The sequence below is a fragment of the Fringilla coelebs genome (genome assembly GCF_963513975.1).
Source record: "Fringilla coelebs genome assembly, chromosome: 19".
Taxonomy (NCBI): domain Eukaryota; kingdom Metazoa; phylum Chordata; class Aves; order Passeriformes; family Fringillidae; genus Fringilla; species Fringilla coelebs.
This window is the reverse complement of record NC_140045.1, coordinates 4,837,620-4,897,953: the sequence shown is the minus strand read 5'-3', so window position 1 is coordinate 4,897,953 and position 60,334 is coordinate 4,837,620. Positions and strand designations below refer to the sequence as shown.

At 45.2% G+C, this 60,334-nt stretch overlaps 1 protein-coding gene across 1 annotated transcript; it reads left to right on the top strand.

The window, feature by feature from the left end:
- Window positions 1–15,150: 15,150 nt before the first annotated feature.
- HLF (HLF transcription factor, PAR bZIP family member) lies at window positions 15,151–50,200 on the top strand. The gene is made up of 4 exons (XM_084218615.1): window positions 15,151–15,472; window positions 16,682–17,017; window positions 43,910–44,130; window positions 46,998–50,200. The coding sequence occupies exons 1-4, from the start codon at window positions 15,367–15,369 to the stop codon at window positions 47,211–47,213; spliced, it is 879 nt and encodes a 292-aa protein (XP_084074741.1). The 5' UTR covers window positions 15,151–15,366; the 3' UTR covers window positions 47,214–50,200.
- Window positions 50,201–60,334: the final 10,134 nt, after the last annotated feature.

Here is a 60,334-nt window from a genome sequence, read left to right as displayed (position 1 = left end):
ATTGGATTTCACAAATGTGACTTCTGTGCCTCTTGATCACAAAACCAAATTAAACCTCATGAAGTTCTGAATAAATCCATACCTGAAATTTTGCCTCAAAAAAAAAAAATTTAAAAAAAAAAAGTCTCATTCCAGCTCTTCCTCTGTCTCAGCAGGGGAACAAAATGAAAACTTCAGAACGATTGCTTAAAAATAAATAAGAGAAGCAAAGCACAGCCAGCAGATCTGAATTCCTGGGTGCACTGGATAAAATCAGTCATGTGATAATGATGGGATTTTCTGGAACACCTTTTGGGCATGCAGTTTCTGCATTAAATCTATTCAGATGTCCCTAGAACATCTGCTTCTTCTGTAAAATGGGAGTAACTGCCACTTTTTACAGTGCACTGACAGCTACAGATAAAAGCCTGGTAATTGCTAGCAGGAACTACTGCCTAACCAGAGATTTTCCCCAAAGTTAACTTGTCAAGATTTTTAAGACTATTGCACACGATAGCCCTTTGTCGGTTCACACAACTCTGGGAGGTGGAGTACGCGTTAAAATTGAAGGTAACAGTGGGATTCAGAGAGATTCCAGCCTCCCTTGAAGGCAGATCAGACGCGGCTGATGCTTGGAGCCGCGGCAGCAGAGGGAGCAGAGCAAATCCCCAGATTTGCTGTTAATGTGACCTAAAATCAGAGGGAGCTGCTTTTAGCACGTGGTGCCATGGGCTGCTCTGCTTCCCTTCAGGGAGACACCGGCACACCTGCTGAAACCCTGGGCAGCCCCGAGGGAGAGGAGCCATTTATAGGCACTGCCCGGGAAGAGCCACAGCTCTGCACAACGCGGTCCTGGCTGCTTTTCATCTCCTCCCTCTCTGCCTATGTTTATTCATGAGTCAGGGTGCAGGGAAGATGAAAAGGCTGCTGGCAGACTTCTCCCCGGAGTCTCCACTTGGAATGGTACCACATTTCCAGGGAAGCCTCACTTGTGCTCCCAGCAAGGTTGATCCTCGTGGGAACGCCGTCGTTCCTCTGCAGCTCTCAAGGCAGGCGAACATTATCATCCATGCACTGAGGCACAGAAAGTCACTAAGCCTCATCTGGTGAGATCCAGAGCTGGAGTGAGATTTTACTGCTCTGGAAAAACCCAATATTTTGATGCATTAGGCCAGTGCCAGGCTGTCCCTCTGGTCTTTACAGCAGCCACTTGAACAGCTGTAAAACAGCTCCTAAAAACCAGGGGGCTGCTGGCACACAGGGCTCGAGCCTACAGAAAACCCAGCTGACATCCTTCTTTGTGAAAGGGAATAGCAGCTAGTGGAACAGAAAAGAGAAATCCATGCCTAAATGAAAGTGGCACTAGGGAGGACTTCTGAGCTCAGAATAGCTCCTGCCATCCTCTGTCACAGCCTCACTCCGTGAGCCAGGGAGAGGCTGCCAGGGTTCTCAATTCCTGTAGACAAAGTCCTCTGCCTGGAGAACCTGCAAGCTGGAATAAAAATCAGTCTGATTTTTGTAATTTTGAGGGGAAGTGTTAAAAATATTAAAAAGAAATCGTATCTCCTGTTAACTAATATAAAACTGAAAAGCCTAATAGGTTTTTCAGTTGATTTCAAACTCCCATCAGCACTGTCAGTGCTGCTGTTGTATCACAAAGGGGTCTCTGCTGACAAGTTTGTTCTTTAAACAAAGCAAAACCACAGCATTTTATGTCTGCAACCACAGTGTGTGTTAGTTACAGGGTCCTCTCCCATGAACTTGTGCATGTTTCACTTTTTATTCAAATTTACAAGCACACTCAGACGACAGCAAATTCTATGTTTATTATAAAGCCAGTGTTCCCTTTTCAGAAAAGCCAGTGGTGTGGACCACCATAGACCCTTTTCTGACCCATATGCCAGAAATAAGACATCTCCACAGATTTCTTTGAATTTCAAACCCAGTCGCTGTGGCAGGGAGCTGTAGCAGCCGCGTTTCAACAGGGAGAGTGAATTGTTGTAGTAGAAATTACTCAAGAGCAACTAATCTTAGCATAACAAAGCCTTTGAGGTCCAAAGGTCCAAAGGACCTCAGCGCAACTTTAAGTAAATCAGTCCCACCTACTCACAACCCAGACCAATCAAGGTGTTTTCCTGCAGGACGGCATCTCACAGTGTCCCTGTCCCAGGCTGGACCCCCACCAGCCACGTCCATCACCTGCTCCGAGGGGCTGAGGGTGGCTCAGCTCTCAACAACCCCCAGCACCCGTCAGGATCAAAACCCCCAAATCCAACTGGGGTCTCAGCAGTTCAGTTTTCCCATGAGAAGCATTGTAAGAAGGTTTGTGCAGAAATCTGCAGTGACTGAGGTTGACACTGACGCTGTTACCGAGCAGACACTGCCGAGCAGCCTCTGAGCAGCTCCGTGAAGGGGCTTGAGAGATGGAGGATCTTCATCCAAAAAGGATGTTACTGTGAGGGCAGAGAAATTTAATGTACTGCTGTAAGACTTCCTACTAAAAACAAGTACTTGGCTGCTGTGTACAAGAGGTTTGCAATCTGTCAGTGTCATAACAGACCTTGTTACTTTATATATCTAAGAAATCCCACCGTTAACTCTGGCGATCGCCCTACCTGATCCTACACAAAACAGGAACAAAGAGAGAGAGACAACACTGATGAGAACTCAGTGACTTTCCCAAGGTCATGCAGCAAGTGATGGCAGGGGTTGGAGAGCCAAGGTCACCAGCCTGGTGCTTCCACCCCTGTACTGAACTGTCTCAATAAGTGAAGGCTCGGATCAAGTGTAAAGGTTTAAATTACAAAAAAAAAAAAAAATTCTTCAGAAACAGTAGTGAAAAAAAGGTTTTTAACTTTTTTACCTCCTGCTCAAGAAAATAAAAATAGTTAGACAATATGAGCTTCTTGCAGAAAGGTTTTCCAGGAAAGAATTTACCCAACAGAATAGTTGACAAGTCAGTTAGATAATGATCAAGATAAAATAATGATGCTGGATATCTGAGCAAAGCATTGCAGAAACGCTCCCAAAATCTTGTCTAAAAGTCTGCAACAGCTGACATTTTGTTTCTGTTGCATGGAAGCTTCTTGGCCATGGAGGCATTGCCCTGCCTGATGGCTCCAGGACAAAGAGGAAGGAGTTCCCCAAGGAGAAAAACAATCCCCGAGTTGTACAAGCACAAATGCAGAGTATTGTGAGGGGCTGACTGTGCTGAATGGAGCCAGCGGATGGGACTCTGTATCCATGGCAGCTGAGGAGGTGACTCATGGTACAACTATAAATACAAACTTGCCCGCAAAGAACACACGAGTAAAATCTGCATTTGTACCGTGTTTGCACAACAAGCTTTGATGGACCACTTCTCCCGGCATTCCACTGCATCCCTCAGGATGAGACGCTGGTGCGAACAGGAGAGACCCCACAGTGTCCCTGCTCTGCCTGCCCTTGTCCCAGCTGGGAGCACTCAGGGACATCGCACATCCCGGGCTGAGGGAGGGATCGTGCCATGCCACGCCAGGAGGGCACCAAAGCAGGGACAGAACAGGATGAGCACAACTGAGAGCGTACAAGAGCTCAGCTTACAGTGATTCAAAATGCTTGCTTCACTCAGGAGCGAGCCCCCGGCAAGGGCAGTGCCATCGGTCACTAAGAACAGAGCGATGGCACAGGAGGAAGAGGTGGCTGCAAATGGAATAGCCCTTAAACACCTGCACACCACCTCACCTGGATCTCTCCTGGGAAGGAAGAACACAGCACTGGAATATCTGAAAGTTCCTAGAAGGAATCGCAGCCCTCGTAAAGACACCAGGCAGAGCTCTGCTGGCAGCCTGGAATTCGCATCAGCAAATAGTCCGGGATGTTTGCGCTTGCAGAGAAGACTGCAACTTGCCTGCCTAGGAATAAAGGGGCAGAGGCCAAAAGGCCGTCTCTCCAAAGTGAGAGAAGCGCTCCTTGCCTCGGAGCTGGGGAGCTCAGCGGCCCCGGGGCGGATGCAAAGCCGCCCGTGGGTTTCAGAGCTCGCCGCTCCCCCGGCCGAGGCAGCGAGGGTGGGGACGCCTCCCTCTGCTCCTCCGGCTGAGCGGCGATGGGTGTGAGCTGATCAGCGGGGAAAGAGAGCTGCTCACGGCTACTCCGCAGTCAGAGGTCTTTAAGAGATAGAAATAGGACTTTTAAAAAATGTTGTACCGAATTCTTAGTGATTTGTAGGAGGCACAAATAACGCTCTCATTACAAGAACCTTCTTCTCTCCTCATTGTTTAAATATCCCCTGGCTCGGCGAAGGTGGGAAAAAAGTCAGAAAGCTGGTTTGGTTCAACACTTTGAAAAACGCTTTGAAAGAAATAGTGATAGACAAACACTTCCTCTCCATTCAGGGTCACAAACCAGATGAAATCTCACTGCTCTAGTAATTTTTCGCAAGTGTTATTGTATGGCTTGAGATTCCAATAAAATGGAAAGATAATCAAATTGGAATCCTATGAGTATGTACCTTTTGTAACATTAGCAATTTCACAGTATATTATTTTTTTCCTAGATTATTTTAAATGTGTAACAGCACTTGATTTAACAGAGCTGCATGGGCAGACAGTATTTCAACACTGAACATCTGTTCCGAGTTACCAAAATTCCAACTCAAAACCAAATATTTCCCCCATAAATCAACCCAAACATTATTCTGAGTGTTGTAACAGATGCAAAATGATTCTGGCTCCCTCTGCCCTGTGGTTTGGCTCTTTTCTTAAACTTGATGTGAATATATTTATTTAAACACTTCAAGAAATACACATCTGAAATGGCTATTTAAGCTTCCTTGGAGTGTGTCTGATGTCGGTTCAACGTTTATGGTCAGTTGACAGACTGCCTCATTAACGACAGATTCTATTAATTAGTGTAAGCTCTGGTTACAACTTTGCAGATAAACCTGTTCTGGAGCAGCACTTAAAGCGCCACTAAAGGGTTCTGAACACTTCAGCCCAATAGCACAGCACTGATGAGCCTGTGTTTGTGAGAGGGGCAGAGTTTATTTTGGGGTTTATATTCATTCTGTTCTGGCCTGTTTCAGTGGGCTCTTTGCCCCCATTGTTACTGCTGCTGGTCATCTGTCATGAGCTAAATGAATCAGAAGAGGTATTGATTTTTCTGGCATAAAGAAATGAGATTTGTTTATTAAACATGAAATTTGGAAACAGGTTTTATAAGAGGGTTCCCAGTTAATGGTCTGAGTATGTGAAGTAAAATGTTTACTTAGGCAGAAGCAGCAATTCCATACTTTGAGGTGTTTAATTGCATTAAGCTTCATATGAGCAACTGGGATACAAGATTTTTTTTTTTTTTTTAATAGTTTATATGTAACAGCTCAGCCAGACAAAGAGAAAACTGTGTTGTGGTACCATAAATAACTACAAACTCCTGTATAGAGAAAAATCCTTTTAGTTCATCCCTCCTTGCACAAAATACCCTTTGGGGGCAGAAACAAGGCCATGCTTTGAGGATGACGTTTTGGAGTTGTTAATCATTTTCTGTCTTAAATGCTTGGAGAAAAACAGTGTGTGTGGACTAAATATAACCTTCCTTTAGTGCTGGTTGGGAAATGGGAGTCCCAGGCCAGTTCTCTCCCACAAACAATGGGAACACTGGGCCACAGGGAGACAGGAGGATGGTGAAGGGAGCACTGCAGGACCCAGGAGTCTGTGTCAGTCAGTGGGAACCACACAGGGAGTTCAGCCATAGGAACCTGCATTTTTCTCTTGAAGGGATGCCAAAGTTGTTATGAAGTTGAGGGCCACATTTTCCAAAGACAATTTGTTGATAAGGCACAGCAGTAGAAATCCTAGGGAGCTGCAACATTTCTATTTGTAAAGAGATCGGAACCCATTCTATATGCAGTAGGCTACATCCTTCTATCGCATTATACATTAGCTTTATACATTGTTAATTAGACCTAATTTAGGCCTCAAAAAATCTCATTAAAATTCTGATTAGTGCTGTTGGCAAGCAGCCATCTAAAAAGCCTCTATTTCTTTCTTTGATAAGTTTGAAGCCGCTATAACAAACAGTAAAAATAAGATCACAGCCTTCTTTCTCATGCCAATCAACATAATGTATTCTCCAGGTCAAAGTCATTTAAGGGAAAATACAGGAGGAGGACATCTTTATCTGCCTGCATGAATGCTGTCAGGTGGCTATAGAAAATTATACGTTTATGGCCTTTGGCAGTTAAAAAACCAACCAAACAAAAAAACCCCAACCTAGGAAACTTGTTATAAAAAAGCCAGTTTTACGCCCTCAAAACTAACTCTGCAAGCCAATTAAGTAAAGGGTTTTTTTAAAGGCTTTAAAAATTAATGGGAATAAAAATATTACAAAGCTGGTTTAATATTAAAACCTTTCTGTCTGATGTTTTCTGCATAACTTACTGCCTGATGCTTTCCATACAGCTTGTAGTCTAAATGCCTGGCCAAGAAAACATACAGGCAAGAATATCTTTAGTCCAAATACAGTCAATTATGCACCCACATTGCTGCAGATCAGAGCAGATAACTTTAAAAGAAATCATGGCACAAAAAAAAAAAGTCAAAGGCAAAACAAAGCAACAAACAACAGCAGGGCTGCTCTGCTTCCTTGTGCCTGTGTATGTTGAGGGGTTGTTAAGATACAGCTGCCAGCTATCATTGTATTAATCTCAATTAACTCAAACATTTCACTTTAATGCAGAAAAACTTTACAGAGCTGAGTGCTGCTTGAAATGGCAAACACGAGGTGTCTCTTTCAGTGTGCATTGTCTCTGTGCACGTCTGTCCTCGCAAGAGACCCAAGCAATGAGCCTGGGCTTGCAGAGGAGCCAGCAGGACTCTGCAGAGCTGCTTACTCCAGCAGAGGAGAGGCAGGAGGGCTCTGATCTGTCCCTGTCCCTCAGAGCACAGTCTGCAGTGTGCTGCTGCTCCATCCTGCGTGGCCCTGGACGCTGGTAGGACAAAGCCAACGTATGATTATGGGAAAAATCCCACCTTTTCCTTCTGATAAACACCCAGCCATGGCACTGAAATCCAGCCTTGGGATGCTCTCTATCAGTAAAGCTGCTTCTGGGCTGGAATATACATTTTTTTAAAAGTCCAACTTACTCTATTTTTCCAAGCCTTTTTAAACTGTAATCTTTAGAGGTCTAATCAGACTTTCTATGTCAAATAAAGTAGGGAGATAAACACACACAGAATTCAGGGTGCATTTGCCTCCTAAGAAAGTGTTCAGTCTCTGTGTTGCATTGATATTTGCATAAGCAGGTTTTCAAAAACCTGGGAAGCCTGGTAGGCTGATATTTAACATATTCTGATATGATATGGCAACCAGTTACCAGCTGAAATTCCTGATGAGAGATTTAAATAGAACAAAATGGGCCATAAGAGAGGTGGTAATTTAGCAGAATGCCCTGGCTGGGTGTACCTCGGGTACCCAGGAAGGGCACGGTGGGCTGGCAGCAGTGTCAGGAATCTGGTCAGGTACTGCATGGAACTGAGAGGAGGAGTGCATTAAAAAAGAGGGGGAAAAGAACACCCCCAGTTTCAGAAACAACATTTAATTAATCTAAACCTGCAGGACAAACTGCATACAGTTAATAATGTGCATTTCTGCACTACTTGCTGCTGTTACAGTAATTCTTTCATTAAAAGATATAGCATGACTTTAATGTCTTTATATTTAGAAGCCTGATTTTTGTCTGTAGGAATTTTCCCAGTCTTCCACAGAAGGTCAGGCTTTTCTGCCAAAGATAAGAAAGGTTTATCACATTTCTGGATTCTTAATAATTTAAGCCCATACGATTAAGAACTGCTCTGTGCTTTCTGCATTTTGTTTTTTCGAGAGGGAAACCTGGGAGCAAGGTGGATGTCACAGAATTAATCACAGAAAGAAATCCTAAGCTTAGGGCAGCCTAGCAAGGCTGAAGCCCAGGGCAGCAATCACTTCAGTGACTTTGAGACAGCTCCTTGGAGAGCAAGGGTTTGCAGTATCAAGCTGTACAGATCCCGAGCTGATAAGCCTATGCATGTGGAATTCTTCAGGCGAAATTCTGCCTGACCTTCCCCAGCACCATGCCTCCGGCAAGCTCTCTGAAAGCAGCCATTTGAAGTCAGAGAAATCTGGGTCATTGACTTCAATAGAAACTCTGATTAAGGAGGGGATGATGCTCAGCTCCTGTACCTTTCACTCCTCCCTTCTGCTGCAGCTCTGCCTGGGGATGGGCTGTTTTATTCTGTGTTCGTGGGTGCTCTTCTGTCTCCAGTAAAACCAATGCCAAATTCCAAAATCAAACAGCCTGAGCATGTAAGAACAGCTATTTCTAAACTGTCTTTTTGCAGACGCAAGCCAAGAGTGAAAAAGGAAGAGGAATGGAGTGCAGAGGAATAAACGGAAGGATCAAGTTGTTTTTCCCATTGGCACCAGCTGGGAGTTGTCCTTATTGAGGGAATGTCCGACTGAAAAACGGGCCAGCTACTCCCTTATCTGTTGTCTCAATCCAGTTCTGTCATCTTGCTGCTTACACCTACTGGGTCTGAATAATTTGCCAAGGCACCAAAGGCACGAGGTGCCTGGAATGGCCTTGAGAGTCTGGTTAATGCTTTACAGGGGGAAGGTTGCTTTAAAAAGCAGAGCAGAGTATTTGTTCCAAAACTGTAGTCATCACTGAGAGCCACACTTACTGAGTTCAAACCAGGTCAGCTGCCCAGGCAAGAACATGTATTTGATCTACCCTGTCATGGTAAAGGCTGCCTGTAAACTTTGGCAGAGAAAATTATTAATCTTTCAACTCACAGCACATAAGCAATGACTAGTAATACCTATTTTTCTGAGAACTGGAATGCCTTTTGGAACCACCCCAGATTACTTAAGAGAAGTTCCTCTGCCATCACCCAAAAACGGTTCCAAACCTGTCTCTCCCACATTCAATTAAAATAAAAAAAAAAAAAAAAGAAATTCAAAAATATTTTTTAAAAAGCCAGAAGCATGGTTCATTCAACAGGCATTTTTCGTCTTGTGAGGAGCCCCAGCAGCTCGCTCAGCTGCACCCCACGGGGACAATAAATATCCATTTTTCAGTAATCCAGTGCTGTGGGTAGCGACTTTCACTTGGAAAGCCAAGTGAGGGCTCTGGCCAGAACCTCTGTGGAGGGGAGGGAGGTGGGGGGCAGGCATTGCTCCTCGGTGTCTCTCGACCTCCTCTTCAAAAGCTGCTGCTTTCCAGCTCAGTTGGGTGTGGATATCTGAGCGTTCTCATGTGGCTTTTCAGGGCCCTCCACGTTCTGCGTCACATAGCTGGAAATGCGCTGCCCTGAGAGGCCAGCCTGGGAACTTGCACTGCTTTGGGACAAATCAGAACTAAAACAAAGGCTGAATCATGAGCCTTTGCCAATTCTCTCCTGGTTAGTTTTTTGGGAGGGTTGTTTTTGGGGGTGTCTTTGGTTTTATTTTTGTTTTGTTTTGGGGTTTTTTGGTTTTGGGGTTTTTATAATTTTTGTTTTGTAGGTTTTTTGTTTGGTTTTTTTTTTTTTTTTTTTGGTTGGTTGGTTGGTTTTCTGTTGGTCTTGGGGGTTTTTTTTAACATCTCACTGAGTCCTTTCATCCATTATTATGGCTCCCAAAGGGCTGAAGTGAAGATTCACTCACTCAGTGGATGAACCACTGGGTATTGAAGGTACTGTAAAGCATTTGCTTTTTCATTCTGTTCTGTGCCTTGACCCGAACACTTGTTCTGCATTATTTATCCTCTCCATCTTGCAGCTTGTTCTATGCCCTCCTACTTTTGCAACTCTTTCCTCCAGACAGAACATATTTAACAGAGGAATGAAGTGACAGTAGCAGTTCAGCTGTGACCATACAGCTGATACCTGATTAGAAGCTTTGATCTCTCAGGTTTGAGATCTCTCACTGCACATACAGTACTGGCTCCCATTTAACCCTGAGACAGAAAGAGAAAAGTCTGAACTTTTCAGACCAGTTTATATTTAAATACACACAAAGTTCTAGATCACAAGCTTGACTGTACAACACCCTCTCCCAGCATGGGAGCGGGTATCTCTCCATCTACCAGTGACCATAATTCTGCTGAGCCATGATTACTGCATCGTCTTCCTACCCCACCTTTATCCATGTTTTTGGAGAAAATACAGGTAGGTGCCTTGGAACATACTGGTCAGCTGGATCCCTAAAAAGCCCACTTTCACTCCAGCTTTCTCTATGCAGAAAAAAACTCTGCAGTCATGTTTCCAGGAGATATTTCGGAACAGAATTCCCAATTTCCATTACAGGGTATGCCAAGGCAATGTATAAGAGAATGGGAACTGCTGCAAAACAGTGGAGAAAATGAATTTCATAACTGCGCTGGAGATTTTTACCTAAAATCTGCAGTCCCTCCTTTGTAAAATAAGTTTAAAATAACTTGGGGCGGGGGTGGTTATTGAGCCTTCAGCAAAGGGGCACAAACAGATTCAGACCTAAGGGCAGGCCCGAGTGCAGGCCCGGCCAAGGGTTACCCAAACGCGACATCCGCGCTCCCTGCTGTCCCCGCGGTCACGACCCGAGCCAGGTCTGACCCGCAGCGCTCCGTGCGCGGCTCCGAGCGGCAGCGGCCGCCGGAGCTACCGGGGGCCCGGGGCAGCTTCTGCCCTAGCGAGGGCTCATCCCGCACGGTGCCCGGGGCCGGACACCGGGACACGGGACAAGGCGGCGGGCGGAAGGTGGGGGGACACCGGGGCGATGACGGGATCTCGGCGGCAGGAACACACGGCACGGCACGGCAACAGCCCCCGGCAGGGCAACCTCCCAGCCGTGTCACTCCCTTCCTCCTGCAGGACACCGCTCACACCCCCTCCCCGGCCGGATCCCCATCCCTCGGCAGGACAGCATCCCTCAGCAGGACCCGTGCCACCGGGACCCCCCTTTTCCCACAGAGACACCCCTTTTCCCACAGGGACCCCCCTTTTCCTATCGGGACACCCCTTTTCCCACAGAGACACTCCTTTTCCCACCGGGAAACCCCTTTTCCCACACGGACACTCCTTTTCCCACCGGAACCCCCCTTTTCCCACACGGACACCCCTTTTCCCAGAGACACTCCTTTTCCCAGCGGGACCCCCCTTTTCCCACACGGACACCCCTTTTCCCACACGGACACCCCTTTTCCCATAGAGACACTCCTTTTCCCAGCGGGACCCCCCTTTTCCCACCGGAACCCCCCTTTTCTCACACGGACCCCCCTTTTCCCCACCGGGACGCCCCTTTTCCCACACGGACACTCCTTTTCCCACCGGAGCCCCCCTTTTCCCACACGGACGCCCCTGCTTGGCCGTGGCGGGGGCGTCGCGGGGGACGCTGAGGGGGCTGTGCGCGCGCCCGCCCGCTGCCCCGCCATTAGCCCAAAGTAGGTCACGGCCCGCGCGCGCGCGCTCACGTGACGGCCCCGCGCGCGCTGCCCCCCGCGCCGCGTGACCGGCGGGCGGGGCCGGGGGCGCCGTGAGGGGAGCGGGGTCGTGTCCTTGTCCCCGTCGCTGTCCCTCTCCCTGTCCTTCCCTCACGGACCCAGCGGTGCCTCCCCCGCCCAGCCTCCGGCACCGCGGCCAGCGCTCTGCAGGTGTCGGGGAGCCCGGGGCCTCCCGGTGGCCGCCCCGCGGTGTTCGGGACGCGGTCCAAACCGGCCTCTGCCCGTGGGGCTCCGGTTGAGCAACCCCCGACCCAGCGGTGTCCGTGGGTGCTCGGGGACCCCGGGTGGGATGGTCCAGGGCGGTGATCACCATGTGCACCTTGGTAGAAGGACCCTCGAAAAGTATAAAGATTTTTCGACTTTAAAATGTCTTTGCTAAAGAAAATAATCACACACACAAATGAATAAATCTTACAGTACATTAACCACTGGGTACTTGGTTTGAAAAGAATCAGATTTTTCATGTAACTGATCCCAGTGATGGAAACAACCATGAGAAATATAAATATTGATTGAGATAATTTTTTTTAATAGGGCACCCATCAAGATATTTTCAATACAAAAACTAAGCAGCTGCATAGTCTTTCATAAGCTATAAAATAGACATTTTATGGATGAATGCTAAGCTAAGAACGCATGCCAGAAATTGTATTGCAATTGGAAAATGGAGAAATTCAGGTAGTGTATCATTAGCTCTGTTAGGTCTTGGTTGGCTTTACCTAGTGTGCACCATGTGGGGTCAGCCAGTGGTCAAAACAGCACAAAGGAATTAGGGGCCACCTTTGGAAAAGTGAAGCAAGTAAAAATCAGTAATTTGTATGTACAGACAACAACATGGTGCCTGACAGCCTGGAATTTAGGTTAATTGGGATGAAATCTGCCTGTGTAGCATGGCTGGAGTTAAATTACCATTCCTGTTGTGTGAGACCGAAAATAACAGCTGCAGTACCCTGCTCAGGTACTCTGCTCAGCTTTGCTGGCTGGTCTATATATCAGGAAGAGTTATTTTGGCTTTCACATCCAGGAAATTCCCAGCTCCTGTGTGTTGGGAATGCAAGGTCTGTAACTGCACACAGTGCTGAGAGAGCCTTCCTTTTGTTCCCCACTTGCACTGACCTACCTATAATTTACCCCATTCAGTGTCCAGCAGTGAAGCAGTGGAGGTTTCCTGTCCTTCTGTGGTGTTGAAAATTCTATTTCTTTCTGTTGAGTTGGGTCAATAATCATAAAAACACAAGTAGTTGTGCTCTAGTTGAGCTTCCACTGGAAACTAATCTTGTTACTGGTGTTTCCCAGTAGCCCCATTACTTTTACATCTTCTGTTCTATTTACTCTTCTTTGCTGCTTATCGTATCTCCTAAATGTAAATCATATCTCTATTTTTCTTTAGACAGCATAGAAGAAACATTCTGTACCACATCTGCATATGGATTGGCAATCACCCTAATCTTTGTGTCACTCATCTGTACCTCTGTAATTAAAGGTTTCCACTAACCAGCAATTTGGCCGTCTGAGGCAACGTTGGTACGTGTACAGTCATTTAATAATGCACGGCTTTTTTCCTTGCTTAGGTGACACTTAAAAACGCCTGTGCTGCTGCTATCACACCCCTGCTCCAGTTGTGAACCATGTGGCATCTGTGGCATCCCAAGGTTCTCCCAAGCCCTGCTCAGCCATGCCTGAGTCTGTTCCTGTCACTTGCCTCAGGTTCTGCGGGGCCTGATGGTCACAATCCCCAGTCTTCATGTTTCTGGTTGTGCCAGCGCAGTTTTATTGATTTGAGTGTACTTTGTACTTTCATCAGTTGCTTGTTTTAGGCAGTTCATTTAACAAGACACCTCATAATAGATGATAGAATATACTGACTTGGAAGGGACTGACAAGGATCATTGAGTCCAACCCCTGGCTCTGCACAGACACCCCAACAATCCCACCCTGTGCATCCCTGAGAGAATTGTCCAAAGGCTCCTGGAGCTCTGGCAGCCTTGGGGCTGTGCCAGTTCCCTGCGGAGCCTGGGCAGTGCCCAGCACTCTCTGGGGGAAGAGCCTTTTCCTGATATACAGCCCAACCCTCCCTGACACAGCTCCAGCTGTTCCTGAGTCCTGTTCTGGTCACACATGTAATAGATACAGTAGATACACAAGGGAAGAACATAGCTGTTCCTCAGGCGGCTTATATTTCTAAATACTGGGCAGTTTATGCACATAACTTATTTGCTTCTAGAGAATATTTATTATTATTTATATTTGTTGATGGTTAAAAGCTGACTTTTGAAGAAAGAATCACAAATAAACACAGATGGTAAAACTTTGCAAAACGCGATCCAAAAGAAAACCCAAATGAGAATAAGGGAGGCACAGTCACCTGAAGGGTAAAGTTACTCTGGGACTAATGCAGTTCTTGCACAGTCTGCATGGGCTGAAGGCCAGAGCAGATGGAAAGTCAACTGTGCTTGAATGAGGATCATGGTGAGTAGGGAGGAAAGGCCCATTTGAGCAAAAACAGGGCCTGGGAGTTTTAGTGGATGACAAGTTGACCATGAGCTGGCAATGTGCCCTGGGGGACAGGAGGGCAGTGGGATCTTGGGGTGCATTAGGAAGAGTGTGGCCTCTCCCTCTGCTCAACCCTGATGAGGCACATCTGCAGTGTTGTGTCTCATCCTGGCTTGCTCAGGACAAGAGAGACAAGGAGCTGCTGGAGGGGGTCCAGCAGAGGCCCAAAAATGGTTTGGGGTCTGGAGCGTCTCTTACAAGAGTCTGAAGGGAGCTGGGCCTCTTTGGTCTGGAGAAGAGAAGACTGAGAGGGGATCTCCTCAATGCATGTAAGTATCTCCAAGGCAGGTGCCAGGAGGATGGGTCCAGACTCTTCTTGGTGGTGCCCAGTGACAGGATGATGAAAAATGGCCATAAACTAAAAAATGGCCATAAACTAAAACACAAAATGTTCCACCTCAATGTGAGGAAAAGCTTCTTTCCATGGAGGGTGGCAGAGCCCTGGAACAGCTGCTCAGGGAGGCTGCGGAGTCTCCTTCTCTGGAGATGTTCCAAACCCACCTGCATACGTTCCTGTGCCACCTGCCCCGGTGACCCTGCCTGGGCAGGGGAATAGGACTGGGTGATCTCCCGAGGTCCCTTCCAGCGCGAAGGATTCTGTGAGGTGGTGGGAGCCCTGCTTGTGCTGGTGACAGCGCTCTCACCCCAGGGTGACACCTGCCAGAGAGGCAGGGGGAGCTCCGTGGGAAACGCTCGCAGAGCCCACGGCCGATTCCCTTAAACACGGCTGGGACCCCCCGCCCGCCGTGCCCCGCAGCCCGGACCCCTGACACCGCGGCAGCACCGGGTCCCGCTGCCCCGGGGGAGCCGCCACGCTCGAATGCCCCAAGCGGGGTCAAACGTTCAGGCTCATTACCATCTCATTAACACATTCCTCCCGGTTACCGGGGAGGCGCAGCGGCCCCGCGGGGGGATTTGGGGCGGGTGTCCCGGCCTGCCCCCCCTCCCCCTTCCCCCCCCCCCCCGGTACCGGCCGCACGCGTGCCGGGGCGGGGCGCACGGGGGGCGTGGCCGGTGCCGGGGAGGGGCGTGGCTGGCGCGCCAATGGCGGGGCTGCTATCGGGCGTGACGTCAGCGGCGGCGGCGGCTGCACGTGGGCGCGGGGCGGGCGGGCGCAGAGCGGCGCAGAGCGGGCGGCGGGAGCGGCGGCGGCGGCGGAGCAGCTGCGCGGCGGAGCGGCCTGACCCGCGCCCGGTCCGCGCCCTGTCCCGCGGCCCCAGCGCCCCTCGCCACCGGCGCTCGGCCCAGCCCGGCCCCACACCCGGCTCACCCGCGCCGCGACAGCGGCTACAGCAAGGGGGAAGGAACCGCTCGCCGCGCAGCTGCCCCCTCCCCGCCGCCGCGGGCAGTCCCCACCGACCATGTCGCGGCCGCTCCCGCTGAACCCCCCGTTCCTCCCGCCCACCTACGGTGTGCTGAAGTCCCTGCTGGAAAACCCGCTCAAGCTGCCGCTCGCTCACGAAGACGGTGAGGCTTCCCCGGGACCCCTCGCAGTGCGCCCCGGTGCTGCTGTCACTCGGGGGCCGCGGCATGGCTTTCCCTTCTTCCCGTCCCCCTGCGCCCCCCCTCCTCCTCCCCGCGGGTGCTGCCCCGGCGATGGAGCCCCGGCACGGCTCGCTCGGGGCGCTCTGCGAGAGTGGCGGCCGCCCCGGCTCGATCTAACGGGACGCGCTCGGTGTTCCCATCTCCGGTCCCGGTGGATGGACGCCAAGGGCGCTCGGTGCCTCGGGTAAAAGGGGCCGGCATCCCCATCCCAGGCCCCACAACAAACCGCTCCTGGCCCCGCGTCCCCCGGTTCACCGGGAGAAAGTTGCGGCTTCCCCGGGAAGCGGAGGCAGCTCGGGAATACCCGTACCGCGTATGGCGAACGGATCGAGCGCGCACGAAAAGCAGAAACCGAGGGAAGGTCTCGCAGTTCCTGTCTCCTCGTTTTTCCGAGTTCCACTGCCAAGCGACTCGGAGGATTTCACCGGGGCTGTTGTATGAGGTTAAAAATAAAATGTTGCGAAGGCTTGGTAGCTGACAGGAAGCTTTAGGAGTTCAGATTCTTGCAGATCTTGCAGAGAAATCAGGCGTTTCGCTTACAAAACGTGCATTGAAATCACTGGGGGCTGTAGAAATGAGGAAGCCTCAGTTAGGCTTTTTTTTTTTTTTTTTTGCTTCTACCTTTGAATATTTTGTTGTCTCTTCTGCACATCAAAACTGTGTTCTGTCAGCCCTTGCCACTGTATGTTAGTGACATTTGGAAGTGCAGAATTTGAGGACTATTTTGCTTGGGACCATCTTAGTTTAGAAGAATGACAGGATCCCAGGGATTTCAGGCTAAGACTGTTCCTTTTCGACAGAATATATCAATAGCTTCTAGTTTGCTGCAATACTTAAATGTTCACTTTTAGGTCTGTTGAGTGCTCTTTGATGCTAACATTCAAAGCTGTGTATGGAGTGGAACTGATAACTAAAAACAAAGGGCAATCTCAAAAATGCAGTCGGTTCCCACCAAGGTGCTCAGTGACATGACCCCTCAATTCTCTTCCAAGTAGAGTGAGTCAAAGGAGTTTTTTTTTAAGGAAATATTCCTTTCTTACATCTGAGAGTACAGCAGAAATAATGGAAGTAGTAGTAGTTAATGTTTTAATTACTGAATTCTTACATGTTTGTTGTGTGTTTTTGTTTAAGCATTCGGTAAAGAAAAAGACAAAGAGAAGAAGTTAGATGATGACAGCACTGGTACCACAGTGCCTCAGTCAGCTTTCTTGGGTCCAACATTATGGGACAAGACACTGCCATATGATGGAGACACTTTCCAGTTGGAATACATGGACCTGGAAGAATTCCTCTCAGAAAATGGCATTCCACCCAGCCCAAACCAGCACGAGCCTAGCCCACACCAGTCAGGTCTCCAGCAAGCTACCTCAGCATCACCTTCTGTCATGGACCTCAGCAGCAGGGCTTCTACTTCAGTCCATCCAGGCATGGTGTCGCAGAACTGCATGCAGAGCCCGGTCAGACCAGGTAAATCAGCCCTCAGAACTTCCCTGTGGAATTTGGCATGAACCCCTCCTCCCCACTGTAAATCACTGCTTCTCCCTGTGCAGCTGACAGGCAGCTTAGAGCCCGGAGGATTCCTGTCACTCACACTCCAGCAAATAAAAACAATATCTCCAGTTATCACTAGGCTGCTCCACCAGGATTTTTGTTTAAATTATTGAAGGAAGGCTCTGGGAATTCCATGGAAACTTGGCTATCTTAGTTGGTGTCTTAGCTGTTAGCAAGTAAAAAGACCACAGACAGAATGGCATAGATGCCACAGTGTTAAAAGAGCACGGAAAAGGACTGTGAAAGAGAATATTCCTTCATCCAGTATTTGATGTGAGACACAGGAGTGGGCAGTTATTCTGGAGTTAAAGGTTAATGCTTCTTACTTGAAATTTTGGCCATCATCTTACTCTCTACTGAGCAAAGTAAAATTTGCCACAGGAACTGAGTTTTGGAACAACGTTATAATCTTGCTTAAATTGGCATAAACTGAGTGTAACTCTGACCTGAGTTCATAACTTGCATCTGTAGTCACCTTACGCTTAAGAAAACACCATGGAGTCCAAGGCCTGGTTGTAATGCACAATTCCAGCCTGTCTGATGTCAGTGGAAGTCTTTTATTATTTTATTAGCACTTGAGATCATCCCTTTAGAGACACACCAGTTTGAATCCAGAATAAGTCCTCTGGCTTGACACCAGCATGGCTGAGATCATGGGCAGTGGAAGAGTGTCAACATTGAAGTTTGGGAAACATGGAGCTTTGCCTTTTTCCTTAAAAAAAAAAAAATACAGAGAGAGACTTATTTTATTGTGCTCTTCTGCTCACATGAGGTATGCTGGAGCAAAGTGTGCCTTTGGCAGCAGGAAACCACTCCTCTCCCTTCTGCTTGATCATTTGCCATGCTCAGTGTGCGAAGTCATTGTCAGAATCATCTGATAAGGAGGCAAAATAAATAAATAGAGAGGCAAAAGTTGTGGAGCAGGATGAAATAGAAATGTCTTACAAGACTGCAATGTTCCTGTCTCAGTAAAAAGCAATAAAATATCCCCCCAAAGCTCCCCAAACCTGTCAACATACTCCTTGGCCTCCCCATTAGAACTGTGTGTTTAGTCATGGATTTCATTTACTTACTTTTGCTTTGTGTGGATTTGACTTTGCTTTGTGTTTCAGTTTCAAGGCTTTTCATGGTTAATTAATAACTTATAAGGGTGTCCCAAGTTAAAATATATTTGGAGTAGGCAAGAGCAGAACATGAAACCCCTTGCTTTTTCTGAGCCAGCTTTAAAAATAGTGCATATGAGCTACATCACTTTCTGTCACTTATGCACACACACAATTAAAAGCAGATAATCAGTCCCCATTCTCTCTTTTTTCCAGAGGAGCCGAGTAGTGAGCCAGGCTTTTAATGATCACCTGTCAGAATTTATTTATAATCAGCTATCTGTGTGACTTTTCAACTCATTGATTTTTTTCAGTTTATCCTGAGCCCTTTGCAGCTCGGGGTTACAAACTTATCTCACAGTGCATTTTTTTACTGTTGTAAAGGACATTATGTCTCTTGGGGTGTGATAAAACATCTAAATTTGCAGGTATTTTCCCCAACACCATATTGCCTTAGCAAGAATAGATTTTTTTGTTAAATGTTGTGGTTTTTTTTTTTTTATAAGGGACCTCATTTCACATCTTAAATAATATTTTCTTGTCCCCCATTACAGATAGGAAGTGGGGCTTAATTAACAGTAGTCTGGTTTATCATCAGGTTGTTGAAATTTTTATGTGCTGTCATGTGAAAATCTTTCTTTGACAATCAGTACTGAAGAGAAGACCATCTCACAGTTTAGCATTTGAGCAAGTTTGAGAATATAGGAGCATGTTTTTTTTTTTTTAAATTCAGTAAAAGTAAAAATGAGCATTTAAGAGTTACCATAAAAGGGCCAAGGTAAATGTGCTGCTTTGTAATAGGGAGGTAAATGCTAAAATCATTATAATGGAGCCTGTTGCTTAATAAATCTTAAAACATTTAAAATATATTTTTTTTATTTCCACATAAAGAAAGGGTTTTAGTTGGTGTGAGCTATCATTCCAGTATAGTGTTGTGATTTGTGTTACTGTAATAAAGCAAAGAACAAGTTGTAGGAAGTATACAACTTCAATACAGATTAATTCCATGTGATCCTACTACTTCCAGGAAAATGGAATGTTTTAGGTGATAGTAATTCTAAAAATATTTCACTGGTGTGTATTCTGAATTTTGCCTTGCACTGGGCACCTGTTTGAGTGTGTGGGGCTAGAGGAAGGGTCCAGTCCTGTGCTGCTCCTGTCCCTCTCTCAGTGGCTCTGGGTTTTGGCACTGGGGTCACGTGCAGGTGGTCACAGCTGCCAGCCTGGCTGTGCCCTGCCGGGGGGGACATCCCTGGGAGGGACATCCCCCTGCACGTGGAGCCCCAGCTGGGACTCTGGGGCCAGGGATGGTCCATGGGAGAGCAGCGTGAGGAGATTTCGTTTTGTGCATGTGTTCCAGCACAAGCCTCATCTGTCTGTAGGAGTGAGTGGTGTTGCCCAAATGTGTTTTGTGCCGTGTCTGGAAGAGATCAGGAGATCTGCACTGGCGTTCCCTGAGTGTTATCAGGCTCAGCAAAGCTGTGTTGACCCTGACTGTGGACGTGACATTACCAAAATCCTCACGGATTTTCTTTCTCCCTGCTAAAAAATGTAATTGCAACAAAAAGAATTCTGTATTTTCAGCTCAGGTTGTCTGGTCAATGGAAAGATGTTTAGGCTCACCAGTTTATCATCTGCAAAGAACAAAGCGACCACCTACTTCCCATACATTTACGTTCAGGGAAGGTAGTTATAGAAATTTCTGGCTTTGTTTTGATGAGGGACACAGGGTAATGACTTCCAAGAGTGAAACCATGTATTTATCTTTCACAGTGCTGATTTTGTTAATAAAAAATAGTATTTTGGTTTATTTTTAGCATCGCAGACCAACATTCATTGTCATGTGTAGATGCATGTAGAACTTCTGTTTTGTGTTGGTATTGGATGCTGGTAGGTTGGTTGAAATCTGTGGTCTCCTCAGAAAAAGGTTTTCAGATTTTTATGAAGCTTTCTAAGAAACCCATTAATGCGAAGACATTTTTGTGGTTCTTCATGTTGCGCACCGTACGTAGTGTTTCAGTGGAACGTCAATCTCCATTTAGATGCGGAGTCCTGAAGGAAATTTTGAGTAATTTTCAGCTGATTGTATGTAAAGGGAGGGTGTATATTTTGCAGGTAACTAGTTGGTTGTTGCTTTTCACCTGGCTCTTCTCCCCTGTAGCCCTGATGGAGGTGTTTGGGGCACGTACTGTAAAGGGTTTGACAGGTGTGAATTAGAGAAGCATCAGCTAGATCTGGCGGAGAATCCTAACGAGAAGGTTTTTGGGATTTTGTGGTTTAGATCTGAATTTTCTGTTTGCCACCAAAAAGCCTTGGATGTGGGGCTGTGTCACAGGGATGCTGCTGGCACAGTGATAACCAGTTGTTTCTGCCGTGCTCCAAAGGAGAGCAGGGCTGTTGGGGGCTCTGAGAGAGCTCCCTCTTTGTGTTCTCTGATGATGGCTTTCTGTCTGTGTTGCCTGCATGGCAGGGTGCCTTAGACTATTTGCCAAAGATTATTTAAGAAAAAAAAAAAAAAAGAAAAACAAGCTTTGTAATCCACTGCAGAAATATACCTATGTGCAATATCTGCAAGTCTTCACTTAAAAAAGTAAAATTAGAGGCACATTAATCAAAAAGCTGAGAATTGTTTCCGCGTGAAGTGCACTTACACCTCCCACCCCCCGAAGATTTTTATGAAATGCTGTGGTACATTTGCTCAGTCCAGATATTCTGTCTAGAGCACAGTATCCATTACCTCTGGCTTTTGCACAGGCACTGAGCTGCAGTGACTGACAGCAGGCACCACTGGATGGGTTTCAGTGTATTTTGGAGCCCGTGTTTGTGCTAGGCACTGCAGCCAGCTGGGAGAGGCTCGTTCTTGCTCCACGCAGCTCCGTGCGGGGTGAGGTGCTGCCGGGGCAGCCCCAAAGGGTGTGTGTGCAGCACTCCCTGTATTGCAGCCTGCCTTCCCCTCTGTTTCTTAACGTGATCTCCTCCTCCAGCACAGCTTGGCAGAGCGAAGGGCAGCATTCCCAGCTGCCAGCCTGCGCGTGGAATCCTCTCCTAAGCTTTAATCATTGTTTACAAGTCGTCCCCGGGTGTCGCAGGAACCCCTTCTCTCCCAGAGGCCAAGGGCTCTCTGCGGGAATTTCCTGACCTTTGGCCTCCCACGTGAGGATGGGAATGACCAGCTCCAGCATGGCCAGGCTGGTACCAGGAGCTGCTCTTCACATTGAGCCTCACGTGAGGCTCGGGCCGCCTGCAGGACCATGTGCTCCCGGCACGTGTCCCTGCCCTGTGCGGCCCGGCTCAGCCCGGCTCCGCTCCTGCCACCGCCAGCGCGCCCAAACCGCGCCGGGATGGAAGAGCTGCGCCCTGCTCCGCTGCTGCCGCTGCCAAGGGAGGGCAATCTGCGGGCAAACCTCGCAAAACTGCGCTCTGGATCAAAGGAAGATGCAGAATATATTCAGGCAAATATTAAAAATAGCCTGTCACATGATAACAGGGGGGAAAAAAGTGCTGAACGCACAGGCTTGTTAATGCTGGAAGCAAGAACACTGTGTCTCCTTCAAGAGAGCTAATTTTAATATTCACAGTTAAATGTTGATTATTGGTTAAATAATTGCTTGACTGCGTGAAAGAACTTGAAGTTAGTTCGGAGTTCAAACAGTAAACAGCACGAAATAATCTTGGGTATTAGGCTGAGAGCTCCTTGTGCAAGGAAGGGCTATCCAGACTTAAGAAGAGAGCACAGGGAAGACCTAGTATTGGGGGTTTTTTGGTCCCCTTAAAGATATTTTAAGGATATCTCGAGTGTTAAGCTTGTTACAATTACTTAGGAAAGTACAATGTATTTTTCAGAGCTTTGCTTCCCATCTCAAAGTGCATTGCAGAGTGATTGGTTCTCAGTGCAGTGATTGGATTTTTTTTAAGGAGCAAGTACACCCTGAAGTCTTTCATAAAATAATATATTATAGTCAAGAGAGAAGACTTCATCAGGAGATGTATACAAAGACACCACTAATATCTGATTAGATGAAGCTACTAGGAAACACATTAAATTGTTCAATCTCTGCATATTTTTATGACAGCAAATTGGCAATTGTGGAAGCTGCAGTGGCCAGATTCTGCCAATTAATCTCAGCAATAAGTACTTTGCTCCTCATGTGGTCTCCCTGATTTCTCTATTGCTCAGCAGGTAGGCAGCTTGTTGACTGCTTTCCGTCACCTCCCAGGTGGAGCAGCAAAATGTCACCATTCACTCTCTTGTCATTCATCTTTCTGGAATTTTTTTAAGGGGGGGTAACAGCTCTCAGTGGCCAGTGGAGTTTTCACAGGATGAAAGGACTTAGTCACCATCAGTAAAAAGGACTTGAGTGCATTATGAAATAATTTGGTTGCCTGGCAGTACACTATGGAGCTGTTTAGTATTTATATCACACAAAACTTGAGCATAAGTTTCTTTTTTATTTTCCTTTTGTTTAGTCTTTCTTTCATAACAAATAAAATATATTTTTTCAATATTTGGTCTGAATTTCACAGAAGACTGGCGATCAGAAAAAAATATTTCAGCTAAGTTCTTTTCAAGAAAAACTGTGGGTTGATCTTAAGTAGATAATGAAAGCTCTGTAAAAAACCATTTATTTAAACCTCAAATCTATTCCACTTAATGGACTAAGTTATACATAATCGCTTGGTATAGAAAATGAGTGTAAAATGCACAACTGTGTCAAAATGAATTTATGGCAAACATTTTTTTTTTTGTAGCTTGTATAATCTTTATTTTTTTAAATGAACAAATGGTGACAGAGAAGCTCTATGTTTATCACAAAGCTGAATGTGGTCTTGAGAACTTGAGAGCTGCAGTGTGGAGAGCTAACACAGGTGTGTAAGGCAGCATGTGTCGCAACATTTCTTTTTTTTTTTTCTTTTAATCTGGTGCTCTTCACAGCACTTCAGCTTTTCATGACTGAGTTGCTATCCATCAAGTTTTAAACAAATGCAAAATATTGTTCGGCCTCTCACATTTCTGACACGTTTGAAGCTGTTGTACAGTTCTGCTTCCCCGTCCCATTCTCTCAACTAAGTTTTGCCAGGGCTAAATTTGGGCCAGATTTTTGTTGTGCGCCCTCCCAACACCATTGCTTAGCTCCTCTGATGTGGCAAGCTCTTGCTTCAGGGTTCTCTGCTCAACTTGGAGAGAAACAGCTCTAGCTCTTCATCCCACTGGCATTATTCTGTTGTTCATATTACTTGCAATTCAATGAAAACAGGCACTGAGCATCTTGGAGCTCTTTGTTTTGGTGTATGGCTGTTGTAGGAGGAAATAAAAAAATCCAAATTGCATTGGGGTTCTAGAAAAACTCAGCTCCTTGTTAACTGGAACACAAATGTAGATTACTACTCAAAACAGGAACCCACAGATGGGTTCAATAGTATTTATTTCCTACAAGCAGAAGCTACAGTGAACTGGTGCACTAACCTGTAACCAAATGCCATCCTTAAATATGCAGTTGTAAAGCAGAGAGGCAAAAATACTGAATTTGGCAAAGATTTGTTGAAGATGGAGAAAGAATAGTTTAAAAAAAAGCATTCTTTTCCAATTAGCCTTAGGGAGCTCAGCTTGCTGTAAATTCTTTGTTCTGGAACATGGCTATGGACAATAGGTCAAAGATTAAGTAATTCATTACAGAAGGGGTTGGTTCTCCTGAATTTAATAAACAAATGAATGAACAGGGTTCTCTGTCCACAGCAAGATCAATTAATTTGTGTGGCAGTGATTGGATCTTAAGTTTTAAATAAAACACTTGCAAGGCCTTCCTGCTTACTTAATGTCTGTGTGGCTGCTGGTGTCTTTGAGGTGAGCTGGTCATGCAGCACTCATGGCACAGGTGAAAGCACTCCAAGAGAAATTAAATGTGGAGAGGAAGGAAACTGCAAATTGCATGTGGAAAAAATGGAGGAACAGTAATGTGAAACTTCAAAACACAAAATACTGCAGAAATGTGTTTAATGCAGCAATCAATATTTTTAGGACAGCAAGATGATTGAAATAACAGCACCAAACCTTCTTGTAGAAGACCACATTGTGCAAGGCTGCAGAATATAAAGCACAGGCTCAAGGCTTGCACTGAAGCAGAGATGACTTAAAACAATTCAGTCATTTTTATCAACTCACCATTGCAACATTTAGAAATTTATTCCACCAATAAATCTGTTTAAAAAAACCAGCTCTGTTCTTGCCTTAGTAATGCTTATTAAGTAGGACCTAAGCACTCAAACCCAAATCCTCTTCCTCATCACATCAGAGAGGGTTAAACTCAATTTGAAGGGCCCTGCAGCAATCAGCCCTCAACTGCTGCCTCTCTTTGTGCTGCACAGTGGAAATATGGATGTTGGTGACGTCTGCAGTCCCTGCAGCTGTGGCCCTTTGGTGGGGCACTGGCCCTTCTAGGTACCTCACTCCTGCAGCATTTGCTTGCTGGGAGGGATGAGCATTGGGGTATTTTTTTGTTACCATTTTTGTATGAAAACAAACTAAAACTGGTCATGATAGGAGTGTATGGTCTCTTGCCTGTTCCTGCTTGCTAGTTTTTATATTGTCAAATTTTAACCAGATGTATCAAGAATGTTGTGATTTTGAAGAATTGATTACAGTCCTAAAATTTCATGAAAATAAATGAGTGGATGTATGATGGGATATAGGATGGGAATGTGTTGCTGAGCAGGAAGAGTAATGCAAATGTGCATTTTCTACATCAGAAAAGGTAAATAAGACCTTTAAAATGCCTGATCTGTGTGAAATGCTTCTAGAAAAGCTGACACCCTTTTAGACACCATGAAATGTCAATTCACTTTGAGAAAAGAATCTGCAAGAAACCAAATTTAATTGGTTTAGTGTGTGTTGGAGAGAGGGGAGTCAAACTTTTTCTGCCATTCTTCTTCCTTGGAACTCCTTAGCTTCTCAGGTTCTGTGATTAGATGAGACCCTGGTGTTTCATTTATAAAGAGAATTTAAAAAAACGAGCTGTAAGGTTTGTAAGCAAGATCTTGAAAGTTCAGATCTCACACAATGGAATGGTCTTGATCCTCTCCAAAGCCAAGCACAGTTATTTTACTGAAAAACTTTCTCAACTTTAAGCATCCTTGCTATATCCTTTTTCTCTGTGCAGCAGAGTTGCCCCAGCTCCGCTGCCTCGTTTGAAACTACCTTGCAGTGATCTAAGTTCAGATTTGATGGCTCTTATCACAATTATTGCAGTGTCACATGCGGGTGGGCGTCCAGTGACCTTGTGCGCGCATCCCGCCGCTCATCCCGCACTGCACACAGAGCTGTGGCGCAGGGAGCTGGCTCTGATCTGGGAAATTTTCCACCCTGCCACTGGGGTCTGGGCTGCAGCAAGGTCAGGAGTCAGAGAGGAACAGAGGAGAGTGAGAGTGGGCTAAAAATGTTGAGGGATCAAAGAGGAAAAGTAGGTCGTGGCAGGGTATGTGCACTGGGAGGAGGGCTGGGGGAGCACAAGTGAGAAGGAAGATTTTGTTTTGCTATTGGCTTTTCAAAGTTGTGCAATTGAAGAATTGGATTAACCTGATATGACTTGGTTTCTCTGCCAGATTAGATATGTTGAGTTTCTTGGCATTGTGAATTGTACAGTACATTTTGTGCTGTAAAATATGGGTGTGTCGGGATAGAGCTGTAGTGACACAAGCTGCTCTCGGTGTAATGCAGCACTGCTGGGTGGACTTCCCTGCTCTCTCTCCCCCAGTAAATCCTCGGTAGGGCATTTATAAAGCTGAGAGAGCCTCTCTGTGTCCCTGCATTCTGTTTCCAGCACAGCATGACTGTGCTGGAAAGACTTTTTAGTACCATTTCTGGTAAGGTAACACTTACCTGAGTTCTAAGAATCTCTTTGGTCTGGCTGTGGCATATGCAATATTAAATGTCTCTAAAAAAGAAAGAAATTGTTTAAAAATACACTAAACAGTTTCTTCCTGCTTCCTCAGGATTAAATTGGAGAAAGTTTATTGGGTAATGCTGCAGGTTTTTTTGTCTGCCTTTTTTTTTCGAAGAGTGAAAAAGCAGATACAGATCTGAAATAACTGCAAGTGCTGAGCTCACTGTTGTTTGAAGTATACCACAGCAGCATATCAATGTCAAAGTAAAATTTTCACAGTAGTATATGTTTGCTCAATGGTTTTGGTTTTTTGTTTTTGTTTAGTTTTTGGTGCTGCGTTCATCCTGGATAATTTGATTTGGTGTATCCTTTTTATACACTGGCCTTGCCCTGTGAGACAGCCCAATTCTCTCTGCTTATTGCTGGGTGAGGGTGGAGTACTAAAAAAGGGTGGATAGAATCACAACCCTGTCCAGCTGGGTGATCACTGCTCTGATTAATAAAGAATGTGAAGATTTTGGGAAGTGAAACTACATGTACCTTGGGGCACTGTTGTTTAATTCCTATTCTGGTTTTCCAGACTTTTCCAGGAACTTGAGCCAACCAAGCAGGTCACTCCTGAGGGACTGACCAGAGCATGGCCTTTGTCACCAAGAGAGGCCTGGCCTCTGTATCAAGAGCTGTACACTGAAAACTGAGGAGTTATGTCTCTGCCTATAGTGAAGATTAATTCTCTTGGAAGAGAAGAGCGTAAATAACAGATCAGGTTAATAAATCACAGATCTAGATTGTGTCATGCTCCTCAGCCATGTGTTGTTAATGTGTGTTGCTCTACTAACTCACAAAGGCAAGAAGCCACAGGGCTTGCTCACCAGGTGAAGGTGTTTCTGGAGTGGTAGAACATTCTTTGAATTGTTTCTGGAGTGATAGAGCATTTTTGAGAGCAACACCAATTGAGTAAAAGGGAGCAGGAAGCTGACCTTGTGAACACCTGCCTCTCTCAACTCTATACTTACATGAGAGAATTAGGGAAGAGTGCAGCATATTTAAAGTTAATCTGCATATCTGCCTTCTGTGGAGGTTAAACCACAAGCCTTCAGTAACACATGTGGGACAGCTGTGGTTTGGGTATCTGCTTGAAACGCCTTGCCTCTGGGTGCCTTAGCACTTAAAAAATCAGGGCATGGATTGTCCAGGCTGCAAGGCCTGATGTTGTTCCATCCCTAATCACGTGGCTGCTCTCAGAAAGGCTGATTTTTCAGTTGGACCATGCTCATCACCAGGTTTAAGAAGCACTTTTCCAGAGTCTCTTATCTGCTCAATTTTCTCAGTGCGATACGGTTGATGTCATTGTTGAAAATTGTGGTAGTCTCTGTCTGGAAGCAGTTCTGAACACGTGAAAAGGAGTTATTAGCCAAGGAGAAGGAAAGAGATGGGAGTGTAATTGTCAACTCGTGTGCGTCTCTGATTTCACCAGGTGCTGCACGTGTCTGGTTTATCAATTTATTTCTGTTAGAAAGTAAACAAATCTCACTTTTCTTACGTGCTCTGGTGGCTGCTTCAGCCAAGTTGCTCTTATCTGCAACAGGGATGTACTTCTGAGGTCTTGTGTCTGGGGGCTTTTCTTTCTGCATCCACACGTAATCTGCTCTCAGGGATCACATGCAGCTCATGACACTGGCCAGGGATGCTGTTTTTCTGTGCCTAAGTCATTTATTTAAAAACATTATTATTACTAGTATCAAAATATAATACCTGATCACGGGGGCAGCTGTTATGTTTTTCAGGTTGAATCCTTTGGCCAGGTTCTGTCTCACTTCATGGCTCTTTCTCTGTGTTCAGAAGTGGCTGATCAAGGGGTGTCTGCACAGTCTGAACTCTGGGGGATGTGCTCTGTCTTTCCTGGGCCACATCCTGGCAGGCCTGAGCACCTTGAGTCTCCTCCGTGTGGACTTCAAAACCACCCAGCATTTTGCATTTTTGAAACTGATGCATAGCTCTCAATTCTGTCCCAACAACAAATTTCCAGTACCTTTTCCAAACCAGGTTCTCTCAGGATCTGCATCCTTGCAGGAGCTGATGGTGTGTAACTCCAGTGGAGATCCAGCTGAACCGGGTGCTCAGCCCTGGGAGCCCAGTTAACACCTCATTAAAATCCGACACTGGCAACCCAAACCTTTAAGCAAACTCCTCAAATAATTTTTTCTGCTGCCCTTCAGTTTCCAGCCCGTGGCTGGTTGTTTTCCACTTTCTCACGTTTCCCCAAGCTGCTGGTGTGTACAGTCTGAAGATCACATTTAACCAACACAAGGAAATCAGCTTGGCCCGACGGGCTTCTCCATCACGTGGCTGCAAATGTGTTCACTCTGTTCTGCCAGATTATGGCTGGCTGAGCAAAATACAGTGAAGCTCTGGGCTGCTGGCCAAGCTTTTATTTCAGTTTGGAGCTTACAGCCACATATTTGCTCTTTGGCAGGACATCCACTGGGGTATATTTGGATAGTAATCTAGCATTGTTTTGCTGCTTTTTTCTTCTTTCTTTTCTTTTCTTTCTTTTTTTTTTTTAATGCACACAGATAGTATAATCCCAACACTTTGTCCAGTCTGTATGAGATTTGTCAGTGTGCACTGTTATGTGTGTGCACTCAGAACTTGTAGCTGTGACCTTTGATAAATATAAGTCAAAGCAATTAACTTTCTTTTATTGAAAAATGCTGGATGTCCTACTCTTTTCCCCCTCTGTGCTGATAACAGAGCTGTGTTGTTACTCTTTCCAAGATCAAAAGCTTCACTAGGGTTTGATTGAAGTCCAATTATGGAAGGAAGTAACTGTGCTGGAGCCCTGAAAATAGCAGTAATTGTTAAAATAATAAAGTGTGTCCTTGTGTGTCTTTATAATATTTAAAACTTCTTCTGGGGTGGAAGGGGGTGGCTTTCCTCTAGCTTTAAAATGAAAATATTCACAAATGTCCTGGGAAAATAGGAGTGTGCTGTTAGAAGAATTTCTTTTCTCTGGATTTCTTCCTCCAGTTCTCCCCCCCAAGCTGCCTTCCTCAGAAGCTGTTTGCATGCAGCCTGACTCATGTAGGAAAATAAAGCTGGATTTGATTTTTAACTGTATGGGAAGCTTTGAGTTTGGGGGGGAATAAAGGCTTTATGATGCAAGCTCCTTTATTTCTCTGTGAAACAAAAACGGGCTTTTCAAAATACAGTGTGTTTTGGAAAGTTGGCTCTGGGTTTGAAACCCCAACATCTCCAAGGGCACCCTGGTATAAAAAAGCAGTACAAAAAGACATAATGCTTGGGGAAGGGGTAAAAACATGAGGGCAAGGGGCAGTGTTTGAGGGGCAGTTCCTGTCATCTTCCAAAGGGACGCTGCTCCTCCAGTGTTTGTGGAGGGGTTTGGTGGTTTGGTTTAGATGGAAGGTATTGAGCCTTGAATTGTGGGGTTTTGGTTACTTTATCAAAAACTTTGAGCTGTGTCTGAACAGATCAACACTGGCAAAGCTGAAATACTTCTCCCCGAATCTGTATGTTGTTGTTTAGGATATAAATATATTTTTGCTTCCTCTTAGTCTCTCCTGCATCCTCAGAGAGGAGGGAACCTGGGAGAAAGCCCAGTGGTGAGGCTCTCATCTGGAGTCAACTGGCAGAGCTTCAGCAAGGGAGAGCTTTGGGTCTTGATCTTAAAACCCAGCATGTCTAAATGCCTATTTGCCAGTTGTAGTGTTGAGTTAATACAAACACTGATGTGAATAAATAGAAATGAAGATGATAATATGGACAGTGATTGCCATAGGGGCTGCTTTGGTGATTGTACAGCTGGGACTGGTTTGAAATTACAGAGAGATTTTACCAGGGTTTGGTTCTGCTTGTTTTTGGTTTTTTTAACTCACGTGCTTGTACACACATCTGATACAGGTGGGACAAGATAATCCTTATGTGAAAATCAATCCTTATGTGCTTTTCTTTCCTCCAGCTGGACTCAAAATCACTAAGTACTTGAATAAAATCTTTGCATCCTAGATAAATGGTATCAAGCAATAAGCCCAGAGGATTGTACAGAGCAGGACTAGAATTTTCTTGGCCCCTTAAATTCTTAGGACAGATCCTGTTAATTTATTCATTTGAATTTTACTGTTGCACTCTCTCCACTGCAGTAGAAATTATTTACTCCTTCTTTTTCTTTTAAACTCATCTATTTATTTTGACTGTAAGGCAGCTTTATGTATATAACATCTATAAAATAGTCTGCCTTTTCAGCTCCCTGCTCTTAGTGGGTTTGGATGGATCTTTGGAATACAAACTGCTTCATTGCCTTCTGGAAATTTTTATTTATCAAAAGCCATAGCAAGGGGTGCCCTGTTGGTGTTTATCCAGTTGGCAGCTTGAGCCGCTCTCAGAAACAGCCCTGGCTGATCTCAAGGAGCTGCTGAAACTCATCAAGCAGGTTCCTGCTCACCAATTATCCAGTTAAGCAGAAAGAGGAAAGGTGTTTCTCTTGCTTGTGTTTTTTTTCTTGGCTAGGTTTAACCCGTTCTTCCCCAGGCCTGAGTAGTTGTGGGTGTGTAACGCAGCAGGGAGAGTCCAGGGGGAGAGAGGCAGAGGGGATCTCTTACACACTCAAACCACACCAGGATTGCATCCCTCAGCTGGGACAGACAGGCAGCTTCCAGCATAAATCTACAGCATTCTGATTCTTAGCTGAGTCCTACCCAGCGTACCTCAACCAGCATTTTGTCCACATTTTAACATACTCTAAGGAAAATAAAAGAAATTCCCCTCTCCAACCAAACCCCTCCTCACTTCAAAGCCAGTAATGAATGTTACATTGCTGCCAGAGCAAATTTGTTGATTCCCAAACACTCCTACTGTGTCTTGGTTGGAAGGCTTAAATTGCTTGCATAATAAGTGCTGGGGATAATATAAAAAAAGCTCTTTCTAGTAGAGTTCTGGTTTTCAGTACATATTATAAGAATAAATAAATGCTCAGATGATAGCAGACAGCTGGGTTGTCCACATCTGACTGTCTTCTGCATTGATTTTTAAGACAGACCATGTGCATGGCTGCTTGCTGGCTATCAATACCAGATGTGTCTACTTGGAATTCAGAGGGATTGTCAAGTGACAGTGCAGTTGTGAAACAAATAATTTTGCTCTTGATTACTGAAAATAGTAAATGAGGGGCTAGGATAAAGTGAAGAGATATTCTCAATTCCAGTAGAGAACAGGAGGATGAAATGGCTTTCCTGGCTGCCATTAACAAACAGTGAGTTGGTGAATATTTTTCTTTTTTTTCCTTCCTACCTCCTGCCCAAGGAGGCTCCATCAGCAGCACAACCTCCGAGGGTCCTCTGATGTGTTTGTTGGAGGCTCCTGGGGCCATGGAGGGAGGAGCTTCTTTCATTGACATTGTTTGCACAAAGCTTGTTGGTAGTACATGTGGATGCCTTGCTGCCAGATTTGCTGGAAATTGGCCAACAATTTCCCAAGCTTTTGGGAGGGGGCTGGACAGACGTGCACAGCAGGACTGCAGAACACTCATTTCTCTGAAATCAGCTCGAGAGCAATTGCCAAGTACCGGGGGCACTGAAATGAAGTTTGCAAAGCAATTGAAGGAACTGAAGGCTGTTTGATATCTCAATTCTGTGCGTGGCCATTAACCAAGTGCACTAGATACAGGCCTTGCCCACAGGTAGGATCCACACTGGCAGATTTCTGTCTGCCCAGGACCTGTCTGGAGCACTGAAGTGTAATTTGGTGACTGCACTGATTGTTCTGGAAGTGGCTGGAAGTGCTCAGGAAGGAGCAGATCTAAATACTCTTTAGCTTAGGCTGTGGCAGAGCTTGATCTGGATGTCTGAGCTGTGCTGGCTGAGGGGGTCTATGAAATAACCTTTGACTATAGGTAGGGCTTTTCTTTTGTTTCCTGAGTAGCCCAAGGGTGTAACTGAATATTTATTACTGTTCCACATTGCTTTTTATATTTTTAAAAGGAAGATCTGTGACTGCACACATTGGAATGCATGTTAATAAGAAAAATGGAAAATACCTTTCCATCATAAGGATTTTACTGAATTTTGCTTGTGCATTGAACCTCAAAGACATTTCCCAGGCAGCAAAATGGAGGCCAAAGAGGTAGAGCCAAATTCTGGGGTTACTGAGCAAGGCAAAGCTGGGTGACCACCTTGTCCCAGCAGCTTGGACAAACCTCTGAACCAGGTAAGGGTGGGTTGGGACTTAAGCTTCAGGAGGTGCTTCTTCCAGGCTGCAGGTCAGGGCTGGGGTTGTGTTGTGGGTGGGCAGCAGCATTTGAGCTGGGTGTGAGTTCTGTGGAATGCAGCTGCATAAATAGCCTGGGCATGAGGAAGCAAAATGTTTTCACCTGTGTATAGATGAGTTACTTCTGCTGAGGTGCACAGGAGCTCAGGGTTAGCTTCTGTAGAGAGAACATTAAAGGTGGCATGAAACATCTTCATTGTGAGACCTTCTCTTAATTTATTTCTGAAAATTTTGAGCACCATAAATCTGCCAGTGGCATCTTCTTTTTTCCTTCTGTATTTGTAAAAAGGAGAACAAAAAATGTTCCATAAGCTTTGCTGCATTAAAAAAACCAAAAAACCACATTTATATGACACAGCTCTATTTTGTATCATTTTTTCATATCCAAAATACAGAGGGCTTTAGAATAGATGAAGAAAAGCTGCATATCTGAGTTTAAGATAAAATAAGATGATCCTTGTGACAGAGACAGCAGAAATGATGTGATACGACAGTTGCTGTAGCAACACCACCTACTTCATGAAAATCAGAGTTAACAGGAGTGTAAAAGGTAAAGCCCACATAATTTTCCAAGCCCATGAATTGCTGCTGCCCTCAGCCTGCAGTGCTTTCCAGCTGCCCAGTGTTTCTCCTTCCATGTGCACACAGAATAATCACCTTTTTCCACATGGCCAACTCCTGCAGACCCCATCCTGTGTAGAGCAGGGGCACACAGTGGGAATTCTGCAGGAAACAGGAGGGAAAGACAATGAAGGATTTTGTCCTGTCCTGTCCTGTCCTCCCCCCAAATCCTCCAAAAAGCCCCAGATAACAGAGTGCTGTAAGGCCTGTGCTGTCTCTACAGAGAATGGCACAACCACCAGTGTAAAAAGGAGGCCAAGCAGTCAATTTGCTTCTGTGCACCTCAGCTTGCAAAGCACTGGTGTGTTTAATGTGAATTGTTAAATGTTTTAGACACAGAAGGTCTCAGGGATAAGGGCACTTCCCCCCTCCCAAATAAGCTCAAAATAGTGGTTCTCCATACCTCTGTGTTTATAAAATGCCAACTGCCATGTTTAAAAGCTCCTATATGCAGAGACTTGATCAATGATTTGCCAGTACATGTTGGCCTCAAGGTTACATTAAAATATATTATTTTTAATATATTGAAATTTAAAAAATATATTGACTTAACACAATATTTTTGTCATTAATTGGCATTGGAGAGCCATGCTGTCTATGTGTGATAGCAAGAGTAAAATCTGTATTACTTGTGGATTGGGGGAAGAGTGTTTGGAAGAAAGGGCAGTCTCATATGGATCCCTTTTGCTGACATGCCTCCTGAAGGCATCACAGTAAATGCACTGCACAATAAATGAAGAGAGCTTTGATTTTTGTGTCTTGGGGCATTTTAATTTAATTTTTGACATTGATCACAATCTTCACAGGTTCAGCATGCCTGTTGCTTTGAGAACATGCACAGTAGTGTGTTCAGAGGCTTTGTTCAGGGCTGTGGGCAGTTTGCAGAGGAGGTCACAAGAAGGAATGTAAGTATTAGAATTCCAGGATTTCTTCAAGAGATATTCCATCACCAACCTTTTTCACTGCCTCTGGGAAGGTTTTGGTGCATGTTGCTCTGACTGTCCATGTGAGTGCTGTTATGAGGCACAGAAGTCTCTGCAAGCATTAGTTTGGGTTTGGAGGCTCCTCAGCAAAGCAGTTTCTTGCCATTTTCTGTTGCTCAGTGACTCTCTCACATTTAGAAGTGAATTTATCAGTGCCCAGTGTTCAGTGCTGTAATATCTTTTAATTAGGCTTGCTTTTTGAAGTTACCTATTTTCCTGTGTCTGATGTGCCACCAAAACCTGTTTTATGCAGCAGCTGTAAAGAAGTAGTTGCAGACACAGAGGTAGTGTCAATATTCAACAGCCTCTTTTCCTGGAATTTTCCCTAAGTGGCTTCGTGTTCCCTTCCTTCCTCTGCCCCCCCTTTTCAGGCTACCCAGGCCTGATGCATCTCTATGGTTTATAAATGGAGATAAATGAATCAATAGAGAAAAATCTACAACCACACACACTTTATGTGTGCTCCTTGGCAATAAAGCTAGTATATAAAAACAAGCTAGACCTCTGCAGTTATTGGGCTGTAACAACCCAAGTATAATTTTTCGGGTTTTGCTGTTTGTTTGGAATTTTTTTTCCCCCCAAACATATTAGGGGATCCTAATTTAAGGCAGAGAGAAAATAAAATGTACTCAGCCTTCCTGAGATTATGGGAACAGTGTGTTCCCATTCTGGCAGCTCTAATTCTTAAAACGTGATTATTTTATACAAATCACCCTCAATAAATTGTCACATAAAAAGTGTGCTTTGTTTTAGTGAAATGTAAAAAAAGTAAAAAGTGACTGCAACAGATAGTTCAGATTTGTGTGCATGGAGCAGATCAAAAGAGAAGAGGAGATTTTCAAGTTCTGTAACTCTGCCCAGTGACCTCTTTTCCTTCAGGGATGTATTCCAGTGCTGCTGATAGCATCTGTTGTCTGTCTCTCGGGCTTCCCATTAGCTGCTGATTGGGAGGCAGAGGAAATGTACCTGTTTCACGTGGCTTTTCCATGCCAGCTGAAATCTCCCTTGGCTGTGTTTTGATAACACACCCAGGCAAGCAGGGCTTGGGTACCAGAACTGGGTAATAGATCCATGAGTCATGGGTGGCATATGCTGTCAGAACTACAGGAGGGCTTTTTGCAAGACCTGTTTACTGAGAGCGTGCTGTCCTAGATAGACAAATAAACAGAACAATGGGAGAGGGACTGACTTGGTCTGGAGCGTTGAAAAGCACATTGGCAGTGGCACAGACACATCCTGGGGACAAGAGTTGTCTTTGTTTGGAGCAGAATTCCTCATGAGGGCACATTTATGGGTGGTGAGGTTGTGGCAAGGTGAGGGTCTCCCAGGGAACAAGGGACAAGGCGAGAGGAAACAGCCTCAAGCTGCACCAGGGGAGGTTCGTGCTGGATGCCAGAAGAATTTTTTCATTGCAAGGGTGGTTCAGCATTGGAGAGGGCTGCCTAGGGAGGTTTGGAGTCCCAGACCCTGGAGGAGTCCCAGGAAGGCCTGGACATGGCACTCAGTGCTCTGCACTGGTGACAAGGTGGGGATTGGGCACAGGCTGGACTCGATGATCTTGGAGACCTTTTCCAACCTCTGTGGTTCTGTGACTCTGTGCTGTGTGAGGCTATTAGGCCCTGCTAAACCTCTGTCTAAAATGTACTGGTTCATTAAAGTTGGATACATAATTGTCCAAGGAAAGGAAGATGGATGGTTTTGTCTCTTTCAGAGCAGGTTGACAATTCTGATGCTTCTCTGGAATCTTCCCTTCAAGAAAAGAATTACTGTACTTTTTGAGGAATCTTGCTATATGTGAATTGCCAGGTAACAAAAATATGCCAAAGGATGTCAAGAAGCTCCAAGGTACCAGAGAACACAAGCATCTTGAACTGAGACATGCTTCTAAGCCCAGTGTAAATTAAAATTAAATACCGGTGTGAACGTTCTTTCCCGCAGCTCTTCCTCAGGCCTTGTCCCCACTGAATTCCATCTCGGCTGATCTTTGTAAGGAAGTCAGCATCCTACAGAAAAATCAGAAAGGCATTTAGGAATGCTGTGGATGTCATGCTTTTCAAGAATTTTAAAATCCCTGTTCAGTGTCCTGGGAGCAGAATTAAACCCTCTGTTCCTCCGTGTAGCCTGGCTCAGGCAGGAGTTGAGAGCAAGAGCAATTCCTGTCAGGCATCTTGCAGGGATATTTGGAAGGGAATAAAAATTGGATTTCCTGGTTGTTTTCAGAGATGAGGCCTCATTGAGCTCCTAAGTGCTGCCTTCACACAGGCTAAATCCGAGGAAGGGCTTTCAGAGTATGGATCTTACCGAAGAGATGAGTCTGAAGTCCGTGAGATGTAGTGGAAGATTTTACCTGCTGGTGCCTCCTATTGTTTGTTTATTGTTTTGAAGGGCAGAGCGCTGCTGGCCAGCAGGCAGAGGGTATTCCATGCACTCCATGGTAACCACAGGCAGGACTTGCAAGGGAGTCCCTCAAAGATCTGCAAGCACACAACTGAAGGCCACGTGTGCAGCCTTGGACAGCAAACCCTGTCCCTTGGAAATGCAGGCTTTAATTACATTATATCCTCTTCTTCCCCCTTTTCCCATTTTGCCTGCAGAGCTCAGACCAGCTCTGGGCTGAATCTGGGCCATTTCAGGAAGGAAGTGGTTGTCTGTAGGATCTTGGATCTTGACCTCATTTACTGCAGATGTGAGAGGATGAAGGGAACAGCAGGAGGAGAAGGGAAAATCTGGCAGGAAGGACAGAAGGATTTTGTCTGGAGAGACTGGACTTTGCTTAAAGTTTCAGCAGAATTATTAACAATTAATTTGATTTTGTGGACGTGTCACACCATGTATTTGCTTCCCTTTCTGTGAGGAGCCCAGTGTGACACCTTGGGTGGCTCTCACCTGTGCCCCACAGCTGCAGAAGCCCATGAGAGTCCCATCTGAAATGCAGCCAATGCCTACAACATTTGCTAACCTGAGAGAATGATTTTAAATATCTGATTTAAAATATCTGTACTTCTTATACAGATATTTTAAATTTGTACTTCTGTACAGATATTTTAAATTTGATTTAAAATATCTGTACTTCTTCATCTACAAAGAGAAGTGTTGCCCCTTCTTTCATGGGAGTCTTGTGGGGAAGAAGCTGTTTCTGAAGCACACAGATGCAGTAGTTGTCAGTGCTGGAGGGAACTCCTGAAATTGTTTCTCTACAGGAGGTTGGAATTATATATAGCAAATGTTATATGGATTTATTTGGGTAAATCAAAATGAGTGAAACAAGTGTCTCCTTAAGGAGGAGAGAATCCAGGTGAAGATAGTATGTGATACTTGGAAGATTGTTGCAGCCATGACTATACTTCTTACACAGCTCTGGCACTTAATTTTAAAAACAAATTGAAAAGACAATCTAGACTTTCTCATGTCCCACTCTTACAACAGGCACATTGGAAATTACTAGAAATGGATCTGACAGCACCCCACAGTGTCCTACTGGTGGGACTGAGTAGAGGATGACAACTGACCCTTGCTGTAAGGAGCTGCAGGAGGGTAGGGAGGTTTGCCAGTGTTCTGTTTGTTGAAGAGAATCTGTGGCACTTGGGAATTTGGGGCTGTGTTTGTGCCATCAGCACAGGCTCGTCCTGCCCTGTTCCCTTCAATAGTGCTCTTCTGCTGAGTGCATTCATCACAGCCTTTGCTGGAACAGCCTTCCCCTTCCAGGCTCTCTCCCTCTCATCTTTGGCTGCCAGTCTGCCATCCTCGCCTTCCTCACCTCCTTGCCGCCTTCTCAGCTTTGGGTTCTAATCACTCAGTGAAATCCTCCCCTTCTCCTCCAGCCTGAGCATGCCCACAGCTGGAACATGCTGCCCAGGGAAGTGGTTGCATCACAGCTCTGGAGGTTTTTAAAAAACATGTAGATGTGGCACTGAAGACAGTTTTGTGGTGGAGTTGGCAGTGCTGAGTTTATGCTTGGACTCAATGATCTTGGAGGGCTTTTCCAATTTAAACTGTTCTGTGGTTCTCTGAAGTAGCACTGACCCAGGAGCTGCCCTCTCTTCCAGTGCACAGGCCACTAGCACCCTGCAGTGAGAAGTCTGCCAGAAATTTTTAACAGGTTCAAAACAAAGTGTTTTTTGTGGAACCTTTTTCGGGAAACTGTAGAACCATTTTGGCAGAAGCAGTTGGCCCACAAGAAATCCAAACAGAATGGTTGAAATCTGGTGAAGGCTGAAGGAACTGAAGACAGCATCCTCTAATGGGAAGTGTTAGACAGTCTTAATAAGACCACCAGTCCTGCCTGGTTAAATACTGTAGAGGCCTGGAGCAGGAGGCATACAATGCTGAGAGGGGAGATGACAATTCTTAAATAATTAAATGCACAAGGTTTGTAAACAATGCTGATATCTTCAAAAAGTACACATTTAAAAAGCCCTTTAGTGTACCAGTCCTATAGTGTGTGTTAAAAGCAGTGCATTATGTTGTGGTTGCACTGGGTTGAGATCCTTCTTTCTGCAGGAAGTGTTTGCAGTCACCCCATGTTCAGCAGAATCGAGTTTGTGTAAGATAAGGAATAGGGGAATGTCCGTGCCAGCTTGGAGCCCTGGTCAAAATACACAGATCTCCTGTTGCTTGGGAAGAAAATAAAGCTCCTGTAATTGCTTGCATAAACACACCCAGAGGTGAAGTGTCTTCTTCACCCCAAGGCAGAGAGTGGTTGCGTTTGTCCTTCCAGCGGAGGGCAGGAGGATTCCAGCGTGTGGCTTTAGTCCCATCCACCTAAATAGTTTGGTTTCTGGAAAACAACCACAATCCTAATAGCAGGGAAATTACATAGAATAAGATAGGATAGATAAAAGGTTGCCTATAATATTGTAGGTGAGGAATGATTACATGACATGATGCTGTCCTTAGATAAATCTTGGCCTCCAGAATACCCCTTTTACTTTGCTTCCTCTGGGGATTTTTGCCTGTCTTGATCCCTGAACTCTTGCCATGGGTTCTGCGGTGAGAGAATTTTCCTGGAGGCTGAAGGAGTTAATGCAGAGCTGGACGAGAGATTAGTCCAGGACAGGCTGTGATTTGGAGTAAGGGAACTATCCCAAATAGCTGGCCAGCTGCCAAGGGGATAGATGGCTTGGAAAACATACAGGGAGGGCTCTGGAGTAGCTCTGGGTGAGGATTATCTGTCAGTTTAACCACTGTGCTGCAGAGCCTGACTGACACATACAAAGTGCCTTCCGTTTATATAAAGAAAAATGATTAGCAAACACATGTTTTATCTCGGGGCTGCTAATAAATTGAGTAGGAAACTCCTCTTTTATTTCCCTCCAATGTGTGTAAAAAATAGGGAAAAATATTTTGATTAGAACATTTTCACTCCCTTTTCTTCCTCTCGGTGCTGTTCTCCAGCCAGCTGTTGAGCTGATGAGGAGTGTAGAAGGGCTGTGAGAAGGGAGATTTTCTGAAAATCAGACACATTTCTATGGGAGTTGAATGATTCAGAATTGTGTTCCACATAATTTACCAGGGATCTCTCGCAGTACAGATAAGAAGTCTGCCAAGCAGTAGTGCAGCTGAAGAGGTTATTTCCGTCTTCACTCTCCTGGGCACAGCTGGTAGGTGGGATGTTTCAAAAAGGGGAAATTAAGAGTCAGGATGTGGTGATTGAACTCCCCATGATACCAGATCAGCATTTGGGGTTTCGTAGGTATACAAAAATGCTGCTATACTTTTGAATGGTGAATTTTAATTATTGTAAGGAATTTAAAGCTTCTATTTTTTTTTACCAGCAGTTTGGTCACCTAGATGACACAAATGAACGGCCTCAGTCCACTTCTCTCTGAAAAAGGAACCACACTGAAAATATTGCCATTACATTGGACTTCTCACTGGCAGTCTCTGCTGGGAGGAGGAGGACAACGACTGAAAGGATTAGAACAGCAAGCTTTCTTTCAAGTCTTTTTTTAAGGAAAATTTTCCACTATGCTAATATCTGCCAGAGCAACACCAAAAGCACTAGCAAAGGCAAGATGTTAGGGCAGCAGAATTGCTGGGGTTGTCAAAACCTGCTGGTCCCTTTGCCAGGAGACAACTGGAGCTGTGTCTGTCCTGGCATACTCCTCCTTGCTTGAGTGGAGTTCTATAAGTGGGAAAGGCTCCAGACAAAAGGCCAGTGTTGACACAGTTGTGGTCTCTCCAGGCCATGGTTGAGACACATCACTGGGGTGGTATGAGGGGAAGTTTCCATTAACAATTGTTCCCGGCTTGCTTCCACCACCAGCACCACCACCGTGGAGCTCTGCAGCTGGATTTCCAAAAGAGCTTAATGCTCAAGAGTTCTCATTTCAGCAACTTAAATAGAGGGGCTAAGTTCTTTCCAAAACACTTGGCAGTCATCAGCCCCCATTGAGAACAAAGCTTAAGCACATTAAACAGTCCAGCCACTTCACTGTTGTGAAAATTTGGCCGCTGTTGTGAGCGCAGAGTTTTTAAATAATGCAGAGCCTGGCAGAGGCATCTGGCTCCCGGTGCTGGGCACTGAGGGGCCTTACCTTGCAGAGTGGGTTTCCTCCTTGGCCAATTCCTTGTGCATCAGAGCCTCCGAGCAGCCCTTTTGTGGCTGTTATGACAGCTGGGAAACTTGCTGATGCAAGGATTAGTCGGCTGCTGGGCACATGACATTCAGATTGCTGTGCTTATTTGACCTACCTCTGATTGTGAGGAATTCAGTGCATAAAAATAACACCCCAAACAAATTTGGCAGGAGGATGCAGAGCGAAAGTGCCGAGCACACACGGGGAGAGGAGCCCGGGGAGCGATGTAAGGCGAGGCCGCGCTCTGCGCTCCCGCAGCGACAGCAGAGCCAAGGCCAGCACAGCCCACGCTGTCCTCTGGATTATGACAAGTTCCAGCACCGCAGAGATGTCATGGCCACTTGCCAGCACACTAACGAAGACAGGTTCCTGGCTTGCACTATTGGCAAAACTTGATAGAATAAATAAAAAGGTCCCGGGTGCCAGGAGTTGCCCAACGTAAAATGCTGGACAAAGCATTTCTGGTTTTTCTGCCTGGGGCTTGAGATACCCTTGTTAAGTCTGTTGTTCTGATGGAATTGCTGATCATTTGCAGGAGCATGACAGAACAGAGACAGGCAGAGGTGTGTGTGCCAGGTGGGTGTAGGATATCTCGCAGGGCAGCACTCTTGGGGCTCCTCGTGACAGTGTTTAGACACAGGGTTTGTTCAGGCTTTAGCGAACAGCATTCCCCTTGAACGAGCTTCTCACTGGCACTGGAACATCTTGTGTTTGCTGAAGGGCCAGGTCTGTAGTCGTGACAGCTTCCTAAAGCAGGGGAGAGGAGACGTGTGTGTGGAGGGAGCAAGGCAGGACCTTGACTGCCATGTCGTCTCCCACACTGCTCTGGAGGTGCATCACTCTTTGTTTTGCTCTCTTTGTATTGCTAAGATGCAATGCCTCGATTTCCCGTGTCTCAGAGGAGCATTTTTGCCGTGCTTTTATGGTGATACTGTAAAATTTCTTGAGGCCAGTGATTACAGAGTTCATGTAATTGTGTAATATGGCACGTTATAGATAAATGATAATATGCAAACTGATTCTGTATATCAAGAACTTCAGCAATATTTATATACATATACAGGCTCTCACATGGGACAATTAGAAAGCTGGGGCAGATTTCACAATCCATTTTACTTTTAGAAACACCCTGCAGGCTCACCAGAAATATTATAAAATTACTCAGAGCTCATCATGTCTTGCTTCATTTTTATCAGTATTACAGAAAGTGCACCATTTGTAGGTGCATATATCTATGTATCTGTCTGCAGTAAGGAATACCTGGCTGTTGCGGAGCAGGCACTCACCCAAGGAGCTTTTCCTGTGTTTGGCCCTTCAGACGAGGCCGTGGCAGCCCATCCATCCATCAGCGGTGGATCGGCCCCACGGCCGGGTGCGCGTCCCGTGACGGGAGGTGACACCGGGCGGGGCGGTGACCCAGACCCGCGCACCGCGGTCTCCCGGAGGGATGAAGCTCGTGGGAAGCCGCTCCGGGGCCGCAGCCGTGCGGGCCGAGCCTCCCGCGGCTGTCCGGGTTATCCCGGAGCGCCGGGAACGCGCACCCGCGGGCAGGCGGGCGGGGAAACGCTTCCCGGCTGTGTGAACGGGGCGACGGCTGGGAACGCCGCGTTCCGAGCCCCGGGAGCGGGGAGCAGCACCGCTGGTCCCGGCTGCATTAGCGAGGGACAAGCGGGGAGCAGCACCGCCAGGTCCGGCTGCATTAGAGGGACAGCGGGGAGCAGCAGCGCCAGGTCCCGGCTGCATTAGAGGGACAGCGGGGAGCAGCAGCGGCAGGTCCCGGCTGCATTAGAGGGACAGCGGGGAGCGGCAGCGCCAGGTCCCGGCTGCATTAGAGGGACAGCGGGGAGCAGCACCGCCAGGTCCCGGCTGCATTAGAGGGACAGCGGGGAGCAGCACCGCCAGGTCCCGGCTGCATTAGAGGGACAGCGGGCCGCTCACGTTTCCAGCGGCGCGTCCCGAGCCGGGGCGGCAGCGCTCCGCAGTGGCACAATGCGTGCAGCAGCATCGTTCCCTCTCGCTCCTTCTCCTACAGCCGCGTCTATATTTTGATAACTTTGATCCTCCTTTTCTCCTCTCCCCGGCCCTCACCAGCCTTTCCTGGAAGCTGATCTTATCAGCTCTAAAATAGGAATTACAAAAGCTCTCCCTTAGCAAGCCCTGCGCAGTGCAATTCCCCCGGTGCATTTTCCATGCAGTTCCCATATTATTAAAATAAAAACTACATTGTTAATGCTGGCCTTGGAATTAGAAATGACATGTAATGTTTACTGTTTTACACCCTAAATATTGCGGACATGGGCACAAGTAAGGAAATATTACACAGCCACAGGATGTTTTTGTAGTTATCATGAAAGCCGTCATATCGCTAAAGTCAAAATGAATTAGCAAATAGCCAAAATGATAAAAGAATATCTGCTTCAATCAGAAGGCCTCCCTCTGAAGTCTGTGAGGGTTCTTCTTCTGAGGCATGTGAAAACTTCTGAAAATTCTGCCCCCAGGGATAGTCCATGTTTAGGCAGCTGACTTCAGGATCCTATTTTTGGAGCCTTTGGTTGAGATTTTAAATTGGATTTTTAGTGGGAATGGTGTCCAAATTGGTGCTGTAGGATCTTGAAGGCTTTATCTAAAATCAAAAAGAGAAAAATGGGAGGCATATCACTCATTTTCTGGGGATATGCTCCTTTTTATTAGATTTTATATACCATAAAAGAGAAATGCAGCATCGATAAGTGTCTTTTTAATTTTTGCAGAGCATCTTTAAGGAATCATTGTAGCTTTTCATGTCATTGGTTTCCTTCACTGTCTTTTAGAGTATCCCTGCTAGGATTTCATAAAGAATAAATAGCACTCTCCTTGGAGTGCTTCAGCATAGCTGAAAGTACACTTTCATAAGATGCTATTTGTGGCATGTACAGTACATTGTTTGATTGTAAAATAAACATACCCTCAGAGGTATAACTGTGAGGGTTTACAGCGTGCTGATAGATCTGAACTAAATGACAGTACTTATAATCTGTTCCAGAGGATGGGATCCTAATGAAGTGGTACAGGTTGGAGCAATATATCTCTGCCTGCAGTCCAGTGCAACTCAGTGTTGGATTCAGTGATGTTATGTCAGAATCCAAGATTAGCAACCAGAGTTAGGAAGAGATTCTGAATACAAAGGCCTTGAGCATGTCTGGGTTGGAATATGCACCTTGCAGAACGGACAATCTAATATTTAGTAAGTAATACATAGATACCAAATCTGAAGGGAAAGCTGAAAGAATTAATGCTTGTAAAATATGTAGAGATCTTCTAAAAACCTTTGCTACAATTAACATATTTTTTCTAAGCCCGCTGTATTTATCCTGTATTTCTGTAGGTCAGATCTTGCCAGCAAACCGGAACACACCAAGCCCCATTGATCCTGAGACTATCCAAGTTCCTGTGGGCTACGAGCCTGACCCTGCAGATCTTGCTCTGTCCAGCATTCCTGGCCAGGAGATGTTCGATCCTCGCAAGCGCAAGTTCTCCGAAGAGGAGCTGAAACCCCAGCCCATGATCAAGAAAGCTCGCAAAGTCTTCATCCCAGATGACCTGAAGGTAATTTGGAACTGGTGACAAGGTGATTCCTACAAGGTCTCTGACAGTTGCTCACTGAGGTACAGATTTGGAGCATGAATCTGTTTTGTCACGTAAGGTAAATCTTGCCATGTAAATCTGACTTTGCTGTAGAATAAAACTGTTCAGAGTTCTGGATGAGACTGAAGGGAGGATGTCTCTTATTAGTTATGCAACAGTAGAAATTCATGAGCTCAGTATTCATTTCCTTTGTATGCCAGAAACTTCCTGCTTGACCTTGGACAAGCTTGCTTTTGTCCCATATTTCCCACTTATGAAACAGCCTGATCATGTTTCCTTTTTCTTCATCCTGTCTCTATTCATGTTTCCTTTTTCTCCATCCTCTGTCTATTCAGGCTGTGAATCCTTCAAGGAGAATGGAGGACCCTGATGACATACTGAATTGTGTCTTATTCGGAAGTTTCTGTAGTTCTGTGTTTAATAATGGATGAGAACACGATAGTAAAAGCTATTTCACTAATATATATTCACTAATCCAGGTGAAAGAATCTAGACAAGTGGTAGGAAAACAGAAGAAAACAGAATTTTTCTGCTGAGAGGTGTGTTTTAATGCAATATGTAAAATACAATATGACGTCAATATTTTAGAAGAAAGACTCTGTGCCACTCACTGCTTCTGAGATGTGAAGAGCAAAGTGCATGAAGATAGCAGGAAAAATGATCAACTGATCCAGGTTATCAAACACTGAATATTATTTGCAAAGTTGTTTTCCCGGTACGTGCTTTCCAAGAGGATCTCTTTGATCAGAGGCAGTCAGGGCAGAATTTCATTCTGCTGTTGCTGCTGCCCCCAAGAGACACAGCCTGGGAGCCTGTTGGAGTCAGTGGGAATCCCTGGCTGCATGTGCAGGGAGCCTGGGATGCCATGTGTTTGCAGCAGATTGATAGCATTAGGGAAAGAAGCTATTTTTATCCCTAAGCATGCTGTGGTGCAAGTTAAAAGCACAGAAATCACAATTGCAGTAGTGTTCAGGTTGCTGTCACTCAGCTTTGCTTTGCAAAGGTTTGCCTGCACTTTGTTGCTTACCTGGGCAAGTTCTACTGCCTGTGATGCCCTGTTGGGTTGCAGTGCCCAAGGGAGAGGTACTTGCTGCAGGAATGGCTGGAGTTTCTCCCTCTGTCGCATCTCCCAGGTACCCTTATTCATCCAAGCAAGCTTTTGGCAAAGGTCCTGTTGGCCAGAGGTGGAGCCCAGCAGGAGTGAAGCAGGAGCTCAGGGTTTCCCATTCCCTTGGGATCATCCCATCACTTGCCCTTGACTCGTTTCAGAGTGCTTGACCCAAGTGCTGCTCCTGCCCTGGCATGTGGAGCAGCCTCTGGGTTTTGGGGGAGGGTAAGCAGATTAGACCAGTCAATCGTCTCTGGGCTGCATGTGATTTGGAAATGCCAGCCTTACCTCTTTCAGGCCTGGATTAAGGGATTTGCCATTGCAATTTGTTAAAATAAAGAGGGATGAAGCCTAGGTGGCACACTAATAAATTGCTTAAAGCTGATTTTTATGGAGTGAATTGAGATGGGAAATTATAAACAAGATTTGGGTCATAGCTTTTTGCTGCATGCTTGTTTTTTTGGAGGATTTTGCGGGGGCCCATCTACATACAGGTGAAGAGCCATTTAGAGATAATGCTGGCTCCAGATCAGCATTCCTGCACACTTTGTTGAGCCAAACTGATAGAAAGCAGTTCAAGAGCCCTCCTGCATGCAGTTGTTTTGCTCCTGCTTTGCCTTGTGCAGCAGCAGAAGGTGCAGAGCAGTAAGATTAGGCTGGGCAGAAGGACCCAGGAGTGGTGGATGTTTGCTCAGTGCAGCATAGGAGCAGCTGGGTCTCCTGCCCTGTGCTGGTTCTTGGGAGCTGCACAGGGAAATGGAAGCATGTTAAGATGAAGAAAGAGGAAGTTTGAGGTCTGTGACTTGGCAAGGCAGAGTTTGAGGGTTGAGTGGCTACATCACTCATGCTCTGCAGGGGCCAGAATTTCACTTTTTACAAGAGATTCCACCTGCTTTGTATTTCCCAAGTTGTTCCAAAGTTCTAGAACTTCATTCAGTTACAAAGCAACATGAAAACTGCCATTTTGCTGAAGGCCACTTCATTGGAAGAGTGGAAAAATCAGGTGAAATTCAGTAGTTACTTCGAGTCTTTAATACACCAATGCAGTAAGGTGATCTAGAGACAAGTCTTCAGGGATAACACTTTGGGAATGTGTTAGCTTATGAAACCTCAGGGAGTAGTGGACCTATTTCTGTCCAATGTTGTTTTTTCCACAGCCAAAGCCTATTGCACTAATCTCTGTGGTTGGTCCCAGAGCAGCCATGATCGCTGTGCCAAGGAATCCTTTCATAGTGACAGTGGTGCAGACAGGAACATTTTGGGGCTCTGTAGAGTGCTTTGAACATTAAAAAAGAGCAGAGCAGTAGATGAATTGGGGGATGGCAACACAGAGAGGGAACGAGGTGTTGGCTGGCAGCGCTGAGCAGGGCCAGAGGTGACTGCTGCTGCTGCAGCCGCTGTTCAGGGTGAGTCACGGCACACGAAGGTGGATGTGCTAACTAGGTCAGCCCGGATGGGAGATGGATTGTACCTCCGGAAGGTTGCTTCACTTTTCCTTGGAGGAATTCCCTGTCAGGAGGATGAGGGGGTTAGTGTAAACATTTTGACAGAAACATGTGAGGGCATCTGCGCTGCCAGGGCGGATTGTGCCACGCAAAGCTGTAACTCCAGTCCTGCCGGGCGGTCCAGAGGCGGCCGCGGGGAGCGGCTCCCGGTGGGCAGCTCTGCCTCTACCAGAACGTAACACCTTTGTTTGCCTCTCTGTGTGTCTCACGAGCAGGACGACAAATACTGGGCCAGGCGCAGAAAGAACAACATGGCAGCGAAGCGCTCGCGGGACGCGCGGCGGCTGAAGGAGAACCAGATCGCCATCCGCGCCTCCTTCCTGGAGAAGGAGAACTCGGCCCTGCGCCAGGAGGTGGCCGACCTGCGGAAAGAGCTGGGCAAGTGCAAGAACGTCCTGGCCAAGTACGAAGCTCGGCACGGCCCCCTGTAAATCCAGGCGGGGCAGGTGGGGTGTTCTGGGTTTTTTTCTTTTTTCTTTTCTTTTTTTCTTTTTTTTTTCTTTGTCGCGGGTTGGCATTTGACTAGATGGACAATGTGTTTCCTGTTTGATAGCACCACACCCAAACCAACCTTTCTGTCTTCAGCACTTTACCAGAAGCAGAAACAAAACTGACTTAATGTTGGTTTTTTTGTTTTGTTTTGGTTTTTTTTTTCTTTTTGTTTGCGTGTACGTGTCCCTGCGTGTGTGTGTGTGCACACGTGTGTGCCCAGGTCTGTGTCTGTGGGTGTGCATGTGCGTGGCTGTGCGTGTGCGTGCGCATCTCAGCACTTCCCATTTTTATCAGCCCTCTTCAAAGGGTGCCACATTTTTACCTGGACTGTTGAGAACCGCCATAGTAAGCTTTTTATTAAATATATATATATATTTTTTTTCCTTCAGTGCTGCTTCAGAGTAGGGGTTTTATGTTCTCGTAATCAGTTCCATCCTCCTGATTTACTTGGAAAGATCCCAGCATAAATTACAAAAAAAAAAAAGGAAAAAAAAAAAGAAAAAAGAAAAAAAAGGTAGATCTCAGTTTTTTTTGAGAGTAACAAGCTATCATTTTAAGTCTGTCTAATCAGAAAAGTTAACATGCTAATAAAGTGCACAAATAATAATTTAGTACTACACTGCAGAACTATTAATTTATAGATCGCTTTTGTTGTATTTTTAAGTTTTGGTAATAATTGTCTTCAGATTTAAAAGTGCTGTTAGACTGAGTTTAGCTATACTCATGATAGATCCCATAATGGCTTCTCTGTAGCTACTAAGGTTCCTTTTCTCTCCACGGACCCCAGGTAGGTAGGTAGGAGTTGTTGGTAGAGCACAGCGTGTGTACCTTGCACTGCCTGTACCTGAAGCAATAATCCTGCGTGCATGCTGCCCGGACGTTCCCAGCGGACGTGGGATGGTTCCCTACCCAACAGCAGTCTCCATGTCTTTAACAAGGAGCTCCAAAAAGTCCCAGACACGTTCCCATGAGCATGCTGGCTGTGTCCCTGCCGTGGGGGAGCGCATGTGTAAGGAGCAGGATCGTTAGTTGAAAATGAGAACAAAATTAAATAGCTTCAAATCAGATCTGATGTTGAAATCAGAGGGGCTTTTCTGTTTTCAGTTAGTTACTCCATTTTGTGATTAAAAGCTGAATAAATACCTAAATTCAGTTGGTTTTTCCCCACGTTTTGTAATATATTTTCTGTGGATTATATCTTGCTGTTTTAAAAAAATCACTTTTATTCAGTTAGAAGAAGTCACTGGTTTGCAAAGCCCATTTTTTCCTAGTGATTGTTGTTTTGAGTGTGACATGAACTGATGGTTCTGAACTTCATTGTTTTAAACTCTCTGCTTTTGAACATGTATGTTCTAATATAAAGTGGACTTCTGAAAAATGAATGTAAGAGACACTGGTGTATTTCAGAAGGGGATGGTGTTGTCATATACTGTGGTTAATCCAATCAATCTAAGTGTTTACTCTAGACCAAAAGGATAGATATTATAAAATGTATAAAGTTTATACAGAATAATTATAGTATGTTCGTTTTGTACAGTATTTTTCAAGTACAAATACTGACAATGTATTTTGAAAGACATATATATAGCAAAAAGAAAAAGCTATTCCATGTTTAAAATATATAGCAAAGATATATATTCTCCATTATTGTATAGAAAGGAAATGCTTAGGGGTTTGTTGGTTGTTGTTTTCTTCTTTTTTTTTTAAATCCATAATTTTAAGCCTGGCACACTGGCATGTTCTGTGCTTTAAATTAAATTTTTATGGAAGTAATATGGCTTTCCAGGATTTTCCGTATTACTGAAAAAGAGAGACTTGTTTATTTTTCATCAGAAACACACAGAGAAACTGTTTAACAGGGACAAAGCACAACATGGATTTTAGTCAACTGTTGATTGGACATTACAACATTTTGTAATGGCAGAAAAATAATATATAATACAAAACCACTGATCGTAATTTCCAATCTGCTGCTGCTGCTGCTAGAATCTGTTTCCAGCTGAAATTTTTTGTTATAAACAGCTCAGATCCTGTACACAGCTCTGTGTACTGCATCCAGTTAGTGACGTGAGGAAAATATGGTGCTACGTCTTGCTCACAGTTTTCTAAGCGTTCTGACATTATTTTCAAATAAAAACGTTGTTCATTCCATTAAATCATTATTCATGCTTCAGGAGATGGCTGCAAAGAACTCAGCATTTTGGTCAGCATTCAAAGCCCCCTTGCATGGATGGCATTTCTCCAGTGTTTTTCCACAAACACACCTGGCTTAGTGTCCTGTGAGGTGCAGTGCTTGCCCCTGGACCATTTGTTGAGCAGAGTTTCCGTGTGCCACAGAGGGTCTGAAGTGCAGGGAGTTATTCCCTGAAGGTGGCCAGAAGGCCCTGCAGGGGTCAGGAGGGTCTGGCACAGTTGGGTCTCTGCTGCAGCCCCTTGGGAATGCCCCTGGTTTTCCCTCTGGGAGGAGCAGGGCTGGGAGCTGCTGTGGGCACATCTTGAACAGCAGCACAGCAATGGCAGCAGTCTCTAACCACCCCCACAAAGGGGGTTCTGGGGGACCCCAGAGCAGGGTGAGGTCAGGGGTGCCGCTGCTAGGGCGGGCTGTGACCACAAAACATTGTGTCACATGCAAAAGGCAGCTTGGAAAAGGAAAAGGAGAATTCTTTTCTTCTTCGGGCAGGGAAGGGGTGGGCAGTGGTTGAGGATTTCAGGTTTATTGAGGCAGGGCCACAGAGGAGCACGGAGGATCCTGGCTCTGCCTTGCCCAGAGCCCCTTTGGTGCCTCCTGTCCCATCCCAGCCCTGGCAGCGTCACAGCTGCTCCCTCTCCTCTGGGGTGGCACTTCCTGAGCAGCTCTGGGACTGGGCTCTCCCCTGTTCCCGTTCTGGCTGCTCTGAAAAGCTCACCTGGGGGGAAAAAAACAAAACAGGACAAGAAAGGAAGACTGTGTGGGCTCAAAACTAGGAAAACCCCCAAGTTCACTATCCAGGTTGTCTCCCTGAAATAACAATGAAAATAATTAAATGGAAGTTCAGCTCATTTTCAGTTCCCAAGGATAGCTCAGCTGGGCTCATCACACCTCTGATGGCTTTGTTGCTCATGAAGGAGCTTTTAGGTATAAGAAATTGTAATTTTATAAAAATAGAAATATATATATTTGCAGAATAATTAATAGCTTATCTAAATAATTCACTGACCTCTATTACACTATAAGCATTGGTAAAATGCTTGTCTTCTCTTTCATTTTTTGCTGAACCTTAGGAGTGGATTTTTTCTTTTTACAAAAGAATGCCCTCTAGAAAGCAGTGGGACTGGAGATGGATTTGTGCATCTGAGCACCTTGGGGCTCTCTGTGGGAAAGCCCGTGGCAGAGGAGGGGGGTGTTTCTTTTTTTGTTTCGAGGGGTGCTGAAGTCACTCAACCAAGCACCATGGAAATAAGTTCTGACTTGAATCCACAAAAGCAAGAAATTCAGAGTGCAGGGGAGGAGCTGGAGCAGGCACCAGGGATGGGATCAGTTCAGACACCTCTCATTTGAATATCTTGCCTCTGTGGGTTTGTAATACCCCCAATTATTGCTTTAAAATTATTTTTGCAGGTAATTTTACAATAGAGATGTGCAGTTTATTTTTATTTTGTTGGCTTTTTTTTTATGTGAAGAAAAAAAATTATATTAAAACTTATATGTGATCAACCATCGTATTTCTGGCAACACCACAAGACAGAATTAAATACAAGTTTAACAAATAGATCAAATTATCTGTATGACAAGAAATGGTTTGCATCCTGTATGCTGTTCAGCCCAAATCTTTTTTTTTTTGTCTGTTATTCTTAATGTTTAATAAACTTTTAAATTTTTCTTCTCTCAGCTGTGTGCTTGTTTTGGTGTATCAGGGGCTTTTGGGAGGGAATTTTTCTCCCCCATCCTCTGGTCTGTCCCACCAGGGGATGGATCCCAGCTAATTTGGGGGGGGCAAATCTCCCCCAACCTTCCCAGCTGCCACCAGGGTTGGGTATAACCACAGCAAATGTGTATTTACATGGCATAAAATAATTCAAACTATAAATAGTGCTATTTACTATTTTAACAAAAATATTTTATATATATATAAAAGTAATAAAGTGGTAGCACCATTTCCATATATACATTATACACTTTATATATCATGAGATGTGATCATGTGTTAATTCACTGTAAATTCATACAGTAAATTAATAAAAATGCTGCATATAAAGGAGTACTTTTTTATTATAGTATACAACATAACTTACTAATTTTACTCTCCATTATAGCTAATATTTTATATGGACCACATGACTGATAATGCATACTATAGACTTTCAGATATCTAGTTTATTAGATATCTAAAAGCCTGAGAGAGAAAAACTATAATTCAGGACTAACCCTTCCTGTATACAAGTTATTAAATATGGGTTCATATGGGTATTTGTATATTTATAGCTGGGTACAGAGCATGATATACAGGCACACATACCTATAAAAGTCTGCATTTTAATACACACAGCACCTATTATGCACAAAATGTATGTTTTAATAATACACTGACTCAGTCTCCCCTCTCTGTGTGTGTGCATGCTTTCATTAGTTTTAAATATATAGCTATAATATAAATTAATATATTTTACCACACATATTAAAGATATGTGTGTACATAAATGTATAAATATATAAATTAAAAATTCATTTTCATATGCCATGTTTCTAATAATTGCTTTTAGCTTCCTACTTTTATACACCTTTATAAATATATCAATAGTTTTATTAATACAAAAGTTTTTAATGCGACAGAGAGTGTACTTGATCTCATGGCCACATACATATGTGCACCTGCACAAGCACATACATCTCTGTGCATCCATAGAGCTATACATTGGCTAATTATACTTTCATAGAAAATATTTAACAGCACTTATTTTATTAATAAACCTTTATAACTTTAAAAAAATTATTTTATTGCTATAAAGGATGGTTTTGCCATATCTGTTATTCACAAACTATAATTGCTACAATACACAAACACTGTGGGCACACACATCCTTGTAGCTCTTTCTCTCTATGTTTTATATATTTACTAGTTTAATAACTGCATCTAATTTAGGCTACCACAATTTACTACTTGAATAAAACTTTTTAATACACACAAAAAATATTTTATTGTTAGAAAGGTCTGAATTATGCACAAGAATTGTACTGATATATGTACATTTCCACACTCACCTGTGTGCCCATAGAGCTCTGGGTGTCTATAAACTGTGTATATATATATATAGAGAGAGAGAGAGAGAGAGAGAGTTTATATACATCTATTTAGATCTACATGTATATATATACTCTACATATCTATCTATATATCTATATATCTATAATGTCCCTATACTGTTGTATACACTGATATAAACTCAGTTATATTTTCATACTCAGCAGAATTTAATAATCTAGGTTAATGGTTTTATATTTCAAATTATGTGTTTTATTACTATAAAAGTCTGGTTTTACTACATATTCTATATTGTGCACAGACACACACACATGTGCACTCCCTCTCACTGTCTAGTCAGACAGAAATGTAATAATTTTATTTTCATATAGCATATGGAAAAGAATTAATAAGGTTTCTAACATTTTTGCATGGAGATTCATCTAAAAATTATCATCATTGACAGGTGAAGATCTGAGTATAAATATACAGTAGAGCACCAAAATGTGTTTTAATAACCCAGAAACCCTTCCTGTGGCTCTGTGCTCAGCCCCTCTCTGACACACATCTCTGTCACAGAGGTTTCCAGGTACACACTCAGCACAGGTTTAAACAAAAGGGATTTATTTTTACCCAGAGACACGTGTATAAAACCATGTGATTTAAAGGTTAAAATGTATAATTTCATATTGTTTTCAAAGGCTAGATTTATATTTTTGAATTTTTTTCAAAAATAAATGAAGTGATTTTATTATGATGAAGATTAATAAATGTTATATGGGGCACAACGTGTTTCTTCTGATACACACATTGGTCCTGTCTCGGTGTTTGTGCACATTTATCTTTACATGCACACAGCTAGAGAAATTTAATAATTATATTTCAAAATGCCAAGTCAACAGCATTTTCTTCATTAATATGGATTAGAGGTTTTTGTATCCACATTTTATTGCTACAAAGATTATATTTGCCATACATGTTATTTATTATGTACAAAATAGGGTTGTTATAATGCACACAAGATGTCCTTCACTGCTTCTGTGTGTGCTTTTAGTAGCCTTTTTATTATTATATTTTTATTAAAAGTATAGAACAGATAATACATACAACATGATTTTCGGAGATGTTTTATTTCTTATTTACTTTACATGACAGGATTTTCACATATGATGAGGTATTTATTAGTACATGTTTACATATTCAGAGACATTTAAGAGAAATTAATGCAGCATAGCCAGTAGCCTAAATATTCTTTAATATGTAAGTATTTAAAATAAACCATCTCCTCTCCACACCAAGCCCAGGAGGCACATCCCAAACACATCTTTAGGAGGAGCCAAGGAGTTTTGGAGCAGTTTTTCAGAGCCTTTGCCACTTTGGGGTTCTCACACTTTTGTTTTAACCCGCCTGCTTTGACTTCAGGGTAAGTTTGGTGGATTTAACATTTCTGGGATCATTCATGGATCAAATTATCCCAGAAAATCCATGAGTTAAAAATAAAACAAAAGACTGGAAAAGTTCTGAGGTGTTCCCTGGCCAGGCACAGCCCAGCCTGGGCTGGGTTTGCTGGTTCTTTTTAACTCCTTTTACCCAAACCTCAGTTTTCATGGAACCTGTGAGAACATAAGAATCCTTGAGGTGCTTTAAACCCTCTATCACCTTGCCCAGCTGCTTAAAAGAAATTAATCTGGAGCCAAATAAAGACACAGCCATACCCATGGCAAATCTGCATGGCAAAAAATGAATCCTTGATATTGCATTTAAGAGGAATAAATAGGATTTGTCACTGCGACTGTGACCGGGGCGTTTCTGCAGCGTATTGCGGTATTTAAAAAATATCAAATCACTCCCTAAACGCAAATGTGGGTGGGGAAATGGGAGGGATCCACGGTGGGGATGCTGAGAATGCTGAGAGCCCCTCGGAGCCAACACAAGAGGTCACACAAGAGCCACGAGCGGCTCCCGAGCGCCGGGATCTGCTCCAAATCCCCGCCAGCTCTTCCTCTGTGACATCCATCCCCTTACCCTCCCTGGGTGTTCCTCCCTCGGTGCAGCTGCTGCAGGGAAAGCCCGTGAAGGTCTCAGTCACCGGTGGGCAGGGACAAGCACAGGGTCACCTCCAGTGCCACCCCCGTGCGACATCCTGCCAGTGCCTGGCACAGCCCCCTGTGTGACATCCTGCCAGTGCCTGGCACGCCCGGGGGGCTCCAGCTCTGTCTGGGAGTGTCAAACACCCTGGGGCTTAAATGGATGATGCTCAATCGTTTTGCACATTGGCACAATTTTAATTGAAATGTGAAAATCAGCCCCACCTGCAGACAGCACCCAAGAGCCAGGTTTCACCTGGGATGGATGAAACCAGTCAGAGGTAATTCATTGCACCCAGGACTTTGGCCCAGCTGCCCGGTTGCTCTAACCTGTATTCGTTCCCTGCTTTCCCTCTGCACCTCTGCAGCCTCCAGACAGAAACATCACCCCTGGGAAAGGGCACAGGACCCTGCTCAGCTGTGCCTCAGCCCTGGGCCCACCTTGCAGATGAACTGCTTGCCCCATTCTGGGGTCCCAGTGGCCCTGGAGGAAACATGGCTTGTTAATTGGATGTTCTTCCACCAGTAAGTCAGGGCTTTTTGTGTTACCTGCTGCCAGTGACTCAGATGAGGAGGGTGAAATACAAATTATGCTCTGGATCCCAGTGCCACCTTGTTTTCTACCGGCAGGTCAGCGTTCAGCACAGCTCGTCCCATTTTCCAGCAAAACCCCTGGTGGGAAGGGTAATCATGGCATGGGTGGCTTTGGCAGCACAGGTCAGCCACAGCTTCTTTGGACAAGTTCTACCACAACAGCTCAGCCAACCCTGGTATGCAGAACATTTAAAGGGCTTGTCAATACCAGAGGTGATGTGTCCATCATCAAAAGCAGTGAATGGCTCACTGATCATCTCATGAGTAACCCATCCTCGACCCTAACTGGGGTGGAAGGAATGCAGTGCCCTAGACAGAGCACCCATCTCCAGCTTGTTCTTGGCCCCCATGGGCAAAGTGCCTGGGACTGCACCATTTATTGCTGCTGTGCCATGTGCATTATGGGGAAGGGATGTTTTAGGACAATTTGGAGCTACTGTGCAGATAGATTCAGCTCCACTGAAGGATCTTTTTCATAGGGGCCATGGATCAGCCATCCCGAACTCTATTTCACAAACTCATGTCACTCATATTCCAGAATTTGGTCATTTGAGATATGATCATATGTCTGTTGACTCAGTCTTGTTTCTTGATGGCAGCTGCCCCCACTGGAGAGGAGGCCTGTGATGCCACTGGGCACTGGCTCACTGCTTTGCCACTTCAGGCCATCATTAAAACAATGGGCCTGCCTACACTTCTGAACACTCACCAGTTCCCACAGCACTGGAGTGTCTCCCACAGCACAGGTGCTCCCCATTCTCCCACTGGGCAGGCTATTGTTTATTAGAATAAAATCCCAGTATTACTGGATGGAACGTGCCTGGGCTCGTCTGGCCCTCGCTGCTTGACCAGAGGCAGCAGCTGTGGTGTTTCAGCACAGAGATCCCTCTGGCTGGCTGGATGTTGAGCTGGGCACTGAGAACAAGTCCAGGCTGGTAGGAACTCAGGTTGACCTCTGGTGAAAGTCCTTAGGCTAGGTGAAGAAGAAAGGAGAGGATTCTACAGCAGGGTTCGGTCCAGAGCTTTATTCCAGGGTCTCAGATCTCTGGATCTTGGTAACAGCCACAGCAGAATCCCGGCCCATGGTCCCAGGTCCTTTTAAGCCCAGGGGGAGGGGGAAGGGAGAGGATAGGTGAGCTACCAACCAGGTGGGAGAGGGCGAGTCTCAGGGGACAATCACACTCAGACAGGCCAATGGCCCCGGGCTGAGAGGCATCTTCTGAACTTCTGCCAATCACACCATGCCCTTGCTGGAAAGTTAAACTTGATGGACATCACTTAGCAGGAGGCAAGGGGAGGGGAAGGGAGAAGCTATTGCTACCTGGGATGGGACTAGGAAGTCTAAAACAGGAAGTTGCAACACACTACAACAATTGTTGATTGTGCCCACAGGACATTGAAAACCCTGCTTGAAAAACAAAAGAAGGGGGAGTCAAGGTGCCCACAGGACAGATTAGCAAAAGCCTTCTGTGTTCTCAATTTTGAATTGAGATGAGGTTGCCCAAGCAGCATGTGAAAGACAATATTCTTTCAATTCAAAGGCTGATCCCAGGCCTCTGGTGATGGTAAAGGACCTTTTAACAGGGCAATGGAAAGGACCCTCAGATCTACTGGCATGGGGCAGGGGTTATGCTCGTGTCTCCACAGGTCACAACATGAAATGGGTTCCTTTGTGGTGTGTGCAGCCCCTTGCTGTGCTGTCCTGGTTGGCAAAGGCACTGCCCATGTCTTACCCCCTAAGATGGAAAGAGCAAATGAATGAGGCTACCCTTACTGGTACCATGTGCACATTGCTCATGTCAAGGCACATGTTGGTGTTTTTGAAGGGTTGTTACTGGGTTACTCCTCCTTGCTCAGCCATATTACATCTGAAAATGTTGCAGGATCTGTTCAGATTTTTCTGTTCTTGTAGATGACCGCTGCTTCAGGGTATGGTTTAAACCTTTAGTAGTATATGGCATAATTCTCTTTGGTGTGATTTTATTGATTAAACAAAGAAGGGGGACATATGGGAGATAAGAAATCCTGTTCACTTCTGTTCACTCTTGCTCACCAGAAAGCACTCTGGGAAAGGTTCAGCTAACAGCAAGGTAAAAAATAGGTCATGTAAGCAGAGAGCAAATTGTGTGCCTGGTGTGAGGTTACCTCGTGTGTGGGGCAGCGATTGGCTGGGGAGACACGTGGGCACTGCGAGGTCAGAAAAGATGGGAGGGTAAAAGGACACGAGAACAGCGACACTGCAGAGGCAGGCAGCCAACCCCTGCTTGTTTTCCTTAAGTTTAGAGCATAAAAATTGTTTTTTTGCTATAAAGTGTTCCCCTGGAGCAAGCAAGAAGGAGGTCCATGTGTCTTTGTTCCTCGTTGCTACAAAGAAGGAAAAGCTGACTTCTGGGGATGCTGTGTGTGCTGGTTTGGGGGTAATTTTCTCACTTGATGCCCCTCTCCCAAAACATGGGGTTACAGCTCCTGCTTCCACCTCTCCCTCCTTCTGCACTGTCACTAATTTCTCATGGCCCTGTGTCACAACAGCAGCTGGGAAAAGTGTCTGGAGCGTGGAACATCCTGCTGGCTCTGTCAAACAAGGTGGCAGGGAAGCAACATTGAAGGGACTGAGTTTGTTTAAGTCTAGGACAGAAGAAAGCAAGGGAAGAAGTGAGACTCCAGCTACAGAAAACCTGCCCGGAAGGGCTCTTCTCTGAGCTGCTGCAGACAGGACAAGGAACAACAAGCTTAAAGTACAGCAAAGAAAACAGTGCTTGGGCAGCCAGAAAAAAACCCAAAAATCAAGAGGGCAGAGGGTGAAACATTGAAATAAACTGCCTGGGAGGATTGTGAAATCCCCATTATTAGAGGCTTTTTAGAACAAGCCTGTCAGGACTGACAGGCAGAGCCCATCCTGCCTGCAGGGAGAGGAGGGGCTAAAAATATCTCACAGTCCCTTCAATCTTTATTTTCAGTGTTTTAGCAGAAGGCAGATTAAGCTGCTCAGCACCACCATCAGCTTCAGGACAAAAGCCATTTCCATTCAAACACATTCATATATTAAGACACATATTAAAAAAAAATTAAATCTATATTCCCCTCCTGGACCAATCCTGAGCTTCCCATGTTCCTGGGTTTTGATTAGAGAAGACAGCTGAGTTCCCACAGCAACAACGTTCAATCCTCCAGCATTTAAGATGCTACAAAACCCTTGCTGGTTGAAGCCAAAAGTGCCACAGGTTCCCCTTGTTCAGGAGGTGTTGTGGGTTGGGTTTCAGTGTTGCAACATCCAGAATAACTCCTGCTCTCCATCCAAACATCCTGTGGGCTGCTCTGAATGTGCTGTTGGAGAATGGCTCAGTTGCTGGCTGGCAGTGTCACAGGAGCCACATGCCACGTCTGGTCACACCTCTGGGCCTCTCCTGGCAGCCACCACCACCCAGCAGACAGTGAGGAGGTGCCTGCTGGGGCTAAAGCCACTCCTTCAGTCTCTACCAACAGCTTTTCACCTCTGAAAATTTAAGGGAGATTTGCAAAGGCACCTAGAGGATTTGGGCGCTCAAATCCATGCCAGCAGGGCTGGGGCTGCTAAGCAACAGAGACAGCTGAACAGATCCCTCTGAGAGCACATGAGCTTCATTAGCCAGTGATGTGACTCATGTTATGAAACTGGCCTCTCTGGCAGCCTTTTGCAACAGGATTTTGGTGCCCCAGCTTATCCTTAGGAGCAAGCACCGTGGCTCTGCAAAGGAAACAAGCACTGCCATCCTTACTGCTCAGCACAGACAGGAGCAGGAATCTGAAAACTTTTATTAAGAGAGCTCTGCTTTCCCTGGGGATTTGACCTGTGAGTGGAACTCCTCTCGTGTGTCCAGCTGGCACCTGGGGCAGGCTCGGTGCAGAATTGCCCAGGCAGCCTGCACAGCTCACACCACCCCAAGGCTGAGCAGCCTGGGGCTCTTTGGCCCCCGGGACAGGGTCACCACACCACTGCTGCCTGTGCCACTTGGGCAGCGCTGGGAATGCCAAGGTGAAGGCATCCCAACACTCCCAACAGCCACATGAGAACATCTCAGGTGTCTTATGTCCATTCCCTTCCCTCTGACAGCGGTTGGTGAATTTATTCAGATGATGACTGAAACACTCCCAAGCAGCAGGATGGAGGAGCAGCTCTGGCTGTCAGAGCTCAGTGTCAATGGCAAGGCAGAGAAAGGGAAGGCAGAAGGCACCCACACCCTGGAGCCAGCTTGCTGGGCCATCCTGATCACTCTTTTGTCAACTATTTTTAGCTTTAACCTTATGGCACCTATTGATGGGTGAAAGCAATCAGCAGCAAAGCCCAACATCCTGTGCTCTGTAAAAATAGCAAAGCATGGAGAAAAGATTTAGTCAAGCACATGATGTGACCATGACAGCCTTGGCCTTCAGGGACATCTCGTGGCTAAACACAGCAGACCCAAGTAAAGAATTGTGCAGAGGTTCTGAGCAGGAGGGCCATTTAAGCAAGAAAAAAAACGAGGAAGAATTTTCTCTTTAACTTGCCCATTCCAGCCCCAACAATGTGCATTTTATAGAATTTCCTGAGCTGGAAGGGACCCACAAGGCCACTCAAGCCTCCTTGGAAAGGACTTCCTGACTTACCTAGAACTGGGAGATCCTTATAATCACAAATAATTAAGAGGAATGTGGAGCATTCAGGATTGGAACAGCAGCTTACTTTTAGACCTCTTTTTGTTAACAGGAAGAAAAATTAATATTGTCTTTGGGCATTCCTCGCTGTTTATTTTAAACCAATACAATTCAAACGGGCACTCTAATATAAATCCTTAACTGAAGCCCTTCATTTAATAGAATTACTTTTTGATGCACAGGATATTGTGTTATAAAAACATGATCTAAGAATATATGCAGTATTCAAAGTACCTGCTGCATCCCAGACATTTTCTGGAAAGGTCTATCTGAAATGTTTGCTATTTCTGCTTTATTTAGATTCAGCCTACTTGTTGCACTTCTAAAACCTAGAGGCATAGAAAATACACAAGCAAGTGCTTTTAAAAACATTTGCCTTGGGAAGACAAAGAAATCCCATCTCTGTACTGCAGCATGCATTACTGGAAAAAGCACTATCTTACTCCTGAGAGGAATCAGCCTCGAGAGCTCCAATTAGATGGAGGGAAA

Coding starts and splice junctions, on each gene's coding strand:
- HLF (XM_084218615.1), top strand. CDS start 15,367: ATGTCGCGGCCGCTCCCGCTGAACCCCCCGTTCCTCCCGCCCACCTAC. Junction 15,473..16,681: donor GCCGCTCGCTCACGAAGACG/GTGAGGCTTCCC, acceptor TTTTTGTTTAAG/CATTCGGTAAAGAAAAAGAC. Junction 44,131..46,997: donor TCATCCCAGATGACCTGAAG/GTAATTTGGAAC, acceptor TCTCACGAGCAG/GACGACAAATACTGGGCCAG.